At 33.2% G+C, this 63,888-nt stretch overlaps 1 protein-coding gene across 2 annotated transcripts; it reads left to right on the top strand.

The window, feature by feature from the left end:
- The first annotated feature begins 7,571 nt into the window (after positions 1-7,571).
- Positions 7,572-17,598, top strand: LOC110654506 (reticulon-like protein B21). 2 transcript variants are annotated; one of them, XM_021810529.2, is made up of 9 exons: positions 7,581-9,042; positions 9,151-9,213; positions 9,299-9,401; positions 9,533-9,607; positions 9,711-9,855; positions 9,945-10,014; positions 10,517-10,582; positions 17,002-17,124; positions 17,254-17,598. In XM_021810529.2, the coding sequence occupies exons 1-9, from the start codon at positions 7,833-7,835 to the stop codon at positions 17,418-17,420; spliced, it is 2,022 nt and encodes a 673-aa protein (XP_021666221.2). In that variant the 5' UTR covers positions 7,581-7,832; the 3' UTR covers positions 17,421-17,598. The 2 variants fall into 2 exon arrangements, with proteins under 2 accessions (XP_057994897.1, XP_021666221.2); XM_058138914.1 differs by lacking the exons at positions 17,002-17,124; positions 17,254-17,598 and adding an exon at positions 10,705-10,966 and having other exon boundaries at positions 7,572-9,042.
- The last annotated feature ends 46,290 nt before the right edge of the window (positions 17,599-63,888 follow it).

Below are 63,888 nucleotides of genomic sequence, written 5' to 3'. Positions count from 1 at the left end.
AGAAATAGATAGTGATAGGAAAAGTTATCCCATATCGAAAGAGATATGTCTGTTCTTTAAAAGGCATCAAAACTAATTGTTTATTACTAACGGTTGTATTTGTTCTAAAAGATGTAAGTGAATAGATGTAATTATTCCAAGAGATACGAAGTGAACTATTGTATCTATTTTAAAAGGTGTAAGTGAACAGATATAATTATTCTAATAGATACAAAGTGAATTATTGTATCTGTTCAAAGAGGTGCAAATGTTTTATAAATAACAATTTTGAATAGAAATCTATGAATCTTTCTCTTCTATCTCTTCTCTTTACTTCTACTTACAATCAACATTATTATTCTTTAATTTGTTCTTGGGAGAATTCTATAATTGCTATCTAGAATTTTATTTTGGCTTTGTTATCTTAGAAGGATCCGCCCAAACTATCCAGTGGCAACATAGAGAGGGACATAATTTCCTCAAAGAGAGTGACTACACGATAAAAACCTATTGTTATTATTGTTTTTTTTTCTAACACATATGTTATAAATTTATTCTCATTTTAGTGAGAAAAGAACATAACTATTTTTCGTTGAGTAACACATTAGTTATTACTCAATAAACTGTGCTTTTATTGAATTAAAAAATTTAAGAAATATATATAATAATTTATTCCTTAATATTTTATAACAAATGATTAATTGATAGCTAAAGTGTTTGTCCTTTTGTTTTAAAACATGCAACGTCTTAACTTCTTATTGGATCCATTAACTATAGAATTATGCACTGATAGTGCTTAGAATTATAGATTAATTAGCTACCCAACCATAGTTGAATTCACAAAAACTCATTCCACTACTCATATATGCCAATTGGAAATAAATCTAAAATTCTCTTTTTAATGTTAGGATTTTACTCTCTTCATTACCACATAGTCTAATCTCCTCTTAGTGGGTTTTATTTTATATTTTTTTTATTATAATAGTATTTTATTGGCTTTTGATAGTTTAAAATACAATGTAGATCATTTTTTTTTGTTAAAGACTTTAAATACAGTTAATAATCTTCTATTAATGAAGTTTAATAATATGGTTTATTTTTCTATTGAAATTTAGTGGTTTAAACTCTTCTATGGGACACATTGGTAGTAAGTTTCCAAAAGGCCAGTGTTACAAAAAATTTCTTTTGCCGTTCAAAATGAAAAAGTATCAATTAGTACTTAAAAGACTATTTTCTCTGCTCCGTTCATCTCAAAACATAAATTTTCAATTATCTATATTGTGTAATTTTTTTTTTAATCTTATAAGAAGATTATGCAATACTTATATGGTAACGGTTATTAATGAACTATTAAATTTTCTAAAAAAAAAAAAGATTGGCATTTCTTTAATTTAGGGTGTAGGTAATGAAAAAAATATCAAATTTGAATCTTTTTATCTATTTATTTTAAAATTATTTACAAAGAAAAAGAGATAGTTACCTCCTCTTGTGTAACCTATCAATTATTACTTAACCTATTATACTTCCATTGAATATATTTTTTAAATTATTCTTAATATTATATAAACAAATGATTGATTGATAGCTAAAGTGTTTGTCTTCTTCTTTTGATACATGCAACGTCTTTAACTTCTTATTGGATCCATTAACTATAGATTACGCACTGATAAAGCTTAGAATTAGTGATTAATTAGGTATCCAAACATATTTGAATTCAGAAAAGCTCATTCCACTAATCAGCGTATTTTATTGTTTTGCTTAATGATTTTATAACAAAAATTAAATCTCAATATACCTTAGTCTACACCTTTGGAATGAAGTAGTTTAATACAAAATAAAGAATGTTGTCAAGAGTGGTCTATGGAACACAATTCATGATATTTTTGATAGGGAGAATGCATTATTTGATCCTAATTTTTATTTAAAAAATTTACTTGATTGTCTTCTATAAAGTTTAAGTATAAATTGAAATTCAATTAAAAGTAAATATGCTCTGTGATTTTTTGTGTAAAAATAAAGAGTTAAATAGCATTTTTATAAAGTTTATATGTTAAATAAGATATAATAGAAGTATGGATAAAAGTTAAAGATAAAAGACGCTTTCAGTTTTTTTTTTTATATAATTGTTATTAAGAATTTTTTTAAAATGTATTAATTAAAAATATTAAAATTGATTTAAAATATTTAATTTAATATATTTAAATCATAAAAACGTTGGATAAAAACAGAGTGAGTGGGGGTCTAATAATAACCTGAGCTTAATGACTGTCCGATGTATAGTTAAATTAAAACATCTAATGATAAGGTGGCTCTAATTAGGCAAGAATCATCCAACAGCATCATTAAGCATAGTGTTAAAAGGACAAATTCTTTGACAAATGTTCATTCGCTTTTAGATTTAAGAAATCGTTTCCTTTATTTGAAAGAAATAATAAATGTATTAAAACTATTGGGTTATTATTTTTCCTTTGGTTGACAAGGATAAAAGATTTATAGTTCATCTTGATTTATATAAAATTTAAAATTAATTTAAAAAAATTATAAAATTCAATGAAAAGTTAATCAGTTAAAATAATTTAATTAATTTAAATATTGATTAAAAATTAATTTTATAAAACATAATATTTTATTGTGAAACAATTTATAAATGTTACATTGATCAAAATTTTTTTTTTACAACAATTTTATGGGTAATTCGAACCAACTTACAATTACAAAATGATTCGATTTAAATTCACTTAAAAAAATACATAAAACTCATGTATCTTAAAATAATTTAAATTTAAGGCTTTGTTTATTTGGTAAAAAATAATATATACATGAAATAAGAAAATATTTTAAGATGTTTTTTTTTATTTGATTGTAATGTTAAATTAATGGTATGTATTTATATCATATATATATATAATTATTTTCACATTTCAATAAGGCTATCAAAGTCTAAAAAAAAAATGACTTAATTTTTTCTTTGACCAAAAAAATATTTTCTATTAACTCATTTTTTTGAATACTCATGCTATAAAATATAAAAAATATTTTTTTAAGAAAATATTTTTTATGAAATAAATGTAGCTTAAATGACACAAATTTATACCTATTCTATCCCCTTTGTTTGACACCTTTAATAACTATGCAGGATTAATCAGAGTCATAAGCTTACCCATTACAATTATAAACAAAATTTCATTAATATTATGCAAACCTAACCAAAAATATCCTTTAATTAATAATTCTTGAAAAATTTTAAGATCCTCCAAAATTCTTTAATCAATTTGTACAAAAAGCTCTGCATCTTTTATAAAGAATAGATTTTGTGTTTAAAAGCTCTCTTATGAGTCTTTTCCAATAATGATTATAAAAAATCTCAAATCATGAACTAGTCTTTAAGAATTTCATCATAATTAACTACAATTGGTTTAAATGTAAATCCAACAAATTTTTTCAAGTTAAAATTTCATTAGTGAGAGAATAGAGTAATTATATATTAAAATAGTGCATGTCTTAAAAAAAAAAATTGTTTAAACACATGTGGTGTCCTTGTCCATTAGATAGAGATTTAGTTTCAAGGTTTGTCTCAAATATCCATTAATGAAAATATACACTATGCCTCAAATTAAACGTAATAATAATAATAATAATACTTTAATTTAATAATAAAGATGATACCATATAAAAAGAGATTATAATTTGAATAACATCAATTTCAAGTCTATTTCTTCAAATCATAAAAGATAGTGATACTAAAGTAACTACACATGAGCCACTTTCAAAAGATTGTAAATTATCCATTATAATGAAACTTATTTATAGATAGGGAATCATGAAGGACGAGTGATTATAAAGTAAATTAGTTACAAAGAGAAATTATTAAGTACTTTCAATATATATATATATATATATATATATTCATAACTATATAGGATTTATTTTTTTTATTTTGAAAATAATTAATCTTTTTATGAGTGTAAAGAGTATTAATTTCTAGTCTATATTTATTTTATAAAAAATATTTTTTTTCACATTTTTTAATATTTGAGATATTCAAAATAAATAACAAAAGAATTGAGTTATTTTTAAGGAAATAAACTCTTTTTTTTAAGAATAAATAATTTTTTAAATTTAATAATCTCAATAAAATATAAAAATATTTATATATGCACATATAAATATCAATTTTATGTAAAAGAATGATTGACTTTTCGGTGGCTTCATCCTTGTTTTGCAACAGTGGCTGTGGTGATCTTCTTCAAAATCGATGGGTCTTGCACTAAGCGTTGATTCAGCTCCTGACAAAGTCAATGGTCACTAAAATTGCTAGGTTTCTAACACCCTCAACCTCTCTCTCTCTCTCTCAATTATGGAGGGGAGTCATACCGACACGTACCAAATTCAAATTTCAAACGGTTTTACTCGTTTTTTGATTTCTTGGCCTTTCTCCCTCCTTTGCTGGTGAAATCAAGTTTTGGTGACTGAGGTAGGCTACCAGGAATTGAGGGTGGAGTTGGCAGAGACTCGGCAACGATTATAAAGAAAGTTGTTCAAGTTCTGATAATAGACGGTGATGGTGATGGTCCAAATGGAGATTATATGTGGATTCACAACGTTTGTGGGAAATTTTTGCTCAGATTAAAATTTTCGTAAATTTAAGATATAAACATATAAAATTTATATATTTAATAAATAAATTTTATTATATATATTAAATATTAATTTATGACAAAATAAATTTAAATAAGAAAAATTATATATTTATTGTGATATTGCTGAGTTTCTTTTGTCTTCAATTAGTTTGTTTTGTGTTTTTTATTGAATTAAAAATTTATTTACTGTATTTTTTATTATGAGTTAGCGTTTTTTATTTTTGGATTGCCGAGTTGTCTGAATTCTTGTTCTCAAATTTTTTTAATTTTAAATTTTTAAAAATGATAAATAACTTTAAGTATTTAAAAAAATGAAAATTAATATTTTATTATTAAAAATCTAAAAAAATAATATTTTAATTTTTTTTAAATTGAACATATTTAAATATAATGAGAAAATTGTAGATTAATTAAAAAAAAACTCAAATTAATTTATTTAAAGTTCTCTGGAAAGTTGAGAGTAAGTCTGAGCTTTGTTCCATTATTAAATAGATATGGTAATTTTTTACTCTATTCATTTAACTTATAATTTATTTAAATCTGTTTTTAATTTGAAATAATATATTAATGAGACCTTACTTTAATAGTAAAGGTTGAGATTCTGAAATTAAGAGGTTTCAGATTCAATGTTTGCTACTTGTTCATTTATTAATTATTTTTATTTATTAATTTTATTTGTTTATTTATGCACTTTGGCTTAGGTCTTGTCCTTTAATTTTTTTATATAAAAAAAATTAAATAATTCATAGATCCGACACCATTAATAAAATTTATTTTTAAATTGATTACATAATATTTTAATATCAATGACTTGCAAATTAATAGAAAACAAAAATGAATGCACTAGGTTAATGTAGGAGTGTGCCTTTAAAATTGTCTAAGAAGAGATTTAGTTTCAATGTATAAAAGTTTATCAAAAAATATATTTAATTGAAATACTTCATTTTGTTTTATGAAAAATATTTTTTATATTTTTTAACAGCGTTTGAGTATTTAGAAAATAATAAATAAAATTATTTTTTAATTAAAAAAAATTAAGTTGTTTTTAAGAAAAATTATATTTTTTAAAAGAAAATTTATTTTTTATTTTTTAAAAAATATAAAACACTTATATATATATATATATATATATATATATATAAACACATATTATTTATCTAATATTACATCTAAAAATATTTTTTATAAAAAATATTTTTTATAGACAAGTTATTTTTTATGAAATTAATAGAGTCTAAATATTAAAAAATTTTAAATAATAATTCTATAAATAATTTAAATAAATCTAAAAATAATATAATCTAAATTCTTTTGAAAATAAAATATAATAAAATTGAAATTTAACAATTAGGGATAATTTAGTTAGTTTTCCTTCACCTATAAGGTGTGAAATCCTATCTAAGATTATTTATTTACTTTATGGTGAAAAAAGAAAATAATTATATCTTATTGTGTAATCTATTAATTATTATTCGGTTTATTGAAACTTTTTAAAATAAAAAATAAATAAATTCAAAATAATTACTCATATATTTTGTTGCTTTTATCGAATAGTTGAATTATAAAAACATCAAGCGAAAAAGAATATGTATATAAAAAATATTTAATTTAATTTATAAATCGATCAAATGTATTTATAAGTATTTATTTAAAAATTATTTTTTAATTAAATAAAAAAGTATATTATTTTAATATTTTTTAAAAATATTAATATTATTTTTATTTTAATAATTATAAAACTTAATGATAAATTTTTTTATCATTTTGATAAAATAAATTTATTTTTAACACTTTTTTAACTTAAATTATTTAAAAATTAATTTTAATTAATTTTATTAAATATATTAATTATTTATTTTTAAATTAAAAAAAAAACAATCAAGTTAAACGCTTACTTTTCTTTAAAATAACTTTTAACGGTAAATAGAGTGTCTATTTGACACTGTATTTACAGGATTAAAATTATTTTTTTAAATAAAAATATTATTTAGATATTATTAAAAAAATAATTTAAAAAAATTATTTTATTAGTTTAGTATTTATAACTAAAATTTATTAAATTTAATTTTAAATTATTTTTAATACTTTTTAATAATATATTTAAAAAAATAATTTTTTACTTTTTAACTAAATAAAAAATATATTATTCTAATATTTTTTTAAAAAAATATCAATATTATTTTTATTTTAATAATTATAAAACTTAATGATATATTTTTTTATTATTTTGATAAAATAAATTTATTTTCAACACTTTTTTAACTTAAATTATTTAAAAATTAATTTTAATTAATTTTATTAAATATATTAATTATTTATTTTTAAATTAAAAAATAAAAATAAACAATCAAGTCAAACGCCTATTTTTTTTTTAAAATAACTTTTAACGATAAATAGAGTATCTATTTAACATTATATTTGAAGGATTAAAATTAATTTTTTAATAAAAATATTATTTTAAATATTATTAAAAAAATAATTTGAAAAAATTATTTTATTAATTTAATATTTATAATTAAAATTTATTAAATTTAATTTTAAATTAATTTTAATATTTTTTAATATATATTTAAAAAAATAATTTTTTTAATAGTAATTTGAATGCCAAACAGACCAGAGTGTCCATCTTTGGCCAAGGGGGATGTGTTACAATAGCGTATGTAAATGGTTTAGGTGGCACAATTGCTCTTTCTACGACACAAAAATTGCAGTTTTTTAACACCATGTGTTCACTGTTCATTTCCTTTGGCTGCAGACAAAATTTAGAAATACCAAAACAAAAGCAGCCTCTAAGTCACTTGCACTCCATGTGAACCCAGTGACTATGAGGCGGCCTCGGTTACAGTGATAACACTGACCCTTTTACACAGAGGTAAAAGGAATATATTAGCTACCCTAAAACAAGTTAAATAAAAAAAAAAGAAAAAGGGAAGAAGGTATCACCTTCCTCTCAACCCCACCAGATTTTCTTGTGAAAATTAAAAGCAGATCAGAGAAACACCAACAAACCTCTCTCTCTCTCTCTCTCTCTCTCTCTCTCGGTTACTTGGCAAAGCAAAGGGGATTCCTCAAGTGTCTCTCACATCATCACCAAACGCCATTTCTTCCGCTTAAAGACTCTTATCCAGTGTTATTAACACCCATGTCCCAGTAGTACTCAATTACCACAAAGAAAGATAGCGGACAGAGAGTACCTAGATTAAAAAGGATACAATGGATGTCAGCAGGAGAAGAGCTGGGGTTAAAACTAGTGTGGTTGCAGGCTCTGTCTGGGAGAGTAGAATGAAGCTTGATGAAGTCAAAGGTGGTATCAAGGTTTTCAATGGAGATGGAAACCATGATGAGACTGCTGATACTTCAAGGAAATTTCTTAAGAGAGGCCAATCTGGTACTTCAGTGGCTGCCACTGCCAAGAGAAAGACTTGGAAGTCTGAGAGTTTTGATGGCCCAATTCAGATAGCTAAAGGGAAAACTGAGCCTCTACCAATCAAGAATTGTGAGGAACAGTGTAGAGAGTTGATTGTTTCTGCTGATGGAATCAAGAAAAGCTCAATTCCAGCAAGAAGAGGAAGGTCTGAAGGAATCAAAGAGCTTAGTGTTTCTGTGGATGGAATTGATAAAAGCCCAATTCAGGGCAAGAAAGGAAGATCCGAGGAGATCGGTGTTTCTGCTGATGGAAATGCGGAAAGCCCAGTTCAGATAAGAAAGCCAAGATCTGATATAAAAGAACTTGTTGAATCTGGTGCCCAATTGAGGAAATCGAAGTCAGATTCAGTGAATGCTGCAAATCAGTCTGGTAAAGATATTGCAGTTGATGGTGGGATTGAAAGGGACTCAATTCAGTTAATGAAAGCAAAATCAGAGCCTGAGAAAACTTCGGATGAATCAGAGATTAAAGGTAGTGAAGATTCTGTTAGTAGAATTGAGAAGAGTCCACCTGAAATTGTGGAAACTGGATCTGAGGAATCTTGCAAAGAGTTTGGTGTGTGCAGAGAAAAGGTCATTCCTAGCAATGAAGCCAATGGGGCACTAATCAAATCACCTCCTCAACTCTTGGCGGATAATCAAGATGATCATGATGATATGGTTATTGATGGGGATGAAAAATTAGATGGAGATGAGGAAGAGGAAGGAATAGATGAGGAGGTGGAGATTGAGATTGAGAAGAAGAGCCTTGAAGTTAAGGAGATTCAAATACCAGAAGAGAAGACTAAGAAAGTGGAAACAAAAGCATCATCACCAGAACATAAACCCAAGAAAGTAGTGAATGAAGAACAGAAAACCAAGAAAACAGTGAATGAAGATAAAAGGGTTTATCAATTTAGGAATAGAACAACACCCGTTTCTTCAACGGTGAATAAACAGCCTCCTCCTGTATTAAGGAGAGCAACAATTTACCAAAATCTTTCAAAACCCACTGCAGGTAAGGATTCCTTATCTCCTAATTTGGATGTAATTTAATTCATTGAGTTATTCTCTTTGTTAAGATTGCTGGGTCTGAATGTTTTATCATAAATTTATTTGTTTGCAGCTCCAGTTAGTAATGAAAACCATCAGAGTTTCCCAGAAACTCATAGCAAGCTGCAAAATCTAGGTGGGATTTCATTTCTCGGAAAAAGTTGAATTCCCTCTTTCTAATCCTCTAAATTCTTCTATTTTTTGGCAATTTTTTTCCACAGTGAATTTAGTGATGTGGAGAGACATGTCGAGATCTGCATTTGTCTTTGGAATTGGCACATTCACCATAATCTCTTCCTCCTATACCAAAGATCTCAATGTCAGGTCAGAAATCACAAACACTGAATTCCATGCTGGCTTCTATATTCCTTGTTTGTTTAATAGTCATCTGCTCAAAAAAAAAAAAAAAAAAAAAACCAAGACTGAACTCCGTTTCTTGAACATTTCTTGCACAGCTTTATTTCTGTGATTTCCTATCTGGGTCTTGTTTATCTTGCAGCCATTTTCTTGTATAGATCACTTATTTGCAGGTAAATCAATCCTCTGCATCAATAATCAAGAAATTAATATTAAAAAAAAGAAGACTATTAAATTAGTCTCATAATTTCCTTTTCTTCAATATTAAAATTGCAGGGGAGTTATATATATAGAAGATTCAAGTCATGTGGTGGGTGAAGAAGAGGCAATTTGGTTACTAAAATTGGTTCTACCATACTTGAATGAGTGCTTGTTGAAAATTAAAGCCCTTTTTTCTGGGGATCCTGCTACTACAATGAAGGTATATTTTCTGTGATTTTATTTTTAAACTTTTGTTCATATTTATTTTGAGAACCTTGCAGGAACTTTGATGAACTATGATAATGGCAGATGGCAGTGCTGCTGTTTGTTTTTGCCAGGTGTGGCAGCTCCATAACCATCTGGAATATGGCCAAATTGGGTATGTTTTGAGTCTTAAATTACATAAATGGTTCCACATCCTATAATCTTGGAATTTTTATTGGGTATAATTTTATTGTACATATAATAATTTAATTATAATTATTAATTATAATAAGATCTACATAAAATTTATAATAATTAGTGATAATTATACATATGTTAATTTTATTGGATAATTTTGTCTTATCTTACTACTTCAATTTACACTCTCTTTAAAATAAGGTAGAGTAAAATATAAAATTTTAAAAGTAAAATTTTTTAAAAGCAAGATTTTTTATGATTTTTAAATTTTTAAATTTTTTTATTATTTGAAATGAAGGCAAAATTTTTAAAAGATGAAGCCATTGAATTAGTAGTCCAATCATTGATTATTAGAAGGAAAGTCTATCCCTTTTAAGAGTTTTTGAAATGTAAAAAAAAAATTGAATTCAAGATATTATAATTTTAATAATTTCTTTTTTCACTTATTTACTGGAACTTGGTTGTGCTCTTTGCCTCAGGTTTTTTTGGGGTTTTTACAGTGCCAAAGGTCTGCTCTTCCTACTCTACACAGTTAACCGCTTACGGTAAATTCTTCAATTTATTACCTTCTTTTTGTTTTCTTGCAATGTTTGGATGGAGCTATCTTACGATGCCGTTAGACCACACCAGTTAATGTACTCACTCATTAAATCTTACGCAAAAACAGTGGACCCCATCATGTAACGGTGGTGGAACGCAAGTTGAGATGGGCCTACCACTACAGGATTCTTTTCTTGTCTACCCTTAAGAAATTGTAGTGGAAGGTAGGTCTTGTGTCTGGTGTACATCCGTTGGGTCCTACATTACTCCAAGTCCATCTCCATCATGACCTCGATTATCTCTAACCTGGGATGCTAATTTAGGACTCAACAATAATTCTTTTCCAGAAAAAAAAAAACCGTATTTCGTTTCAACATTTGAATTATATATTTTAAATGGATCAAATTGATGCATGAATGTATTCATTTTATTACATAAAAATTATCTTGAAAGTAATCTGAAAACAAAAAAAAATTTACACCCTATTCAACAATAATTTTTAACAATAATTTTTAAAATGTTATTTAGTATTTCAACTCTAATTAAAATATTATTTCTCTTATTTTTATTATTTGATAATATATAATATTTATATTAGTGTTTAGAGATTGAAGCTAAAGTTATTTTTCATACTTTTTAAAGATTGGGAGAGCGTTTTGATTAGAGTCAATAAGATAATATTATTATTTTTATATTTAATAATTAATTTAATAATTATTTTTATCCAATATTTTTACTTTAAAAGTATTATATAACAATTAATTGTTAACTTCTACCGATTAGTAATGGCAATTATTATTTAATAACTAATATTGCGAATAGGGCTTTACAACCCATTAAAAATATTGTTCTTTCCAAGGGTGGAACTAGTGTAATTTTTGGATCATGGCCCTCCAAAAGTAATATAATTAAATTTTATGTATAAATTTTATTGTATTTTTTTAAAATGATTTTTTTGTTCCTCCAACATTTTACCTGTAAATTTTAGTAATTTTTTTTAAATTATTATGTCTTTTTAATATTTTTATTTCGACATCATTTATTCATATTTTTATATTATCTAATTTTTGTCTATTAATATTTTATATTTTTATTTTGATCCTTATATTTTTTATTAAGGTTTCATTTATTTATTTTTCTTAATATTTATTTTTAGTCCTTTAAATATGAACATTTAGTTCCGTCCCTGGTTCTTTCTTTTCCTGTTTTAATCACTTAGGTTTTTATTTTATATATAAAAAAATATAGCCTGACTAAGAGCGTGCACTAGTCAATTTTGATTCAAATTTTAATCAATTAAAATCGAACTAGTGAAATCAACTACGTTTGATTTGGTTGAATATGGTTGATATACAATCTAGAAAAGATAACCTTAGCTGCTAATATGAGAGATTTGGTGAGTTTAGTTTGAAGCAGCTTTTCAACATTAGTTGTGAAAAAGGTTTAAATTATAACTAAATGCTCAATTGACATCGAGAATCAACTGTAGCTGAGATTTTTAGTTAATTTTTTTTACTATTCAAATGGTGGCAATTGCTTGCTAATATTTAACGATCAATATATGGTATTTGACTTAATTTATGAAAAATAAATTTATAAACACCTGGTACTTATAAATTAATGTGAGTTTATAAGTATTTAAAATTTTAAACAGTTAAAGAGTTTTTAAGTAGTTGATAAATAGTTGATGGATTTGATAAAAAATAGTTTATAAGTATATTTATTATTAAAATTACTAAAAATGATAGTAAATGAATTACGTGGTAGAATTTTAGTAATATAATAATGTACTTAGTCAAAATAATTTATAAGTATAGTGCTTAAGCATCAAAATAAAAAGCTGATGCTTTCAGTTGATTTTTTTTTTAGTTTATAAATTCTATTTATAAGCTCAAAAAATATTATAAATGAACAGTTTAGTTTTATTTTTAGATTTTATAGGACGAGCACCCTCTTAATCGTATATGCTAAGCTAAACAAGCTTTAAAACACTAAAACTAATAATTTTAGCTATTAATAATTGATTCTGTATTTATTAATTACCTATCATTGATTATCAACAGCTGAAATAAACATGTTATAAACTTAGAAATTGAACGAAATGGGGAGAGAAAAATTAACTAACTAAATTAATTTAATTTTTTTGGATATAATACTAAAAATTATTAATATTAATTATTTAATTGTTAAGAATTATGATTTCTGTTTAGTTCAATTTTATCATAAAATTCATTTTTATTTGTAAATGAATTCTATGATATGATAGAATTCATTTGCAAATGAATTTTTTTGTTTGATATATTTTATATTAAATGTGGGATTCATTTCAAATGAAATGAATTTAATTTTATGTTTGGAATAAATAAAATAAAATAAAATGAAATATAATAGAAGGATAATTTTGTCACTTAAAATATTTATGATTTTAAGTTTAGAATTCACTTGCAAATTCTATTAATTTTAATAGAATTTGATTTAGTTATAATAAATTCTATGAAATAGATTATTAAGAATTTTAAATGAATTTTCATTTAAACTAAACACTAAAATTTTAGATCTAAAAATGAATTTTAAAAAATTTTATGAAATTCATTTATACCAAACACTACTTAAGCAAACGATGATGAGCATCAGTGTATCATTAGAATAAAAAACTACATTAGTTTTGTGAAAAGTATTTTTCTTGAAAATATGTTTTATATTTTTTTAGCGTTGGAGACTCAGAATAAGAGAAAATATTTTCTTTATAAAAAAAATCAAAAAATAGATTAACAAAAAAATATCTTTTTCATAAAAAAAAATTAAGTCTTTTTAAAGGAAATAACTTCCTTTTTTTTAATAGAGGAAATTATTTTCTTAATGCTACTCGCCCGATCCCATTCATTCGTGGGATGTTCGCCTACTCAGTCGGAATAACATTTTTTGCATATGGGATGTTTGCTCGTTTAGCTGGTACAAGGACGTTCACCCACTCATCCATGGGACATTCGCCCGTCTAGCTAGTATAAAGACGTTCACCCACTCGCCCATGGGATGTTTGCCCACTTGCTCATGGGATGTTCGCCCACTTGCTCATGGGATGTTCGTCCGTCTAGCTGGCATGAGAATGTTCATCCATGGATCATGCTCGCCTAACAGGCATAAGAGGCGCTTAAACATGGGAGATCTAAGATTCTCGCATGACGAGTTAGAATCCTAACAAAAAGATGACTCTTGGACCAAAAAGAACTCTATCAATAGGATAGTCCGAAATATTCCCGGATCAACTCCCTATCACGACTTAATAGTCGTGATCCCAATGGGAGTCTCTAACTGATATATATATATATATATATATATATATATATATATATATATATATATATATATATATATATATATATATATATATATATATATATATATATAGGATTGACCCGTGCACAGGGTCTAATCTCTATTCACTCAACTCTATTCTCATTCTCCAGAATCCTAATGCTAACTTAGGCATCGGAGCGGTGGTCAACTAACCCACCCGATGCTTTATTGTTTTGCAAATCTATATCCGTGGAGATTTCTGTGAAGCATCATTGGCGTCGTCTGTAAGAAACCACCAAATAATTCTCTTGTGATCGCTGTTGTCTCCACCAAACCATGGCCTCATATCTAGTAGTTGAACCACCAATTATTGAAACACCACCCACCAACAATGGCACCATCAATAGTGCCATAGTTGCAAATAATGCCATAATGCAACTAATACCAAAATAGATGCTGCAGCGAATCAAAGAATTGGAAGCTAAAAATTTGGGCCTAAAAAATCAGGCCATGCAACTGGATAATTTTAGGGCCTTAGAAAATAGTACTACAATCTGAGCCAATGAGGGATAGAAGTCTAACTCAAAAAAGAGAGAGAAGAAAGACCTAGAAGTTGACTCAGTTAAAAGAGGTATTAATTGGAGATTGGTTCAAGTAGTGAGAAAGGTACAGAAAGAGGTAACCTTGGAAGATGTTTTGGGTGTGGGAGACTATTCTCCTTTGTTAAAGGAGATTTTGGTTGAGCCATTCCCTACAAATTTCAAGCTCCCAAATTTGAACAAATATGATGGAAAGTCCAACCCTCGCAGTCACCTTGTTAACTTCTGCACTACCATACAACTCCAGAATGTCAATGACTTTATCCCCTGCAGGGTCTTCCCATCTACCCTAACCGGTATAGCACAAAGGTGGTATTAACACCTCCCAATAAATTCCATCCAAAACTTAAACCAACTGGCAAGTGACTTCAAACAGAAATTTATCACTTACATCCCATCAAAAAAACTATCCTCTGACCTACAAAAGATCTGGTAGAAAGAAGGGGAGAGTCTCTAAAGTTACATAGACCGGTTAAATTTAGAAGCCATACAGGTGGAATAACTAAATCACGAGACAGCCTGTAAAGCCCTAAAAAAAGGTTCCACCAATGTTATATTTGTCGATTATTTGATAAAAAAAACCCTGCACGGACATACTACAAATTGATGGAGAGGGCACAGAAGTATATTCGGTTAGATGATGAAAAGAAGGGTGAGCTACAAATAGAGAAATTTAAAGAAGGATAATAGTAAGTGATGAAAAGAAGGGTGTCTCATCTGGGTGATCAAGCTACTTAGATAGAAGACGACAGTGCTTAGATCATAGAACATCAAAAACTTAAATTTTATCAGTAAAATTACTTTGATTATTTAAATAAGGCAATTACTAAACTATGTAGTCTTTTTATTTATCTATTAAAAGATCATATTTGATTTTCTTCTTATTGTGTTTTCAGACAAAGGTGTTTATTTGCCTGCTTATTGGGCCGAATTTACTCGCCCATTTTAACAAAGACGTTTATTTGCCTGCTTATTGGGCTAATTTTACTCACCCGTCTTAAGAAAGGCGTTTATCTGCCTGCCTACTGGGTTTACTTTACTCACCCGTCTTAACCAAAGCGTTTATTCGCTTACCTACCGGGCCAAATTTACTTGCCCGTCATAACAAAGGTGTTTATCTACCTGCCTACCGGATCGAATTTACTCGTCCGCCCTAACTAAGGCATTTATCTGCCTACCTACAGGGTCAAATTTACTCACTCGCCATAATAAAGACATTTATCCTCTTATCTACTGGGCTGAATTTACTTGCCTGCCCTAGCTAAGGCATTTGTCCGCCTACCTACCGGGCTGATTTCATAAGCCCACCGTAAGGCATATATTCGTCTACCAAATTAGCTAAGGCATTCATTCACTTATATAAAGGGATCGAAAACTCGCCAACTATTCTTAAGGCATTCAATTGCCCATCTACCAAGGTGTCCAATCGCCCACTGGCCATAAGGCATTCAATCGCCCATTTTGCTAAAGCGTTTGCTCGCCTATCTCACTAAGGCATTTGCTCACTTGCCTCGCCTAAGGCAATTATTAACACTTGATATACAAGGAAAAGTTCACTTGCCCAGGCAAAGAGTTTATAAATCTTCCAAGCGATGGGCATTAGTCCAGGCTAGCAAAACACATAAAAAGGACAAGATAGAAGAATCGAACCTAAAGATTCGGATAAGATGGGGGGAACTAATGATGCTACTTGCTCGAATCCCACTTTATTTGTGGGATGTTCGCCTTCTCAGTAGGAATAACATTGTTCACCCATAGGACATTCACCCATCCAGCTAGTATAAGGACGTTCGCCCACTCGCCCATGGGACGTTCGCGAGTCTAGCTGATATAAGAACATTTGCTCACTCGCCCATGGGACGTTCGCCCATCTAGTAGGCATAAGGATGTTCGCCCACAAATCATGCTTGCCTAACAGGCATAAGGGATGCTCGAACATAGGAGATCTCCCTCTCATGGGAAGATCTCTCTCTCCCAGGAGAGGATTCCAAGATACTCGCATGACGAGTTAGATTCTTGACAAGAGGATGACTCCTAGACTAATAAGAACTCTATCAACAGGATAGTTCGAAGTATTCAGGGATCAATCCTTATCACGATTCAACACTCTAATCCTAGTGGGAGTCTAACTGATACCTATTTTATATATATATATATATATATGAAAATTGACAAATACACAGGGTCCAATCTCTATTCACTCAACTTTATTCTCATTCTCCATAATACTAATATTGACTTAGACACCGGAGTGATGGTCAATTAACCCATTAAGTGTCTTCTTATTTTACAAATCCATAGCCACGTAGATTTCTTTGACAACATTATTTTTAAATTTTAATAATTTTATTAAAATATAAAAATATTTATATAGACATAAATATATATCATTAATTTAATTTTATAATAAAATAATATAAAATATTTTCTTATAAAATAATTTTTATAAAAAATATTTTTCATACTTTTTTTTTTTCGAAAACAAACAATGTGTGCTGATATTTTTGTGTAATAAAATGGACATGTAGCTAAATTTTGGATCCGACGGTTTCGAGATGCGTGGGACTCATGCTCGCACAAGAAAGCCGTTGCTTTGGCCATTTTTACCCTCGTTTGGAACCTCTCTTCCATGGTTGCTCGAGTTTGGGCAGGCGAGTAAACCCTCGTCATTTCAACTATTTTTTTTTTTTTTTAAAACATAATTGATTCTGATTGATATATTTAAATCCAATTTTACTTATTAAAATAATAATTTATTATATTTTCATATTGTTATGCAGTATTTATGATGTTTGTAGCCGTTCGATATTATCAGCAGTCTATGGAAGCATATGATTGGGTGGAAGACGATGCGGTAGCGGGGGGTGATGAAAGTATTGGTGGAGAAGAAAGTCAAAGAAATGGGTCCATTTCAGTGGACGTAAATAAAATGAAAAAAGTGTCATAAAAAGTATGCATATGATTTATAGGAAATAATGAAAAAGGTTATCTCATTTTAATTATTTTTATTTTTATTTTTTAGTATTTATTTCTGTGAATATGTTGTTTGGGACAATACTAACAAAGCTCTACAGAGCAGCTTATGATTTTTGAAAAATAATTAATTTCTTCATTTCTATTACGCATTTTACTGTATTCAATTTAAATGATTCTTGTGTTAGAAATTCAATAATTTTATTTAAATTCAAATAAAAAATCATTAAAAACAATCCGTCTCATCTCAGTTTTAACCCTTTCACATCTTGGTTAATGGTTATGTGCTGAATTTTTCTTGAATTGAAGGAGAAAAATTTCTTCAATAGGCTACCAAATCAAATTTTCTCAAAAAATTGTGAAATGATAGTATTTATGTTTTTTTTTATTAATTAGTAATTGCGATATTGGTTGAATGCAAAGTGTATATATATATATATATATATATATATATATATATATATATATATGCCTTGTTTGGTAATAAATTATAATAACTTTTAAAGTAATGTTTAGTGTTTTAATTTTAGTCAAAATATTATCTATTTTATTTATTTTATTTCATGGGATGTTTATACTAATATTTAGAGGATGAGAGAGTAATTTATAAAAAGTTATTCCTCCTCACTTTTTAGTGTTAAGTGAATATTTTGATTACTAAAATTTAATGGTTAACCACTAATAAAATAACTGGTCAAACAGATCATAAGTAAGGACGAGATTAAAATGGGCTAATGGCAGAATTAAAAAGATTCAGGTGATGGCCTTCATGATTGGGCCAAAAAAGATAAAAAAAAAAAAATCTTACTTTTTCTAACTCTTCAGGGTCCAGATGGGTTGAGCGTCTGACCCAACATTTTTTTTTTTAAATTTGATTTGCGCCCGCTCAAGACATTAATTATATTTGATGTCTAGTTAAATTTATTTCAAATTTTCATAAGCTAAAAACAAAAGCAATCTTATGGATTTGGTTTATTTTTGACGCAAAGGAGGGGAGATCTCAAAAAGAATAAATTCATTGGGTGTGCCCAACAAGGTTAGAGCCAGCCCCACCTTGAAAATCAGAATTCAACAGGTCCAAAACCTGCACTGACGGAACATGATCACCCAACTTAGCATTAATCTTTTGGATATGGTTTTTCAAGGCTTTGTAATAATAATAATATTTTTTGTGGGGTTGCATTTCTAGCTATTGATTTTGAAAAATAGACTAATAGAATAATAATAATAATAATAATAATAATAATAATAATAATAATAATAATAATTATTATTAAAATACAACCTAATAATAATAATAATAATAATAATAATAATAATAGTAGGAGACATGGAATTAGTTAGGTTGGTGGCTAATTTTAATGTGAAAATGCAATATACCACATGATCAAATCCAACAGTTGGGGACAGAGCTTGAATTGTCGCTCTCAAAGTCCCGGCTAACCCTACACTATTTAAGCCCATTGCGACGAATGAGTTTCTAACCTAAACCTAATGACCATATTTGTAGTTAACTACACCGAAGCTTGAAACCTTAATACCAATTGATTTACACTTGTAGGAAAGTAATTGCTCAAAAATTATGATTTTCACATGTTTAATTGATATATTAAATTCTCGGGAAGTGAAAGTGTACTGCCTAAACACTTAGCCACATAATAATCAATATATAATTTTTTTATGACATTTTTTAATTAAACTTTTTTATAACATAATAATAAATAAAATATAATAAAAAATTTATCAGAAAATATAATAAAATTCTGGGGTTTAATTAAATTTTTTCTTTATGTGAATGCACATTGAATACAAAATAATGCCATAATTTTTTTTCTATGTAATTGTAGAGAAAATCAAAAGGGCGAAGTTGAAAGTAAGAGGACTTAATGTTAAGGAAGTTGGAGTTCCTTGAATTAGGCAAGGGAGTTTACTTCCCTACATATAAAAGAAGTACAACCTATCAACCATATGGTAAGTTAAACAACCATGACAAACAAACAAACTATTCTTTTATATTTCTTAGGAACTTAAACATTCCTTGCTAAGTTTTTTTTTTTCGAAAGATATTGTAGATTACATTAATAAACTGGCCAGAGGCCCAAATATAGAAATAAGCCCTTGGCCATACAGGCAATACATCCAGCAACAATACTCAAACTCTGCACAAAGAAGGCCTAATAAGCCCAAATCAAGAAAAAACCCTCACAGAGGATGAATCTAAACCCAACCCAATGCTCATGACTCGGAAGGAATGCTCGCTGCGCCGTAGAGAAATATACCAGAGGATGCTCGGCGAATAACCATGGCTACCTCAGCATAAACAACATATTAATATCGGTTGGAGGTGAAGCAAAACGATTGAAGCACCATTAGAGGGTTGAAGAAACGGCTGGAAAAGTCTTAAAAGAAGACCCTTTAGATAATAGCGACCCCATAAGCAGCAGGAAGAGACGCTGGAAGCCCATACAGCCCAAAGACTCCTTGCCATGGATCTGTCATCGGTGCTACAGGTGGAGAAAAAAACAAAGCTCTCATGCTGGCCAGCGATCACCCATAGGCGTTGGTAAGGACCCCGAGATGTCTGCTTCTCCTGTCTCTTACAAAATCAAAACCATACCTTTAAGCAGAACACTACCCATTACTGTGAACCACTGAACAATGGCTGCACAAGATTCCTTGCAAGCAACAATCATAGGAAAAAACAGCAGAAAATGAATGTATCGAAGTTATCGCAGCCACTATAGCAACTCCCTCTTCCTTTTCCGCAGACTGCACTCCAACGACTAAAAAAACTATCTACAATTCCACCCAGAGTGGAGAGGGAACCCACAAGGTAGGTGGGAGGGGGGACGGCCCTCCCCCACCCGAAGGGGCAAAGGAAGGCTGCCTGGTGCGGCAGAAATCAAGCTCTTGAAACCCTAGAGAAACACAAAAAAAAAAAAAAATGAAAGAAAAAGATTCCTAGCTAAGTTAACCCCAACCAAATAAACCCCTTACATGGCTTTTGAAGAGGTTTAATCTTCCACGGACAAGACTTACACTTCAAGGACTTTTATTCTCCATGGTTTCTTAGGATCTACTCGCAATTGGTATTTAATCTCTTGAAATCTCGCTTTCTCTCTCTTTCTGTCCAACTCTTCTTCTTCTTTGACCATTAGGCCAAAGTTTAATGATAAGTTTAATCTTTACATAGTGTTTGATTCACATGTTGTATATAGTTAATAGCTGATAAACACTTAAACAAATATCAAATAGATAAATTAGAGTATTTGATAAATTTATAAAAATAAAGTTGATAACTGATGTGTAGTTGATATGGTACTAATTAGCTGCAGTTTGTATCAACTATATTTTTAGAGCTGTTTGATAATTGATTTGATTTGATTTTTTTATTTTGATCATATTATTCTTTTCTATTTAACTCAAAAATTAATATTATTAATATTTTTATATTTTTGATTTATAATTTTAATATTTTAATTAACACATTTCAAATTTGTTAAAGTATTTTTTATTAATAATATAAAATATAAAATATTTATTTATATTTAAAAATTTAAAATTAATTATAAATTTTTTCTTTATTAATAATAATAATTACTTTATTATTATATCTATATTTTAAAATTATTTAATTATTTTTTAAAAAAATTTAATTATTTTCTTATTTTAATACTAAAATAAATAATATAATATAATAAATTAATAATTATATTTTTATTTTAATAATATAGAAGGGACATTACAGAAAGTATTCTGGTTCTTCAGGATCCAAACCCCCTTTCAAGCAAAGAAAAGGGAAGAAACCAGTCAGGTACTTTCGAAAGAAGAGAACAAGCACAAAGAAGTCTGATCGGCGCTATATCTGTGGCAATCGGGGTCACTATACAAAGAATTGCCCCAAGAATCCTAACAAAGCTATCAAGTTTTTACAATATATTCAGCAGGCTTCTCACATCTCCCTGGAACAGACGATAATGAATTTTTGTTCTCTGAACAAGATGAACCCAATGAAGATACTGTCTTTGCCCTTGGAGCAGATACTGATTTTGACCCAGACTACTCCTTATCCTCAGATGAATCAGAGTCAGATACTGAGGCCCATTACCCTTCTTACCTGGCCCAACATATCCAACCCTTACACCAAACTCACAGCCCAGACATTATTCCGATTCCCCTAGTCCCACTTCACATCCTTCCTAGCAAATATGATCGGCCCATCAGTGTTATCGGATTCCTTGATATCGGGGCTCATAAAAGCATGATGAACCTAGTCATTTTACCTTCGGAATACTGGATCCCTCATACAGAATACTTTAAGGCAGCGGATGAGAATATTTTCAAGACCAGTCTCATTACCAAGCAACCCATCGTGATTCAGTTCTTTCCCACCTGTATCCTTTGGACCAAGGTTATTGGGTCAGATCTTCCTAACAAGGATTTGCTGATAGGTTTTAACTTATACCAGCAAGCGAAGCATCTGATTCTTCCAACAGGATTAAAATAAAAAAAGAGTTTTCAGCCATTCACTTCTATCCCAAGACTATACTCTTTGGCTGATCCATCATCTGAATTCCAAGAACACAAAGAACTCCTCCTAAGGTGCTGTGCTGACTCTCATGCACAATTTCATCATCACCACCCCTTGTGGAGAAACCCAGAGTTCTTTCTCAATCTTTCGTTCAAGCTCAATGAAGATATAAACCTAACCAAAGCATCACACTTGGGAATAAATCCTACAGACTTGGCTCTAGCCCAAGAAGAGTGCAAACCGTTACTCCAACAAGGTCTCATAGAACCCACATCCTCTCAGTGGGCTTGCCAAGCCTTATATGTAGAAAAGAGATCTGAACGGCTAAGAGGAAAAAAGAGACTTGTCATTGATTACAAGCTTCTCAACCATTTCCTTCAGGATGACAAGTTCCCATTACCTAAACTTGAAGCCCCTTTCACCCAACTCCATGAGGCCCATGTCTTCTCAAAGTTTGATCTCAAAGCAGGATTTTGGCAATTGGGTATTAATCCCTATAACAGGCCCAAAACCGCTTTCTGCATCCCTACGGCCCAATATCAATGGACTGTTCTCCCATTCGGCCTTAAAACAGCCCCATTTGTTTTCCAGAAGGCCATGACAAAAATATTCGAGCCCATACTCCATAGTGCTCTCATCTATATAGATGACATCCTCCTCTTCTCCAAAGATGTTATGGCCCATAAGGAACTCCTCTCTACTTTCCAACACTTAGTAGATTCCTATGGAATTATGTTGTCAGAAAAGAAGAGCTCTTTAGCCCAGACTGATATTGACTTCCTTGGAATGAGATTCAAAGATGGAAAATACCAACCGGGACCTCACATTGCAGAAGAACTACTGAAGTTCCCTGATAAGGACTTATCAGTAAAATAAATACAACAGTTTCTTGGTATTGTCAATTACATCAGGAAGTTTATTCCTCATGTGGCCACCCACACTAGCTAGCTGTTAAAAATGCTTAGGAAGACTGCACCACCTTGGAAGAAAGAACAAACAAATGCAGTCAAGGCATTAAAAGAAGTGGCTTTGAGTTTGCCACCTCTAAAGATTCCCAGCATAGGACATCTAATCCTTTAGACTGATGCCAGTGACACCCACTGGAGTGCTGTCCTCATCGAAGAAATACAAGGAGAAAAGCATATCTACGGACATGCTAGTGGAGAATTCCCAGAGCCTCAGAAACACTACCATTCGGTGTACAAAGAAATATTAGCTGTCAAAAATGAGATAAAAAGATTCGAATTCCACCTCATTGGCCATCATTTTACTGTGGTCATGGACAGCTCATCCTTTCCGAAGGTCCTAGACTTCAAGAATAAGTCTCTCCCTGAACCACAACTACTGAGGCTGAAGGACTGGTTTGCCAAGTATAAATTTGCAGTCCAACACATTAAAGGGAAGCATAACTTAGTTCCAGACCTACTATCCAGACCTAAGGAACTTCACCTCATAAGGTCTTGTTCTACGCTCCCTCTAATCCTCATGGCTTCATCATCTTCTCCACACACCCCTAGTTTCCTTGTTCCCACCTTAGACAGTTTTCCTCCAGGATGCTCACCTAACTAGCCTATCACAAAAATAGCCTAGTTCGCAAAAGACCACATGTTCCATTATCTGAGTGCCAAGAATACCATAAGGGGATTACTCTCATCCTCGTCCATCTTTATCCCCGACAACCCCTTCCTCATATGCTTCAGCATCCATCCTGACAAAGACCTCATCCTAGAAGAATTATGGCTCCTTTGGTGCATGGTTACCCTATATTCTATAGGAATAGAATTCCCGCTAATGCCCCTGTACCAGTATACCCTGGATAGGACAAACATGACTCTCCTGTTTAGATTCCTGGAATGGTTCAAGCCCATCTCGGCATGACAATACAGTTTAAAGCGTCTCATAGACACACATGGGATTGAAGACAGGCCCATCAAGACTCAGCCCAACATCAGAACCATGCTTATCATGCATAGGCCTTTCACCAGAAGGCCCGATGAACTTCTCTGGACTTAAAACACTGAGTACGAATGGAGGACCTATGAGGGTTCTATCACAGAAAAGAACGCTATGGGACCACTAAGGAAGCAACTGGCAGAGCATCTCTGCGAAATCAATGGCTACCAGCCTCTGACACTTCCTCACATGAATTGTACATCCCTTGGACCGATCTGGTCTCTCACTGATGAAATAGACTGATCCCATCCCATCTGGCAAGATTCCCAAAACCCAATGGACGGTGAAATAAAAGCAGCCATTGAGAGTGCTGACCCACCATCACCTATTCACTGACAGTGGCCAAAGGACTTTTTTGGAATTGATGACTCAGACGATTCTAATTATGACACACTCAACTTGTCAACAACTCCATGATAAAAGTTAAAGCTTGTCGGTCAAAAATGTAATAAGTACTTTTACTTTAAGTGTGCTTTACTTTAGTGTGTTGGTAGCCAGTTTCTAACCGGTTGCCTATAATCCTAGAGCCTCCAGATCTATATAAGGAGTTGCTCTCTTGAGTTATAGACAGACTTGAGTTTGCTCTGAAATAATATTTTGAGTGTTTCTTCTATGGCTCTTTAAACACTTCTCTTTCTCTCTGAAAACCTTTGAACGTGTATCATACTCTTATAATCAGAGATACGTATGCTCTACACTTGCCTCTTTAGAGAATCCTATGTATCAGAAATATCTTTGTTATGATATTAGGTGCGATGGTCTCGTTATCATATGTATAATGTACAAAGGGGCACCATCAGAGAGTACCTATGGAGAGGGAAGAGGTATAGCATGAGTACATTATATGTATGGTAAAGGGTCCCGGCTTATCTTGGTATCAGAGCCTGATTATGTTTGTATTATACATACTTCATCGGTGAGTAGGGAGAAAAATTTCAACCTTTGATACTTCACTTACCTACTGCTTCCCTGTTTTCTGCCATCTTCTTTCATTAATTGGTATATCGACTGGAAACTAGTAACTGCTTGAATCCTTCCTAGAAGGTAAAGCAACCTCTAGGCACAACGCCACATACCAAGCATGGCTTGTCAAAAACCTAATCCTACTACTGAAACTCATCTTCACTCCCCTTCTCCTTCTGAAATTGTTAATCTCACCTCATCTCTCTCATTCTCTTCACCACTGAGAAGAACTCTGTCCTCCTGAATCGATAGCCTCATAGAAATAGCCACCTTGCCTAAAGATGCCCAGGTTGGAGAATCTCTCTTACCTCTTCTCATTCCTTATAATATCTACAGACGATCTGGATCTTTGACCAGATCTATCAGATCTCTTATTTCATCTAGAAGGTCCTTATCCAAAGAATATGTTCAAGCTTCCAGAATGGATCAATGCTCTCTCCAGAGTTCGTCAGCTGAACAATATGTGACCTTAGAAATCCCACATCAGTTGATTCCAAGACGGAGACAGGAGGGATTTTCTCACCTTCACTTTGGAGCTATTAGACTGATCCTCAGTCTACATGGAAGGCGTGGGCTTCCAGTTACAGCTAGAGTGTCTCTTCTTGACACAAGGTTCTTGCAGTAGGAACATGCGGTAATAGGAACATGTCTTACCACCTTGCATGTTGGGAGCATGGTATTGATATTTTTTCTAAATTATAATCTCTCACTCAAAGATCTGCATCTTAGCATCGCCCTAAAGGTCCAAGTTCAACTCACTGGTGCAGCTCAAGTAACATCATCTATGATGGCCACTTTGCACCACTAGATCATTTATAGACTACAAGATCATGCGGTAGATCTATCTCAACCATCTATCTCTAACGACGCTTTGCTTGTCTTGGCAGACACTGAAATTACTCCAACGATAGTCCAAATACCTAGGCAATTGCCTAGAAGTGAGCTTGAACAGCTCATTCCAAAGGATTGGTTAACTAATTATGAAATACTTCATTCAACCTTTCAACCGATCCAGATACAGAATCTTCTTTTAGAAAAAATCCTGATGGCACAGTACAGACCTCCTTTCAGTCACCTCGGCATTCCACAGGATCTTTACCTGTGTTCCAAACCATAATGGTCCAGCCATTAGAAAAGGAACAAAAAGATTTTCCCATTGGAGCCGTAACCCCTGATAATCACTATATCTATCCTCAAAAGATAGATGGTCACTGTCCCTGAGATCTCCCAAGATCTGGAATGTGTGATGAAGACTGTGACTGTTGTGATAACTACTGGAAAAATGAATATGACCATCCTTTATCTGATAAGAATTGGAAGAAGCTTACTAAGAAGACCAAGAAGGCCTCTTGCAAACCTCAGCAAGTTCTCAGAAGAGATTATCCAGATAATAGCCCATGGATTGGTATCCATGAAGAAACCAAACAGAAGAAACCTCTTCCCATTTATGAGCTTGCTCTTGAGATCATCAGAAAAGAAGAAAGGAAACAACCTCCTCCTAAACTAGTTTCTTCTCTTCCCCCTGCATTGCCCTTAGTGCAGCCCTGTATGATGTTCTCTCCTGCCTCTTATGAAGCAGATTTTCCCCCACTAGCTCAACAAACAGACCAGCTGACTAAAATCTCTGCCAGACCTTTAATTCATTCAACCAAAGTTGATAGTGAAGGACAAATCACCCCGATTACTCAAGCTGAAGAAGTTCTAAATTGGAAAACAAAGAATGCAGCTGTCCAGAACAAGACATTACAACGGATTGACTCTAAGATTGATCAAGTCTCACTAGGACTCAACATATTGATCAAAAGGTCGATTCTTTTACTGTATTTGCTTAGAACATGTATAGAGATTTACAAGGAAAGATTGCACAGCTTGATAAGGATTTGAGATCCTCAATCCAACAATGGAGATTTGGCATGGAGTTCAACCAAAAGGAATAGGAAATCAGGAGGCTAAGAAAACAGTTAGCCTAAGTTAAAGTAGACCTACATAAACCAACAGAGCCTCCTGTCTCTTACAACCCATTTTCCACACAAATGATTCATAACCCTTTCCTTCCCACTCCCGAGCCTGCTTATTCTCCTTTCGGTCCTTTTAACTATTCATATGACCCAGCTCTAATCACATATAACCTATCTCCATTATTTAGACCAACTCCAACACCTACCAGGTATGAACCAAAAAGCTCATCTTCTTTGGAAGAATCTCATCCTCTAAAAAGGAAGATTGATAAAGGCAAGGATAAGATGTATCCTGATCCTCCTTCTCAGCACATGGTATCTATACCTTATGAACCAGAAGGCAACTCTTCGGATGATTCATCTGATGATAATAGTGAGGATGGACAAATGGATATCACGATGTTACTCATGGCTGATCCGCCACTAACCTCTTCCCAAACAGGTCCTTCACCGACCACGGACTCTACTAGCGGCACCACAGGCCCTGCCACTGGGCTCCTCAAGCCCAAGACCCGCATGTGGAAATCCCAGAGGATGATCCAATCTTGGATTTTAATTTCCAAGGAGCCCAACAACTACCCAAGCCCAGCTCAGGCCCATGGTTCATATTAGACGATGTTCCCCCATCAAAATGGAGAGATTGCCTCGTAGAATATAAGGCTTGGCTTGATGTCCAGATGCTTCGAGATGGAGTTGATTCTCATGCTGTTCTTAAAGAATTTATATCCCGAACTGTTGGCATATTACAAGACTTGTTTGCCTCTATTGGAGAATATCATAAAGCCCAGTTTTGTCATTTAAACACTGTGCAAGTTGTTAATGCTATCTTTGCTGAATTCCTTGGGGATGCCTCTTTGTACAGCAAGCAGTTTTTCCAAGAATATTTTGATATGCGTTGCTGCTCTTTGAAGAGAACGGATATTAAAAGGCATTACCAGCGCATGGCTTAGCAATACTACTTACTGAATGGTTATAATGATGTTAATCTTAGGCATACATACATTGCCTCTCTCCCAGAAGCACTCCAACCGGAGCTCCACAGAAGCATTGCTGCTACCAGAAGAGCAATGAATGCCATCACTATTGGGGAAATACACTAGATGACTCTGGCTTGCTTAAACAAGATGTGCTCCTTTTGGTTAAACTCCGCGCCAAATCTCCGTTGTTGGATTGATGATCTCAAATCCTTATCAAGCTGTGCAATCTTTCCTTGTAAATCTCTGTACATGTTCTGAGCGAATGCAGTGAAAGAATCGACTTTTGGTCAATATGTTGAGTCCTAGTGAGGACTTGATCAATCTTAGAGTCAATCCGTTGTAATGTCTTGTTCTGGACAACGTGTATCATACTCTTATAATCAGAGATACGTATGCTCTACACTTGCCTCTTTAGAGGATCCTGTATATTAGAAATATCTTTGTTATGATATTAGGTGCAACGGTCCCGTTATCATATGTATAATGTACAAAAGGGCACAGCCAGAGAGTACCTATGGAGAGGAAAGAGGCATAGCATGAGTACATTATATGTATGGTAAGGGTGAAAGAATCGACCTTTTGATCAATATGTTGAGTCCTAGTGAGGACTTGATCAATCTTAGAGTCAATCCGTTGTAATGTCTTGTTCTAGATAGCTGCATTCTTTGTTTGCCAATTCAGAACTCTTCAGCTTGAGTAATCGGGGTGATTTGTCCTTCATTATCAACTTTGGTTGAATGAATAAAAGGTATGGTAGAGATTTTAGTCTCCTGGTTTATTTGTTGAGCTAGTGGGGGAAAATCTGCTTCATAAGAAGCAATAATTATATAATATATACCCTTATTGGTCATTTCACATATCAACTAAATATAATTTTACCAAATACTTAACATAAATCAGCTATCATCAGCTACCAACTATTGGCTATTAGCTAATAATAACAACTATCAGCTAACAGTCATCAACTGTATTTAACGGTTAAACCAAACAGGCCCTTAGGCGGTAGCAAGTTAGGTATATTTAAACTTATGATGTAATCAAATTCTATTAGAACAAATTTAGATAATTTATAATAAGATTTGAAACGAATTTGAGTTTGAAAAAAAATAAAACATGTCGAGTTTGAATTTTATGCTTTTTATATCTGTTATTCGAATCCGCTTACATAAATAAAAAATTAAATATAAATATTATATTTTTGTAATAATATTTAAATTTTTAGAATATTACATTTTAAATAATTAGATTTTAAATATTTTTATAAGGTTATTAATTTTTTTAAAATAGGATAATGATAATAATATTGGAACATCTGCAAATAATTTAAGATGAATTTTAATAGAGGTTTAGACGAATTTGAATATTAAAATTATTAATCGAATTCAAATTTAGATAGAATAATTTTCGGGTAAGATCATAATTTGCATCCATTCTTATAAAATTTAGCATGACCCAAACATAAATGAAATTTGAAATTAAGTTTTCAATTGAGAAGCAACTCAACGACTCAATTTAAAACTGACTTGTTGGATTTAATTTGATTTAATCAACACATATTTTATATATAATGATCAATTAAATAAACTGAATTAACCCACAAGTTAAACCTGCTTCAATTCTTTTTTTTTTTAAATCAATAACTTACAAGTCAAAAAAATTTAACCCTGAAAATCCATTTACCACCTCTGTTGAGACGTCTGACAATAATGATATAATGTACAAAGTAATTAAACATTCATCCATTAGACAATAGCTTAATGACAGAACATTAAATAATATGCATATTCTTAATACAAAGGGATGAAGCAACCAAGCATGCTATGCATATATATGGACTTTGGATACTGAATTTCAAGGTAAGAAATTAAGCTCATGCATATTTAATTACATTAATAGTGACCCTAATCAGTAATTAATATAAATCAATCGTATGCTTCTTTCAACTTGCTTGTGTGGACCCCACATTTAAATTTAATATTTTTTTCTTTTTTTTTACGTTATTAAATAATTTCTTATGCTTTTGACATCTAAATTCTTATATATGTTCTTCATTTGTCTAACGGCTAAATACATCTTTATACACCTAAATTATTATCTTTTTACCTAATAGATACCTGAATTTTTTTTTTTTACTTGTCTCATACCTTAATTAAAACGTATCACTTAAATACAACATTGCACAATCAGCATGAAGGTGAAATGCACATATTAGTAAGCAAGTGAAGACTCATTTCTTTGCTGACTTGGCATTTGTAATGGCTACTTAGGGCAAACGAATAAAAATGACGCTTTGTTCTTTAGTTCTCCATCGTTTTCTTGCATTGTGTTCATCTTCTTCTTCCTTTCTTAATTTTTTTTTTATTCTTCTTCCTTTCAGTGTGACTTTATATCCAAAACCTTGTAATACCATTAAGTATTTGGTTGGTTTGAAAATTTAAAGGATTGAAAAAAAAAACCCCTAATTAATTGAGATTAGGGATTTCGTGAAATTTATGTAGTCTAGCCAAAATTTCATCTATCTGGTGTGCCATTATGGAGAAATAACAACATTGAAAGTTTCTTGGACTCACATGAACCTTGCGAGAAGGCTTTTTGGTTGCAGATAATCTACGATTGTACTTGTGAGCAATATTTTTGTAATTTATTATTATTATTATTATTATTATTATTATTATTATTATTATTATTATTATTATTATTATTATTTGTGGGATGAAGAAATTCCTTTGCATGTGGTTATTTCTCTTGGTATGATCTACCTCTGCTTGAGCATTTGAAGTGTGTTTTTCTGGGTTGCTATTAAGGGTGAAAGATAATTGAAAAGAAGAGAGAGTTCAATAGATGCAAGATCTATAGCAAAATTCTAGTGTTTGTAGCATCAATGTTATAGGTTTTGATTATTCAGTTACTATGTTAAAATAATTTCTTTCTTCTAGTTAGGATTTGGTTACATTTTGTGAGCTATGACACTCAGTACAGATTATTTAGGGTAGATAAAATTGCAAAGTTGGGATAGTTTGGGATTCTAACTCAGGAAATGCTTTGCATTTGAGTTTAAATTAATGAAAATTAATAAATTTTTTTGGTTAAAGAAATGTCTCAATTTTGGTTTGCATAAATTGGTAGAAAGTGGAAAAACGAAGTTAAATTGGATTTGAAAGTGACCTATCAGTAGAACAAGTGCAAATGAGCCATCTACAGAATCATTTTGCAACAAAATTGCATATAAGTACATTCTATAGAATTTAAACATTGACCATTTACCTATGAACATTAAATATAAAAGATGTCTCAAATATATTAATCTCATTTGAACAAAAACTAGATAGTAGCCATTCATTAAACTTGAAAAACAATTACATATGTCATTGTGCTTATAATTGTTAAGAGACACAAACCATAATTTACAGAACAAAAGCTTGCATTTGCATGCAATGCCTAAAATGACACAAAAACAATATAACTTAAACAATATAAATTGTCCAATACCTTAATTACAAAACCTAAACTGACAAAATTTTCATCTCCAATCCATACACAAAAACACAAAAAAGACACAAGTTAACCAACATAACACAATTTCCTCATGGTGCTAAAACATTGTCCTATGATTACTACTCGGTTGTCCTTTTTGTGTTGTTGCTCACTTTAGAAGTAGTGCTGGTTTGGCCCTTTTCTGTTACTAGTCAAAAGGTGGTACAGTTGAATCAACACCTTTCTTGTTCCCGCATTTAGTTTGTTGTATAGATCTTGAGAGACAAACTATACACATATCTAGTGAATTTGGCCATGAGGAAATACTCTGTATATGCAAGACATTTTTGCTTTGGTCATTTGCCACTAGAACTTCAATGTATGCTCTTCCCAAATCCACTTGCCAAAAAGGCAGTTCCATTGTACTACGGGATGGAACACCAAAAAGGCATTTATCCTATGTAATGAACCTAACATACATCTCATTTGTTGCAGTAAACTCATTCACATTAGTAATGTAGAGATGAGTATATAGGACATGCTACCAACCAAAGCCACACCTCATAACTAAATAAGTGATTTCAATAGTAGACTAAGAGTATCTCACTTCTTTTTGAGCAATCTCCTTCCACTTCAATCACAACACCCACTTCAATCATATTCCTCTCCTTCGCCACATACATTAATCCTATACAACCTATCAAAAGGATATCAAAGTGAATTATAGTTGTAAAGTTATACTTTAAGAATAGAATAGCTTTGGAAAGAGGAGATGGAAATGGCATACTCTTTCAACTTATGCATATGGGGTTTCAAGAAGGTTATTTCTTTGCCTAATTAAGTACTTTGTTGGGTCCAATCCCATTGCTGCAATCTATTACATTAAAATAGCTTCCTCTTTCATATTTTATTCCATAAGCCATTCATACAACTTAAATAACATGTTTCATTTCATATATATATATCGACATTTATAATAGTAAATTCATATGCTAATTCACAATATGAACTAAAACTTCTCATATATGTAAAATCTTAAGGCACATGATTGTGCATAAAATTAGGTTATTTCTACTTTCATTTGAAATAATATGTGACCTGCTTCTTTGAGCACAACAACTCATTACAATAAAATAACATTTAATCATTGCTCTACATCAAATATTCACTAATTTATATTAAAAAAAGTTGGTTCAAGTTGGCATTCAAGAGTGAATCAGGTGCCACTACAATATTGATGAGAAGGTGAGAATGAAACATGTGGTAGATATTGTGGAGGTCTAAAATCCTGTAGTTCATTAGTTTATAAGCATAGTACTGAATGCAAAAGAATTAGTGTTTATCCAAATTGGTAAAGAAAATATATCAAATATGAAATAAATTCCACATTGAATTAAAAACAGCAAAGTGTAAACAACTTGCACCTTTACAATGATAGCCACAATCCCATTTGTTATTTGTTCCAACAAAGAACAAAATCATCCAATGAGAAAATGGTAAAAAGAATCTTGATGGACTATTTATGTTGACCAAATTACAACTTTTGGTGTTGGTCAGAAGGTGGTATAATTGAATCAACACCAAAATGCCACCTCAAAGTAAAACCCATACTGCAAATTACACCAAGAAAGTTAAAAAATTCAACATTGAATCTATTAAGTGACCATTGAAAATTATAGATTCAAGCAATTAAAGAAAATTTCAAGGGCAAATCATAGGCAACACTCATACACTCATTTTCAAATGGTAAATTCTTTATTACCCGCCAAATTAAATAATCAACAAAAGCAGCCTAAACAAATACCCAAATCTTAAACTATAATAACGAAAATACCCATTTTTTTTCACTGTTACCATGCATGCAAACATAAAATATTACAAATTAAAAAAAAATATACTCACATTTTACAGTAAAACTTGACGAATTTCGTTCCTTGGTGTCGAACTCTAGGTTCTTCCCAATGCATTGTCATGAATTTATAGATTCTTTGAGGACAAGAACAAATAGAAGGAAGAGTATATTTGGGGATTTTTCTCTCCCAAAGCTATTTTGCCTAACCCAAAAATGTATCTTAGCTTATTTTGCCACCTCAAATCTTTTTTTTTTTTTTTTGTCTATTTAGCAACACTTGCCAGGTTAGTTGTGCATGTTGCTCATTTTTGGGGCACTGTGCAATTTTGAGTTTATTATTATTATTATTATTATTATTATTATTATTATTATTATTATTATTATTATTTAAGTTTAAGTGTGTGATAGATAAAAAAAGTTAGTTCAAGTGTATGTTAAGCAAAAACGCAATAGTATAGGTGTTTGGAAATGTATTTGGCCCTTGTCTAATCAAGATTCTTATTCAAATTTATGCAAAATTTCAATGTGCTTTAAGAAAATTAATTAAATTTGAATGATTTTAATATTAAATTAAAATTTAACGGGTGTTAAAAAATATATTTTTACTATAAATTTTGTTGTTATACTTAATTAAAAGTTTATTTATAGACAATTGTATTATTATTTATTTTTTATGAAAATAAATTTCACTTTAATCGTTATTTTATGACAGATAAAGCAAAATATGCAGAATCAATTTATGTTAATTAGTAGAAAATTCGGTTGGATTGATTTTAGTAGCTAGCGAGAGAGTAAGTTTTTATTTTCTTCTATTTCTTTCCGTTATACATCAAAAATAAAATTTAATCTTATGCGTTGATTAACTTCTTTTACTACATATGATTTTAATATGTAAATCATTTATTTACTTTTTATCTTCTTAATCATCTTTACACAAATTGCAAATAAGCTATTTAAGTGGTTGTGGTGTAGTGATGAATGTATACCATATTTCATGAATGGGTTAAGTGTTCCATTCTTGAAATCGAGACCGGAGAGAGTCGCACTTTGCATGTCTAATATTTAAAGTGATTTATTTTCCATCAATTATAATGGCGTTGAAATCATTTTTGAAATCATAAGATTTCAAGTTTAAATTTTAATTCAAATTAATTATATTAAAAATATATCTTTTATTGTAATTTGATAAATTATTAGAAAATTTACTATTTAGTCCATTAGTTTTACCGCTAATAATGATTTGGTCTCCATATTTTGGAAATTAAACTATTTAGTCTCTTAGTTTTCACTCCGTCAAAATTGGAAATCCCTCCGTCTATTCACTCATCAACATTAAGTTAAAAGACAAACATGCCCCTAATTCAACTTTTCCTTTTCTTTCATTTTCCTTATAATTTTTCCTCATTTTCTTTTCAACTTTCCACCTCCCCAAACACTACAATTCAGTCACCTTCCTCCACCTGAATCACCATCAACCCACCATAATTGTCATTGCCATGTTCATAGCCATCCAATATTACCCCAAACAAGCTCTAACCAAGCTTTGCACTAAGAATAAAGCCTCCTTACAATCCAGTAAGCCGAAACTATAATCTCTCTTTGTCCTAGAGATCCTGCCTCTCTACTCATTAAAGCATTAGCTCTCAATCTCAAGGGTCACAATGGATCTACCTTAAAGCTCTTAAGCAAATTTTTTGTTCTTAGCCCATTGCGTCACGTCATCATCACTGTATGTGCCTAACTTCATTGCCTCACCATCATTGTCATTTGGATTCTTCTTCTTCTTCATCCATGTTCACTGCTATCGCTTTGGGGAAAGTTGCTTTGAGGAAGATTGGTTTTGTTAATTTATTTGAATAGATTAGTTTTGGAAGGCCGAAATCATTCTTTATTGGTGCTATTATCGTTCTTTCTTTGTACATATATTTCTTAGTCACTGGACTTCATGGTAGGAGATAATGGTATTTGGGTTAATGAAAATTGAAAGAGATGGGTTGAAAGGGAAAATAGAACAGGTTATAGAAGAGAAACTTTTAGATAGATATCCATAAATAGAATTTAAAAAAATTTGAATTGGATTAGAGTTCTATTTTCCAGGTTCCTCTTAGGTGTGTATGCTTCTCTGCCTTTAATCAATAAACCATCCAGTGGTGTCATAACTCCCTAATCTTCATTGTTCTGGGCAAAGAAATGTAGTTCCATCTATTAAAGCTCTTGGGGCAGTTGGCCATTCTTCAATCCACGTGATTGCAAAAACGGATTTGGATTGTATTTAATTTAGTGAAATTACAATTTTATTGAAAAATTTATATTTTCTACAATGTGGTGATGAGACAGAGATAGAGAGATGAGAGATTGACAGAGATAATTGATACACTTGAATTGCATAGATGTTTTTAAGCACATTTGTATAATATCTCATAGCATTTAGGTAAGCATTTTCATGCATAGTAGTTGATTTCATTAGTTTTTATAATTTCTATTGTCAAGCCCTTAATTCCATGTTTTCTGTATTATTTCAGGTGTTTGGGTGAAGCCCCAGAGTATGGGAGTGCAAAGGAAAGCTTAAAGAGGTAAAAAGATAGAGAATTGATGCTGATACAAAGTACACGGGTCGTGTAAGTAGACCCGTGTAATATGCAAGGACTCGTGTAAGTTTCTGCTGGGAAACAACTTAAAGCACCTTATGGGAATAATAGTACACGGCCCATGTAATTGGCGCAGACCCATGTAACTTTCTGTGCCAATGCAGGATTCTGCAATTCTCCTCCAGTAAGTTACACGGCCCTACATTACGGGACCCGTGTAGTGACACACGGGCCGTGTACTGTGCTGCAGCCAGTTTTACAACTCGAATTCTCGTCCTATTTTCTGATTAAAACGAGACTCCTAAAGCCTTTTGGACTAAAAAATGACCTAACCCTAGAGCAACCAATATAAATAGAAAAGAAAATATCAGGAAGAGGTCGGTCATTGTCGTCGGGACTGCTACTGAAGGTTGCTGTTGTCGGGCTCTACATCAGTACTAAAAGAAGTTTTCCAGCTGAAGCTCCACAAGATCAAAGCTGCAAACTCTTTTTGGTTCCTTCGTTTCATCTTCCTAGACAGATTTTTATTATTTTATTTCTTTTGCACAACTCTCTTTTTATTGTTTTTACCTTTTATCATGATATTTGCTAAACTCACCATGAGTGAGTAGTTTTCTTATTCTGGATTTGGGAGAGTAGCTCTTGTAATTATTATTATGGATGAACACTGAGTTTTATTTATTGGATTTGAGATTCGTTTCTTGATTTAATTTCTTGTGATCTTAATGCATGCTATGTGCTGGTACCCACTTAGTCATGAATGTAGATATTAATTGAAGGACTGAAAGGTAAAGATTAACATTAGAAAATCAAGATTTTGAACCTAGAAATTCTGACCTAGACATAGGCTGATACCTTTGTGGAACTTCAAAATTGGTTAAAGATCCTCAAGGATTTTAATTAACTTAATCGCCACGAAAGTAGGGCTTGAGTTAATTAGAATACACCTTAGATGCCTTGAGAGAGGATTTAGGATAGCTTAGGACTGATTTCTATCAAGAAAAACGACCCTAAATTCAGTAAATAAACTAGATAACATCCATAGTAAGATTCAAGTGTGAAATCTTAATTCCAGAATTGTTCCAAAATAGATTACTTCATTTTAAGTTTACCATTCTAGTATTTAAAATTAACAAACTTTATTCCCTAAGTATTCGATAGCCTAGACAGTCAAAATTACTGTATAGATTGGTACTTGCTAAACAAATTCCTCGTGGGAACAATACTCTATTCATCACTTTATTACTTGTTCACGATTCGTGCACTTACGGTGGTTGCAAAACAGTGAGACAAGTTTTTGGTGCCATTGCCGGGGAATTTGGTTTTAGTAATATCAAGCGATAGGCAATTTAGCTGATTTAGGTAATTATATTTATTATTTTATTTTATTTTACTGGTTGTATTCTTTTTCTTTTCTTTCAGGTGCCCAACCTGGTATATGACCAGAACAAAGCCAGAAGAAATTTTGGATTGTGATCTGGAGATAGACAGAACTCTGAAAGCTATCAGGAGGGAAAGGAGACATCAAAAGCACGGTCAAGGAGATCTTAAAATCCCAACCATGGTCGATAATAACGATAGACCAAGACTCTTGAGAGATTATGGAGCTCCATCTGTCCAAGGATTTTAGCCCAGTGTTACTAGACCCACAGTGGAAGCCAACAACTTTGAATTAAAACCAGCATGGCTCCAAATGATTTAACACACCCAGTTTACAGGTTCACCCACAGAAGACCCACACTAACACCTCTAGTGCTTTCTTGCCCTATGTGATACATTCAAGATGAATGGAGTGTCTAATCAAGCAATAAGACTCAAAGCATTCCCATTCTCCCTTCGGGACAGAGCAAGGAAGTGATTACTTTCTCAACCGGCTGGAATGTTCACTACTTGGGAGAACCTTTCTCAAGCTTTTCTGGCAAGGTATTTTCCACCTGCAAAGACTGCAAAACTGTGGCTAGAGCTTAACACCTTCAGACAATAGGAAGGAGAATCACTCTATGACGCATGGGAAAGACATAAAGACCTGCAGAGGGAATGTCCACACCATGGCATAGAAGATTGGCTATTAGTGTAAAATTTCTATAATGGGTTACTACCCTCTACAAGGAGCATAGTTGATTTAGCTGCAGAAGGTGATCTAATGGAGAAAACAGTGCCACAAGCACTTGAACTTCTAGAAAAGGTTGCATACCATAATTATGAGTGGTCAAACGAAAGAGGAAATGCAAGGAAAACTGCAGGGGTCCTGGAAGTAGACTCCCTAAGCATGATAAATGCTCAGTTTGATCAGCTCACAAGGAAACTCGAAAGAATGCAAGCCAACGCAGTGGGTACAAATAGTCAACATGAGGACAACCATGAAGGAGGATACATGAGTTTAGAATACAACAATTTCAATGAACCTTCCACAGAACAGATGAACTATGTGAATAATGGAGGAAACTTCAACTAGAGGCAGCCCAACAATCCATATTCAAATACTTACAACCCTAGATGGAGGAACCACCCAAATTTCTCATGGTCTAATTAGCAGAACTAGCTAATAAACAAGCAACAAGGGTACAAACCTCCAGTACTCCCTGGATTTCAGAACAGAGGTCAAAACTTTGCACAGCCATCACTACCTCTCCAACCTCAACAACCTAAACCGAAAATGACCATGGAAACCATGATGGAAGGACTCCTAGTAGCTTAACAACAACAAACTGAATTGATTAAACAGCTGACTTCCAGAATGGACCAACTTACTACTCATAACAAGATGCTAGAGAATCAAATCTCTCAGCAAGCAAGTTCTTCAAGTAAGGCTGTTGGTAAACTGCCTAGCCAACCAGAAATGAACCCAAGGGAGCATTGTAAGGCAGTTACACTGAAGAGTGGGAGAACTCTAGTACAACCAGAGGTAGAACTGACAGAGGAAACCATAGAAAAATCTAAAGACCAAGCAGAGAAAAAGGAGGAAGAAGCTAAGAAAGATCAAGAAGAGGAAGCAAGGAAGACAAAGAAATTACAGAGCCATACCAGCATCCCCTACCTTTTCCTCAGAGATTTCAGAAAGCCAAATTGGACAAGCATTTTAGGAAGTTTTTGAAAGTTTTACAGAAACTTATACATCAACATCCCCTTCACTGAAGCACTTTCTTAGATGCCATTGTATGCCAAATTTCTTAAGGAAATTCTGTCAAAGAAAAGGAAGCTAGAAGACAATGGAAGTAGCTCTAACAGAAGAATGTAGTGCCATACTGCAGAACAAACTGCCTCCAAAGTTGAAGGATCCAGGAAGTTTCTCCATACCCTGTCTCATTGGCAACAAGAAAATAGACAAGGCCCTCTGCGATCTTGGGGCAAGCGTTAGTTTAATGCCTTTATCAATATGCAAAAAGCTGGAGATTAGAGAATTGAAGTCCACAACAATCTCATTGCAATTGGCTGATCGATCTATTAAATATCCTATGGGCATACTTGAGAACATTCCTATCAAAGTGGGCAAATTCTTCATTCCAGTGGACTTTTTTGTCCTTGAAATGGAAGAAGATGTTCAAATTCCTATCATCCTGGGAAGACCATTCTTGGCAACTGCCGGAGCCATCATAGACGTCAAAAATGGGCGACTAACTCTCAAGGTAGGAGAAGAAGAAGTGGAGCTCAACTTGTTTGACACAATGAAACACAAATTAAAACCTGATGAATGCTTCAAGGTTGACATAATTGACGAATAAGTTGAAAAGGGATTTCATGAGACACATCTTAAAGATCCTCTTGAAGCATGTATTATGCACAGCCACATAGTGGATGATAAAAATACAGAAATAGCAGCTTGTGCACAACAGTTAGCAGCTCATCCACCCATACCCTTAGCTAAGGCTTCGGAGGTGGAGAAGTTGAAGGAGGAACAAACCGAAGGTAAACTCTAGGAAAACGCCAAACAGGTAGAGCTTAAACCTCTCCCCTCCTCACTAAGGTACGCATTTCTAGACTCAGATTCTAATTATCCTGTTATAATCAATGCTACCTATCTAAGTTAGAAGAGGAAAACTTGTTAAGAGAACTTAGGATCCATAGCAAAGCCATAGGGTATAAAATAGAAGACTTGAAGGCAATCAACCCCTCAATCTGCATGCATAGGATACCCATGGAAGAAAACAGTAAACCCATAATCGAACCTCAAAGAAGACTTAACCCAAAAATGAAAGAAGTAGTCAGGAAAGAAATTTTAAAACTATTAGATGCAGGTATCATATACCCAATTTTTGATAGTAAAAGGGTTAGTCTAGTACATGTAGTTTCTAAGAAAGGTGGGACAACTGTTATCCAAAATGCAAATAATGAACTAATCCCTACTAGAGTAGTCACTGGATGGTGAATGTGCATAGATTATAGGAAATTGAATAGTGCCACGAGAAAAGACCATTTCCCTCTCCCTTTCATCGACCAAATGTTAGAAAGGTTAGCAAAACACTCTTATTTATGTTATCTAGATGGGTATTCGGGATTCTTTCAAATTCCTATTCACCCAGAAGACCAAGAAAAAACAACATTCACTTGCCCCTATGGAATATTTGCATATAGAAGAATGCCTTTTGGTCTTTGTAATGCCCCTTCTACCTTTCAAAGATGCATGGTGGCTATCTTTTTTTATTATATTGAAGATATCATTGAAGTTTTTGTGAATGATTTCTCTGTCTATGGAACTACTTTTGATGATTGCTTAGCTAATTTATCTAAGGTATTGCAAAGATGCGAAGAATCAAACCTGGTCCTAAATTGGGAAAAATGTCATTTCATGATAAAGGAAGGCATAGTTCTGGGACATTTGATATCAGAAAGAGGAATTGAAGTTGATAAGGCAAAAATTGAGATCATTGAAAACATGCCACCCCCAACATCAGTCAAGGGAGTGCGAAGCTTTTTGGGACATGCAAGATTCTACAGAAGATTCATCAAGGACTTTTCCAAAATAGCTAAGCCACTTACTAATTTGTTAAGTCAAGATGTTCCCTTTGATTTTGATAAAAATTGCCTTGTCTCCTTTAACAGGATCAAAGAAGCCCTAACATCAGCACCAATAATGCAGCCACCAAATTGGGAGCTACCATTCGAGGTGATGTGCGACGCGGGTGACTTTGCAGTTGGAGCAGTGCTCGGGCAAAGAAAAGATAAAAAGCTCCATGCTATTTATTATGCTAGTAAGACACTCGATGATGCGCAAATCAATTATGCCACCACAGAGAAGGAATTCCTAACAGTGGTGTTTGCAATGGACAAGTTCAGATCCTACCTCATAGGGTCAAAAATCATTGTATTCACAGATCATGCTGCAATTCAGTACCTTATGAACAAGAAGGAAGCAAAACCAAGGCTGATTCAATGGATTCTACTCCTGTAAGAATTTGACCTTGAAATTAAGGATAAAAAGAGATCCAAAAATGTAGTAGCTGACCATCTTTCCAGACTAAAATTGGAGGTACTGCCTCCAAACATAACTTATCAGCAAAGGAAGAAACTCCTACATGATGTGAGATATTATTTATGGGAGGAACCTCTACTGTACAAGAGATGTAATGATGGGCTGATAAGAAGTTGCATACCAAAGGAAGATATGGACAGTATCATTTATCACTGCCATTCATCACTATATTGAGGACATTTTGGCACTTCAAAAACCACAGCTAAGATTTTACAAGTAGGGTTTTACTGGCCACATTTATTTAAGGATTTAAGATCCTTTGTGCTAGGTTGTGATCAGTGCCAAAGAACAGATAACAGTTCAAGAAGGAATGAAATGCCACTGCATGGTATACTCGAGATAGAATTATTTAATGTATGAGGAATAGACTTCATGGGCCCATTTCCCTCTTCCCATGAAAACAAGTATATTCTGGTTGGAGTTGATTATGTGTCAAAATGGGTAGAAGCAATTGTAACACCAACCAATAATGCTAGAGTGGTCACAAGGTTCCTTAAGAAGAACATCTTCACAAGATTTGGCACACCACAAGCAATAATCAGTGATGGAGGAAGTCACTTCTGCAACTAATAATTCGAAACACTACTGAAAAAGTATGGAGTGACTCACAAGGTGGCCACACCTTATCATCCTAAAACCAGCGCTCAAGTAGAAATCTCAAATAGGGAACTGAAGTAGATTCTGGAGAAAACTGTAAATAGATCCAGGAAGGATTGGTGCATGAAGTTAAATGATGCACTATGGGCATACTGCACTGCATATAAAACCCCGATTGGCATAACACTCTTTCGACTGGATTATGGAAAATCATGCCATCTCCCTGTTGAACTTGAGCACAAAGCTTACTGGGCAATTCAGGTACTAAATTTTAACCTTAAAGCTGCTGGTAAGAAAAGGCTCCTACAACTAAATGAATTAGAAGAAATCTGACAAGATGCATATGAAAATGCCAAAATTTTTAAGGATAAAACAAAAAGATGGCATGACACGCGCATAGCAAGGAAAGAGATAAAAGAAGGAGATCTTGTCCTCTTATTCAACTTTAGATTGAAGCTCTTTCCAGGGAAGCTTAAATAAAGATGGTCCGGACTTTTCAAGGTCACCCAAGTCTTCCCACATGGAGCAGGAGAAGTGTGCAGTGAAAACTTAGGTGCATTTAAGGTCAATGGACAAAGGCTAAAGCCTTACTTTCAAGGAGAACCCATAGAAACGGGAGTCAATTGCACTCTTAATCCTCCCATCGACAGACCATAAATAAGCAAAGTCCAGCTAAAGACTATAAACAAGCGCTCTTTGGGAGGCAACCCAAAAGTTTTTCTGAACTTTTCTTTTGTTTTTGTTCTTATTCATATTGATTTTTATGTCTTACTCATTAGCATTTCATCTTGTAGGATTTTTGGAAAAGGGAGTAGAGAACAAGAGAGGAAAGGAATCACCAAGTCAAAACCACAAAAGAAAAAATTGGAGAAAACCAGGGAAGTTGCTCTATTGCTAAACTTTGCATCCATTTCATGTGTTGTGATGAGAAACTTTTTCACTCGCCAAAATTTTGAAAAATCAGAAAAATTACATAGGTTGTGTATTGATTTTACACGCCCGGTGTAACTTTCTGGAAGTTCATAAATTTCTTGCATTTTTAACTCTTTGAGAGACAGAAAGTTACATGGGTCCATAGACCAAATTACACGGACCGTGTAATGTCTCTAGCAGAAAAAACTAGAAGTCAGAATGTTACATGGGCCTCCTTGTATTTGGCACGGGCCGTGTAACGTATCCAGAAATGCAACTTAAGAAACAGAATGTTACATGGGTCCCAGAGCTCATTTACATGGGCTGTGTACTATGACAGATTTTGAGAATTTCGGGCAGAAAGTTACACGGCCCTACATGTTGGGACCTGTGTAGTGACACACGACCCGTGTATCATGTTGCAGACACAACTCCTGAGGTGCGAAATGCGTGAAATGAGGAGTCCTAATGACTCTTTAAATACACCCCTAGCATTAGAACTCTTCATAAACACAAAACCTTTCATCTCCTCCATTCCTAGCCTATAAAAACCTCTCAAATCTCATCTCCTTTCACCAAAACCCTACTCTTCTTCCCAGAAACTCACCTATGGCCCCTGCAAAGAGATCTGCAAGAAGGATCGACTCTTCTTCAGGGCAAAGAGGAGAATCCTCACCTTCTCCACCTCAGCCTCCATCCCAATGCCCAAGAATGATGGTAGCCACAACCCAACCATCCCATCCTCCACCACAACCACAACCACAGCCACAACCCACTCCATAACCCGAAATCTCCATTCCTTGGGGATTTCGTGATGATGCCCACAAAGCAATGTGCACCTGACTTCACTCCCTAAAAATATCCTCCACCAAATACATGGATTTTCCTCTTTTGGAGCAAATCGAGCTACAGGATGAAATCAATGGGCTACTAGACAGCATCGGGTGGACAAGGTTCGCCCAACTCCAATTTTCGGTGTACAAGGTCAACTTATATTTGGGTAGCTTCAAGGTCAACTTATGGCTTACCGATAGGGAGGACAGGGGCAGGATTGAATTTCACATCCTTGGTGTCAATTGGGTGATGAACATTGATCAGTTCAATGCCATCTTTGGCTTTGACAGCGCCAGCCACCAAGAAATTCCTAGGAATCGCATGCTCTACAACAACTTCAACTTCTAGAGTTCCATTGCCTCGAACTCAGAGCCGTATAACTCTAGCAAATCCAAATTTATGGGCATCACTAGTCTAGCCCTGCGCTACATGCATCGATTTGCCACCCACACCATCATGGGCGATGGCGATAGGCTTGGCATTGTTAACGCCAGCGAGCTCTTCTTCTTATGGTGCATGGTTATCGGACAACAGTGCAACACCAACTTCTTCTTGTGCAACAATCTCCTCTGGCTCTGTCAATAGTCTACCGGGCACATCGTGCTTGGTGGCCTTGTCACAACTATTGCCCTCCACTTCTACTTTGTTCCAGGACACCACAGGCTGCGCTTTGTCACTGGAACGTCAAGAATCGACCAAACTATCTGCATATCTATGGGGATATGTATGAAGGTAGGCAACAAATGCTACTTGGTGGATGCTGAAGGAAACACCATACCTAGGAGAGACGAAGCGCGAGAGGGACCCGGTGAGACTTCGCAACCTCAAGAAGAAGGCCAAGAGCCAATGTTCGAGTGCCCCCATACACACCACTACCTATAGACCCAGTACTCACATACGTACATCGCATGGAGACTACTGTCACGCCTTACCCCTCTGTAAGGCACAACATGATCCCGTAGAATACCTAATGAACTATCGAACTTCACCTACCGATAACTCATTACGTACCCTACAAGGGATTTTAAAACTATTTTCTTACTTTTTTGGAAGTGGTGAGCATTTTGGTAGGAATTAAAAACATTTAATTGAAGTTGCAAAACTAGTAAAAATTTTTATCCATTTTTATTTGTTCGCAAATTTTATAAAAATTTCGGCAGAGTGCCGTCTGTATTTTGAGAAAATAGTTCTTCAAATACCTAAAAAAATACTTCCAATAAATATTTCCACAACTCCCAACCTCCAAATAATCTCAATTCAACTCAAAATTTTCAAATCAAACCATTTCAAAATAATTCCATCAACATTGCATTCAGTAAAGCTAATTTACATTCACAAGTTTAATTTACAGATATAAAATCCAATAATAATACTATTACAGTTTATAAATGCAACTGCTCAACTTTACATTAATACATATGAACAATATTTATTTACATCAAACTAAATTACATTGGGTATAAAATAATACCCGTACAAAAATATCAGCTAAGTCCCAACAATCAGTGTGTAACACCCTCACTGTAGCAATTACGTACATTCTACTGTTCTGGTGACCGGTGTCGGTTCGGACAGCTAGAATGTCTAGAAAAATAATTAGACTAGAGTGAGGAGTCATAAATAACTCAAATATTAATAAGAAAAATTTAGAAAAAAATTTTAGAAATAAAATACAACCAAGTTAAATGAGCCGGTGCCCTAGCGATGGGTAACCCAGTGGGAAGTTGCGGTTCTCGCAACTAGGAGCCCTAGACCTGGGAGAAAATTCATAAAATAATTTTTGGGACTCCAGAGAAGAGTCATTGAGGTTCCTATGGCATTAGAATGCCAAGAAAATACTTAGAAAAATTTTTCAATCGGTACAGACAATTTTAGTCTATTAAGCCAAACAGAGGGCATTTTGGTCATTTCGTCTTCAGAGATGATTTTTGACCGACTTGTTCAGTTAAGTAAATAATTATTATGATCTAAAATATGAATAAATATTACTAAAAATCAAATTAAAAATGAGTAGAGAAGAAAAGAAAAAGAAAATGAAAGAAATTGGGAATTATGACATCACATGATGTCATTAACAATGCCCCCACCCAATCACCATTTGACAAACTAATAAAAATGGATAAAAATGAATTTAAAATGAGAAAAAGCTACCTTCTTCTCCAGCAAAATCTGCCGTCCTAATTCCTCCTCACCATTCTCTCTCAATTTTCTTCATTTTCACCATAGATCCACCATTCCAAGCTTTCAAACCACCACCCTCTCTTCACCAAAATTGTTGGAAACCTTGAGGGAACTTCATATCCAGCCTTGAAGTGAAGAAAACACACCAAATTTCCAAGTGAGAAATCTGGCTAGAAGTGGAATACAAGGGGGAACTGGAGTTTGATTGAAGTGAAGGGTGATTGAAGGTTGCTTGAAGCTAGAAAAATAAGGTTAGTGCTAGAAATTCTCTTGGAATTTAAAATTTTTGCAAGTTGATTTAGGGTTTGCTCAAATATGGAATTTTGTGTTGTGACTTGAATTTGATGATGTTGGGGTTGATTATTGACTATTAGAAGTGTTATAAATGTGAATTGAAGTTTGGAAGTTGGGTGAAATTGAAAATTGGGAGTGCTTCTCTTATGCAGGAAATTTAGACCTATGAGTCCAAGGTATTTTTTGACCTATAACTGAGGTTGTATGACTCCAATTGGTATGAGGCCAATTGGAGGTGAAACTAGACACATAATGGCACAACTTTGATGAAGAAACCATGCCCAGAAAACCAAACCAACTTGACCAAAAGTTTGCCCTAATTCGGGTGACCTGCAATCTGCCTGGGCAAAATGACCAAATGAACAGTATTTGGTCATTTGGCCATAACTCAATGTAGCAAGGTCCAATTGACCTGAAATTTTACCAGCAATAAGTTGAGATATAGACCAACAATTTTCATGAAGAAACCTGACCCAAATTATGACCATAACCTAGTCAAATTGCCAACCAAACTTGAGTTACCAAATCTGGCAGAAACAATTTTACCCAGAATTTTGGGTTCTGCCCAATCCGGCCAGTCATGGTTTTTAGGCCATAACTTGAGCTATAAAACTCCAAATGGAGTTATTCAAAAAAGGAAATTCAATTAGACAAAATAAGGAACAACTTTCATGTTGAACATTTTTCCAAATTCCCACTGCAAATGTGACTAATGGAACAGTAAAAATAAGGCATGAAAACTGAAAATTCTGCCCAATTAATATTAAGCTTGGAAATGGTATTGGCAACCAATACCAACAAATTTTATATGCAAAATGTGGTATCTTGGAGAACTTAGGTTCAATAAATTTATTATGTATTAAAAAGTCAACAATTTGAGTAAATAGTATTATGAATAGTAATGCAAAGACACAAAGTATAATAACTAAATTGGTAGAGGAAATTAAGGTATGAAATTTGGAATCCATGAAACATTCATGGATTACTTGGAATATAAATAGTAATTTACCTAAATGAATTAATAAACATTTAAGTTATGTGAGTATATGATTAAGATTTGTATTCCCCTTACTAGTAGGTCTAATAAAACATAAGTAATACCACTTGAATATGAAATGAAATTAAACTAGATGGATTGTTGAGTATAAATAGGATGAGGTTTACATTAGGATTTATGTTTCCATTACAAATAAGATAATAACACCATGTATGAGTTATGAATTTAAAATTATTTAGAAAAAATAAAGTGAAATAAGTTAGGGTGCTCCGGCACCGATTGTAGCATGCCTTGCTCGGCTACACTGTAGTCGGGTGAGGGGTGTTACACAGTGGCTCACTCATGGCTTTTTCCCTGTCTCTATCTGTAACAGCAAAAAAAGCTATCGCTGAGTATAAAAATACTCAGTGGTGCACAATAAAATATAAAATGCGTAATATAAAACATTTATGAACAATTCATAATTCAAAAATGTCACAATCACATTTCACAATTTTTCAAATCACATTTATAGCAAATCATCATTTTCAAAGCTTAATATAACACAAATTTGATTAAACAATTTAATAATCATAGTGTTGCCAATCAATAACACAACTTAGGCCATGACACAAAATTTTCAAACATGTCGTGTTGTACACCACGACAAGGCAAACTCACCCCACTAATCGAAATCAATGAAGGAGGTGGTTAGCTAGCTAATGAGTACTCATCTAAACTCACCCCTCAGACTGGATAGCCAAAGAGGGAGGAAAATGATCAAATATCAAACTCAACCCCATAAGTGGAGGAGGAATATATTAATATTGCCTTGCCAAGTGTGAATAAAAAACAATTTAAATCAAGTTATTCAAATATTTTAAGCAATTCACAAATCATATTTCATTCCAAACTTTTTATTTACAAAGTAGGCACCACACTATTTTTTAAATAATATTTTTAAATCCATAATAATCAAAATTACTCACAACATTTATTTCAAGAATTATCAAGTAGAAACAAAGAATTTTAAGTTTGTTATGCAAAAACCTGACGTGAGTCGCCTCTAGGCCTTGACTCAGTCCCTTAGAACTTCCGGGTCTTTTTCAGCTGAAACACGAAATTTATAGTGTTTCAGTATCTTATCTCATAATAATTCCAATAATTAATTTATATATGTTCAATTCTAGCTCCAATATGCTTAAACTTACATTCTTGAAAATTTTCATGTTGAGGTTACTATTTATGGTACTATTCAAGTCAAAATATTGACTTTCTTATGCTTAATAGGTATGAGAAATCCAATTATACCCACATACCACATTTTGGTCACCTAACTTGTTGGCTTTGGTCATTTTCTCAAAATTTAAGTCTTTTAGGCAAACTTTCAAATTTTTAGTTTTGGTGACCTATTTTGCATTGTTCCATTGGTCATGTTGCTGTTAGAATTTGACCAAGTTTTCTTCATAGAAATTGTTTCTTATTATCTTAACTTTATTTCCCTTTTTAAATCACTCTATTTGGAGTTTTGTAGCTCAAGTTATATCCATTTGAACATGGCTGGCTGGATTGGCCTAACCTAGATTTTCTGGGCACCAAAACTGGTTTTGGTAGTTTTAGGTCACCAATTTTGGGTGTCTAAATGACTTGGTTAAGTGCATAATTTGGGTTTGTGTTCTTCATGAAAGTTATAGGTCTATATCTCAGCTTTCTACTGGTAAAATTTCAGATTATTTAGACCTACCTAACCCAAGTTATGGCTAAATGAACAAACACTGTTCATTTGATCATTTTTGTACAGGGCAGAACACTCAATTCCAGATTTGGTCAATTTATTCACTAGATTTTAGTCACTTTCTAGGCATGATTCCTAAATGAAAAATGTGTCATTTTGTGTCTAGTTTCATTCCCAATTGGCCTTACACCAATTGGGTTGGTAACTTTTCAGTTTTGGTCCCTGAAAGAGACCTTGGTCCTGCTGCCTGCAGAATGTCCCTAAGCAATCCGAATTTAAACCTAATTCTAACACTTCCAACATACCAAAATTGGTCACATATGACAATTTTTCAGCTCAAACAAGGTTAAACACACCATTTGACTAATTCTCTAAGTTTTGTCTCCCAAACCCTAGGTGCCAAAACCCTAACTCACTTAATTTGTTACATTTAATTAGTTCCAAACATACAAACACCATTTCCAACTCATTCAAGCTTTCTAACATATTTAATTCAATCAAACACATGCAAATCACTCCTCTACATAGGCTGGCCAAAATTTACATATAGTCCTCCAACAATTGTTTTCTTTTCCATTTTTCATAATTTCTAAGTTTATTCAACTATAAACACAATAATTCAATTATAAATTCAAAGTTTAGCTTACTAACCTTCTCTTTGAAATTCAACCACCCAAATCCTTCCTTTTCTTCTTTTCTTTTCTTGCTCAAACTCCTTTTCAAGTGGCCCAAACAAAGTTTAATTATGGAACTTGTAATTTCTATGGCTAAATTTTTGGTTTAGAAAGCTTTAAAATAAGCTTTCATGGTGGGATTAATGGAAGAGATGAGAGAGAGAAGAGAGTGAGGCGGCACATTTTTGAGAAGAAGACCAAAATGGCTTTTTTTCTTTTAATTTGTTATTTTTATGTATATTTATCCCAACATTGACTTAGTCAATTAAATTAATTAAAGTATAATTAATTGTGACCTCATTTTGGCATCATCATGATGATGTCATCAATTGTTTTAACTTTCATTTTTTTTATGCATTTTTAATCTAACTTAATCCACAATTATCCAATGAAAATTTCAAATTTTTAGTTATTAAATTTATTGCATCATGCATGATGTAATAAACCTTTTCATTTTTTTCAGCTTTTTCTTTTCCCCCCCTTTTTTCTTTCTTTTTCATTTATTTTTCTATTAGTTCTTTAATTTAATTCTTAATCCCAAAATTTTCTTTTCTCAAATTTTATTTGACAGTCAGGTCAGGAGTCAGCTCCAGGGGTCAATTGATCAAATTGCCCCTCCTTGGTTCGACCCGGTTTGCAAATAATTTAATATTTCTTTCGGATCCTTAACCTAATTATTTGACTGGCTTAACAATTCTTTTTCGTGATTTTCTCTTTTCCACTGTGTTCGCAATAGTCCTAAGGACTGCGGCGTCACATTTTAAGGTTTGAAATTTGAGTTTAAATTGACCTCACAGTCCTTGTCGAGAAGGTCACCTATCGCTGTGACTCTTGGTTCACTTAACTTTTTATGTTCTGTTTTTCTTATTTATACTTAACTATTTGACAATTACTAATTATTTGTGTTCAAGGCTTCTCTAGGTGTCTTAAACATAGTTCTAATCCTCTTAATTGTCCAGATCAACATCGGTCTCTGGAACAGTATAATTTACCAGGCTATGAAAATAGGGGTGTTAGAACTACAATTAACAACAGGATGCGAGCTATCGAGGACAGCCTCCAGGAAGCACACAACAAGCTGGACATGCTAATGGACAAGCTAGATGAGGAGGATGAGGAGGAAAAGGAGCCAGGATCACCAACATCACCATCATCATCATCATCATCAGAGGCCTTTTAGACCTAGGACTATAGGATAGAACCTTTATCGTAATATCTTACATGCCTTAGTCTTAAGTTATAATCATAGGTCTCTTTTATTTGCTTTATGTCCAAAAATTTTCCATGCTTAATAAATAATATGCTTCCTTAAAATTTTTGAACATTCTCTATGCTTTTGCATGTTATTTTAACATTGAGGACAATGCCTGATTTGAGTTTTTTGGGGGGAAGGGGGGGGGGGGGGGGATACAATTGCATTTGCATATGATTATATGCACATCATTGCATTGTTTAAATTCAGCTACATTATTCTTGTGTATCAAAATTTTTGAGAATTTTTGAAAAATTTTGAACTTTAAATTATGAAACTTAGCACTATAACCAAATTCTAGTAAGCTAATAATTGGACTCCACGGGATAGAGGAATGAACGTATCTAGATAAGCAAAAAGGGATACTAACATGTTATTTGTGAAGAAACTAATCTCTCTAATAGAACTAGACTAGTTAAACCTCTTCATAACTATTAATTTATCAAATTGAACTTGTAAAATTAGGAGAAAAATTGTTGAAATACAAGCAAACCTAAAAATTGCCTCACTAGCTCTAGAACATATCTCTTGGACCTATCAAGGTGAAATCCTAGCATATGCTTGATGAAGAAATGATTAAGGCATTCTTTGATATAGCCTCACTAAGCCTTAACCATCCTTAATTAAAATGCATATCCCTTGTAGCTAACTCGAAGCCTATGTTTACCCCTTAGAATTTATTGATTACCCATTTATTTACCTAGCCCCTAGCTTAAACACCTACCATCCCCTTTTGAGGAAGCAATATGCATAAGGAAAATAAAGAGAGGATGTAGAACTCAAGAAAGAGTGCAAGTGTGCAATTAAAATCAAAGGAAAACTTGCCCTTCCAAACCAGCAAAAGAAATGAGTCTGGGGGAGAGGACAAAAAAGGACAAAAAAAATTGAGAAAAGAAAATAAGTCCCAACATAAGTATCATGGAAGCATGCTTGGCACTGTAAAAAGCTAAAGCCTTTCCTCTCCATACAAAATTAGAGCTTTATGCATATATGCTATCCTCATATTTGCATCCCCTAAAAACCTTTCATTGGCAACCAAGTCATTATTCCGTTAGCCCCATTACAACCCTTTTTAAAGACCCTTTGATCTTTTGAAAAGTGCATGCTATATTAGTGGAGATAGGGAATTGAGATATGCCTATGGGTTTGGAATTGAATTACTTCATCACAATTACTCACAAAAGAGGCAAATTTGGGGGAGCTAGTGTTTTTCAATTCTATCCCAATAAAACAGGTTATTTATGGCTTATTAATGGTCTTGTATAGAGGAGTAATTAGTCGAAACACCATGAAAGGAGGTGAAGTTCTAAACAGGCAGCTATTAGAACCCTTATGCCTTGATAGAGGGAAATTGGAATGAAGGTTGGAGGAGTTCAATTCTATGCTTATTAAGTTATTGGTTATATTCCTAAGTATCCCCTGAAATGTGTGTTTTGCTTTGCTTAAGGATAATCAAAAGTTTGAGTTTGGGGGTATTTGATACACTTGAATTGCATAGATGTTTTTAAGCACATTTGTATAATATCTCATAGCATTTAGGCAAGTATTTTCATGCATAGTAGTTGATTTCATTAGCTTTTGTAATTTATATTGTCAAGCCCTTAATTCTATGTTTTCTGCATTATTTCAAGTGTTTGGGTGAAGCCCCAGAGTATGGGAGGGCAAAGGAAAGCTTGGAGAGGTAAAAAGACAGAGAATTGCTGCTGATACAAAGTACATGGGTCGTGTAAACCAAGCCCCAGACCCATGTAACTCTCTGCTAGAAGAAAGCCAAGAGGATCAATGGAGAAACAAAAGTATACGGGACGTGTAAGTAGACCCGTGTAATCTGCAAGGACCCGTGCAAGTCTCTGTCGGGAAACAACTTGAAGCACCTTATGGGAACAATAGTACACAGACCGTGTAATTGGCACAGACCTGTGTAACTTTCTGTGCCAATACAAGATTTCGCAATTCTCCTCTAGCAAGTTACACAGCCTTACATTATGGGACCCGTGTAGTGACACACGGGCCGTGTACTGTGCTACTACCAGTTTTATAACTCGATTTCTCCTCCTGTTTTCTGATTAAAACGAGACTCCTAAAGCCTTTTGGACTAAAAAATAACCTAACCCTAGAGCAACCAATATAAATAGAAAAGAAAATATCAGGAAGAGGTCGGTCACTGTCGTCGGGACTGCTACTGAAGGTTGCTATTGTCGGGCTCTACATCAGTACCAAAAAAAGTTTTCCAGTTGCAGCTCCACAAAATCAAAGGTGCAAACTCTCTTTGGTTCCTTCGTTTCATCTCCCTAGACAGATTTTTATTATTTTATTTCTTCTGCACAACTCTCTTTTTATTATTTTTACCTTTTATCATGATATTTGCTGAACTCACCATGAGTGAGTAGTTTTTTTATTCTGGATTTGGGAGAGTAGCTCTTGTAATTATTATTATGGATGAACACTGAGTTTTATTTATTGGATTTGAGATTCGTTTCTTGATTTAATTTCTTGTGATCTTAATGCATGCTATGTGCTGGTGCCCACTTAGTCATGATTGTAGATGTTAATTGAAGGACTAAAAGGTGAAGATTAACATTAGAAAATCAAGATCTTGAACCTAGGAATTCTGACCTAGACATAGGCTGATACCTTTGTGGAACTTCAAAATTGGTCAAAGATCCTAAAGGATTTTAACTAATTTAATCACCAGGAAAGTAGGGTTTGAGCTAATTAGAATACACCCTAGATGCCTTGAGAGAGGATTTAGGATAGCTTAGGACTAATTTCCATCAAGGAAAACGACCTAAATTCAGTAAATAAACTAGATAATATCCATAGTAAGATTCAAGTGTGAAATCTTAATTTCAGAATTGTTCCAAAATAGATTACTTCATTTTAAGTTTACCATTCTATTTTTTAAAATTAACAAACTTCATTCCATAAGTATTCGATAGCCTAGATAGTCAAAATTACTGTGTAGATTGGTACTTGCTAAACAAATTCCTCGTGGGAACGATACTCTATTCATCACTTTATTACTTGTTAATGATCTGTGCACTTGCGGTGGTTGCAAAATAGCGAGACAATAATAGAAGAAAGAGAGAAACTGTAACACCCTCACTATAGCAATTCCGTACATTCTACTCTTCCGATGACCGGTGTCAGTCCGGATAGCTAGAACGTCTGAAAAAATATTTAGAATAGAGTGAGGAGTCATAAATAACTCAAATAATAAAAAGAAAAATTTACGAAAAATTTTAGAAATAAAATACAACCAAGTTAAATGAGCCGGTGCCCTAGCGATGGGTAACCCAGTGGGAAGTTGCTGTTTTCACAGATAGAAGCCCTAAACCCGGGAGAAAATTCATGAAATAATTTTTGAGACTCTAGAGAAAATTCATTGAGGTTTCGATGACATTAGAATGCTAAGAAAATTTTTAGAAAAATTTTTAGATTGGTATAGACAATTTTAGTCTGTTAAGCAAAACGAAGGACATTTTGGTCATTTTGTCTTCAGAGATGATTTTTGACCGACTTGTCTAATTAAGTAATAATTATTATGACATAAAATATGAATAAATATTGCTAAAAATTTAATTAAAAATGAGTAGAAATGAAAAAAAAAATGAAAGAAAAGCTTAATAATTACATCATGCTTGAGTAAGCATGATGCAATTAAAAGCTCTCCACCAATCACCATTAGACAACAACTTAATGAACTAATATAAAGGAGATAATTGAGGCAAAAATTGAAAAAAACAAACTGCATCTTCCACTCCTAAACCAGCCGGCAGCCACCTCTCCCATTTCCACCATTGTTATCCTTCATTACACCTTGCTAACTTTGGATTTTTCACCATAAAACCCATATAAGCCTTCATAAAACTTGGTCCTCACACCTAGAGCAATACTTGGGCAGCAAAAAAAGAGAAGAAAAGGAAGATTTGGAAACTTGGAAGAGTGATCAATTGAGGTTAGTGTCCAATTCCTTTTCTCTTTTCTTCAAATTTCTTGTTAGAATGATAATTTAAGCTAGGATATGTGAAATTCCATCAAAAATAAACATGTTAAAGTGTCACCCTATTTTCGGCAGCCATGGACTTGCTATGGTTTTGATGAATTCTTTGGATTAAATGAGTGAATAGGCTGCCCTTGATATAATTTTATCACTTAAAACATTGATTTATGAGTTTAGTGCAAGAATTTGAAACTTTGGAATTTTAGGGCTAGGGTTTGAAACTCAAATATGGGGGTAGATGCAATTGAACACAAAATGATGTTGTAATGGTCATTTAGTAACCATTTGGTGTAGTTTGAATTGAAAATGGAGTGATTGGTGACATTAGCTAATGTAAAGAATTAGACTGCCTTAAGTGTGCATTCTAGACCCTTTGAGTCTAGTGTGCTCTTGGAGTTATAACTCAAGCTAGGTAACTCCAATTAGTGCAAGGCCAACTGGAGGTTAAACTAGACACAAAATGCAACAACTTTGATGAAGGAACCTATCCCAGAAAACCAAACTATATGGCCCTAAAAATTGACCTAATCCGGGTAACACACATTTTGCCCTGGGCAAAATGACTAAATGAACAGTGTTTATTCATTTGGTCATAACTCAGTGTAGAAAGATCCAATTGATCTAAAATTTATATCAATGGAAAGCTGAGGCAATTTAGAACAACTTTCATGTAGAACACAAACTCAAATTCTAGACTTAACTAAATGAAATTGCTAGCCAAATTCGGACTACCAAATCTGGCAGAACCAAAAAGTGCCCATAAATTCTGGGTAAAAGCAATCCGACCAGTTATGGTGAAATAGCCATAACTTGAGCTAGAAAACTCCAAATGGGGTGATTCAAAAAGTGAAATGTAACTAGACACGATAAAGAACAACTTTGATCTAGAACATTTAGCCAAATTCTCACTGTAGAATGGCCTAATGAAACAGTGAACTCTAGCACCCAAAATCGAAATTTCTGATTTATTTTCCATTAGTTAGAAGTATAGATTGGCAACTAATGCCAACACTTTTGGGAACCAAAATGTGGTAAATCTATGTGATTAAAACTCATGTAACTATTATATATGAGAAAGTCAATATTTTGACTTAAATGACTAAATGAATAGTAACCTTATATGTTAAGTACAAATATTCAAGAAATAACTTTGTAATATGCCCTAGTAGGCCTAATGTGATTGGTTTGGATAGGTTGGCATGCCAATAGGGTTTTGATAGCAGTACTGCGTATGGCTACATGCCATTCTATGATATGATAGCCTATGGCTATACTGATTATGATGTTATACTTGGCTTTATGCCTTATTGCTTTTATGGCTTATTAGCCATTCTGTCTGCACACCGGGAGACACATTGTGACTGATGGTGTGACGGCCAGAGGTACCTAGTACCCAGTGCTAGTTTACCCGTTTATCCAGTCCGGTCAATTTGTAAAGGTTACTTGGGCATGGAAAAGTATAAATGTAATTGAATTGATTATTAAAGAAAATAAGAAAATTAAATATCAAGATAAAGAACAAGAATGATTACAATAAAAAAAAAAGCTCAAAATCATCAAGAAAACGATTAATAAAATGCTAGAAGGAGTTAATATCATAAAATGTAATTAGCCTTCGACTAAATAATAAGTTAGTAATTATTCATTTCTTATAAACACAATAACTAGGATTTTTTTTTATACTTTTATTTGTATATTATATTCTCTTGTATTATTGGCACCACTAAGCTTTATGCTTAGCGCGTCGCTTTTGCAACGCATAGGTACTGAAGATTTGGACAGAGAGCCCAGTAGACTACAGACTGGATAGGCCGTTCACAGTTCTGCATAATGTCCATGTCACCTCACAGGCTACAGTGCATTGGTAGGACACTAGGTCCCATTTTGGTATTTTATACTGTTGGTACTGTTTGTAATCAAACTTTTATTTTCTCATGTATAAATTGAAACTTATGTAATATAATTTGGTATGAATGTCAGTATTTGTAAATTTGTGTTTATAAATGAAATGTACATGATTATGATGTTAAATGAATAAATGACAAATGGAAGAATTATTGAGAAATTGTTGAAAATTTACGTGATAATTGGGAGTTGTGGAATAGAATGACTATTGGAAGTGTTTTTCACAGATTTCGAAGAACTGTTTTCTCCATTTTTTACTAGTACTCTACCGGATTTTCTATAAAATTTTTGGAACCTCAAATAAATTTAAAATTTCAATAAATGACTTAAATGAGTTAAATTTCAGAAATTGCACTTCATAATCATGAAGAAATAAATTAAGGATAAAAATAATTGAGATAAAATATGGTGTTTCGATACACTATGTGACATATCTTGCTCAGCTACACTATAGACGGGTAAGGGGTGTCACAGAAACAATCAGAAGAGAGAGAGATAGAGAAAGTGTAACACCCCTTACCCGTCTACAGTATATCCGAGTAAGTTATGTCACACGGTGTACCGGAACACTCTATTTTATCTTAATTAATTTTTATCATAGTTTTGAATATAACTTGTGAAATATAATTCATTTAAGTCATTTATTGAAATTATAATTTATTTGAGGTTCCGAAAATTTTATAGAAAATCCGGCAGAGTACCGGCTAAAAATGGAGAAAACAGTTCTTCGGAACCTGTGAAAAACACTTCCAAAATCATTTCCAAACAATCCCAACTCCATTTCATCAACAAAGTCTCAATATGATTTTCAACAACCTTTCCATTACTCAAACATTCATTTCTCATGGTACTCATATACAAACAATAAATAAATACTCGAATTTTCCATTCATAACCACAATTTTCATTATATACATGAACATCAAAATACATTACATAAGTTCAATTACATATGAGAAAATAAAAGTTAGTTACAAAATACCAAAATGAAACCTAGTGTCCTACCAATGCAATCAGATGGTGAGGTGACACGGACACTATGCAGAGTCACAGGATGGTCTCACCATCTGCGTCTCATCGGGCTCTAGATCAGTATCTCCAGAACCTACGCGTGGCAAAAGCAACGCGCTAAGTAATAATGCTTAGTGGTGCCAATAATAAAATAAAAAGAAATAACAGAAATAAATATGCATTGAATGTATCGATGTTTTACTTGTTTTGTACTCGTTATAATCATTTATTTCGTTAATTTTATCCACTTTCATTCTTTTGGTTGCCCAAGTAACCTATACCAACGATCGGATCGATAGACGGGTAAACCGCACCGGGTATCAAGTACCTGGCCGCCACACACCATCGGTCACATATGTATCTCTCGGTGTGCAAATGTAATGCCTTATAAGTCAGTAATGACAATAGGCACAAGGCCAAATATCAACACAAGGTCGAATGGCTAAAAGCCATAAAATCACTGAATGGCATAATGCCATGTGCGATCTTGCTAACTGAACCCTATTGGCATGCCAAACTATCCAAACCAATCTTGTTAGGTATACTAGGGCATTTGATACTTTTGAATTCTTCAATTTTTAAATTTCAAGTTTTGGTGTCACTATTCACCTCATTGGTCAACAAAAATGTTGACTTTTGGATAGAAAATAGGTACATTGGTTTTAACACCCCCAATGTACCACATTTTGCATTCAAAACTTGTTGGAATTAATCACCAATACCATTTTTAAGCTTAGAACTAAGGGAGCAGAATTTTCAGTTTTTGTATCCCAACTTTACTGTTCCATTTGTGACTGTTACAGAAAGAGAGGGAGAGGGAGAGAAACAATAGGGAGAGGGGAACAGAGAAATAATAGGGAGAGGGTAATTTAGTTATTCAAAGTTTTCTCTCTCCTTGGACCAGTGAGACTAGCAGTTATATTGGATGGAAGGACTTCTAATTTTGACAAAGTAAAATTAAGGTACTAAATAGTTCAATTTCCAAAATATAAGAACCAAATCATTATTAATAGTAAAATCCGAAGACTAAATAATACATTTTCCTAAATTATTTGTGTGTAGCATTTTATAGGGACATTCTTCATGCAAGACAATTATAAGAGGCACTAACATGAAACTCTTTTATAAAAAAACCCATGAAGGTAAAAAGAAAATATAATCCTTCATGGATAGGAGTTACTTGTTCCACAGTTTTAACCACATAGTCAGACTTTAACAGGAAATTAGTTTTAGATTTGTGGACAAGATTTGCAGAAATAGGTGGCAACTTCCAATTACTTAGGCTATGATCTATATCGGCTACTAATAATATTTCTTTATTTTTTGATTTTTTCTTTTACTTATTTTCAAACCTTGCTCTCGAACTCCTAGAGCTACTTGATAAGTTGGCAAACAACTTATCCATTTGTTCTAGATCACTGTTAACAATTTACTCCCACTTCCTAACACGCTTTCCTTATGGCTTCAATGGCTTTTTGGATACATTACTTGGGTTTCACTAGAACCTATGAATAACTTATCTACAAACTTGGCTCTGATACCAATAGGGGAAGTAAGCACAAAATTTAAAGTAAGCACAATCTATCTAAGAAACTTATTATTATATTAAATAAAGCTAGAGTACATTGATGTTCACGACAATCACAGAATTCGTTATGGGTTTCTAAATGTTGGTTGAGCAGATTGGTTCTGTAACACCCTCCCGGTAACCACTCCGTACATCCTACTGTTCCGGTGACCAGTGTCGGTCCGGACAGCTAGAATGTCCGGAAAAATATTTAAACTAAAGTCAGGAACCATAATTAACTCAAATATTGATAAGAAAAATTTAGTAAAAATTTTAGAAATAAAATACAAACAAGTTAAACGAGCTGGTGCCCTAGCGATGGGTAACCAGAGGGAAGTTGCGGTTCTCGCAACGAGGAGCCCTAGACCCAGGGGAAAAATTATAAAATAATTTTTGGGACTCCAGAGAAGGGTTATTGAGGTTCCCATGGCATTAGAATGCCAAGAAAATATTTAGAAAAATTTTTCAATCGGTACAGACAATTTTGACCCGTTGAGCCGAACGGAGGGCATTTTGGTCATTTCGCCTTCAGAGGTGATTTTTGGCCGACTTGTCCAGTTAAGTAAATAATTAATATGACATAAAATATGAAGAAACATTATTAGAAATTAAATTGAAGATGAGTAGTGGAGGAAAGAAAAGAAAGTGAGGAAAAAGCTTATTTATGACATCATGGTGATGTCATTAAGAAAACTATGACCAATCACAATTAAGCCATCATTTGACTAACTAATAAAGAGACTAAATGAAGACCAAATAACCAAAAATTACAGCAGCCATCACCCTCTTCCTCATGCAGCCGAAATCCCTTCCCTCCTCCCTCCATTGATGTTCAATCAAGCAAGCTTAATTTCTTACTTTGTTTCACCACAAAACCCTAACCTCTCTTCATTAAAATTTTACCCTACACCTTAAACAAGATTTTGGCAGCCAACAAGAGGAAAGAAAGTGAAGTTTTGAAGGGGGAAAAATCTGCCCTATTCAAGGTTAGTGCAACTATATACATAAAACTCTTTAATTTCATGATTAGGGACTTGAAACTTAGTAAGAATTGTAATTTAAATGAATAAAAACTCATGTGTATGAGTACATAAGTTTCGGCTGCCCTAGTGAAGGAATAGGAAGGAGTGTTTTTGATGAGCTTGAAGTGAACTAGAATCATGTTGGAAGTTTATAAACATAAGAATAATAAGTTGGTATGCTAACTAAGGCATTTTGTAGAAAACATAATGTGAAGCTAGGGTTTTGGGGAGTGAAAATTGATTTGGCTTATGAAATTGTTAGAGAACATTTTAATGGTCAATTAGTGACTATTTTAGGTAAGTTGAGCACAATTTGGACTGAAAAATAGGATTGCAAAGTGAAGATGTAGGCTGCCCTAGGACAGCAGCAGAGGGACTGAAAATTCAGTCCACTTGGACTGCCATAACTTGGGCTGTGTTGGTCCAATTGGTGTTTGGCCAATTGGACATGAAACTAGGCTTATAATGGCACATTTTTGCTGAAGAAACCATGCCCAAAAGACCAAAGCAAGAGGACCAAAACTTGGCCCCAATCCGAATACCCTGCAACTGATTCTGCAGAATTGACCAAATGAACAGTAACTGTTCATTTGGCCATAACTCACTGTAGATTTGGTCAATTGACCTGACATTTTTACAGCAACAATTTAAGACATAGAAAAACAACTTTCATGAAGGAACCTACCCCAAATTATGGCCAGAACCCATCCAACCAAGTGACTCTAGTTACTGTTTATGTTACTGTAGATATGGTCAATTCTGCAGATTGGCAATCCGGCCAGCTGTGGTTTTTGGACCATATCTAGAGCTACAAAACTCCAAATGGAGTGATTCAAAAAAGGAAATTCAACTAGACAAAATAAGGAACAACTTTCATGTTTTTCATTTCCTCAAATTCCCACTGCAACAGGGCCCAATGGAACAGTAAAGTTGGGTCTCAAAAACTGAAATTTCTGCCCTCTTAGAATTAAGTTGAGAAATGGAAATGGCAATCAATTCCAACAAGTTTTAAATACAAAATGTGGTATGTTTGGGGTGTTAAAACCAATACACCTATTTTCTATCCAAAAGTCAACATTTTTGTTGACCAATGAGGTGAATAGTGACATCAAAACTTGAAATGCACAAATTGAAGAATTTAAAAGTTTCAAATGCCCTAGTATACCTAACATGATTGGTTTGGATAGTTTGGCATGCCAATAGGGTTCGATTAGCGATCGCACATGGCAATATGCCATTCTGTGATTTTATGGCTTTTAGCCATTCGACCTTGTATTGAGATTTGGCCTTGTGCTCGATGTATTCTGACTTGTTGTTAGCCGCTGCACACCGGGAGATGCATATGTGACCGATAGTGTGACGGCCCGAGGTACTAGATACCCGGTGCGGTTACCGTTATCCATCCGATGCGTCTAGTGTAGGTTACTTGGGGCAACCAAATGAATAAAAGTGGACAAAGTAAATGATATACAAATACCAAACAAATAAAACGTACACATTCACTACACATTTAATTTCTTGCTATTTTCTTTTATTATATTATTGCACCACTAAGCATTATTGCTTAGCGCGTTGCTTTTGCCACGCGTAGGTACTGGAGATACAGATCGTGAGCCCAGTAGACCACAGACTGGGTGAGTCCATCTTGCAGCTCTGCACAGTGTCCGTGTCACCTCAACCTGCGATTGCATTGGTAGGACACTAGGTGTCATTTTGACATTTTGTAACTTAATTTTGATTTTCTCATATGTAATTAAACTTGTGTAATGTATATTGATGTTTATGTAAATTATGAAAATTATATTTGCGAATGGAAAAGTAAATGTTTATTTGTGATTTATATGTGATCATCACATGGGATGGATGAATGAGAATTGAAATTGAAATGTTGAGATCTTGATATTGAGTTTTGTGATGATATTGGAGTTGAGAATGAATGAATTTGTTTATTGGAAGTGTTTTTCACAGGTTCCGAAGAACTGTTTTCTCCATTTTTAGCCGGTACTCTGCCGGATTTTCTTTAGAATTTTCGGAACCTCAAATAAATTATGATTTCAATAAATGACTTAAATGAGTTATATTTTACAAGTTATATTCAAAGTTATGATGAAAATTAATTAAGGTATATTAGAGTGTGCCGGTACACCGTGTGGCATTACTTACTCGGGTATACTGTACACGGGTACGGGGTGTCACAGGTTCCTTCACTAATTAACTCCCTTTTAAACAGTTCTACTTCACGTCTATCTGTTAAATCTACACATAGCAAATTAAACATAATAAGCCATATAAAAGCAGACATTTAATTAAACATTACTTAAATAATAATAATACTTACAGTGCTCAAGAGCCACAATAGATCTGAAGCCTTATTACCCTAGGCCATCTCCGGTAAATTTACAATTTGAAAATTTAAGTTATAATTACATGCAGTATGATGGGTCTTCAATTGTAGAATGGAATATTGATGGATCATCTGATTATCAGAGTAAAAATGTCCTTTAATATATAACCATGTACGCTACAGCCTCTAGGGCTAAAGGAAATGGTGATCAAGCTATAGCTCAAGCTATCATAGCCAGTTTTACTAGTCAACTAAAAGGTTGGTGAGATTTTACCTTATCAGAAGAAGGAAAAGCTTAAATAATTAGAGCTGAAAATCAAGTTATGGTACCAGATTATGTCAATACCTTATTATATACCATAGGTATACTTTTTATAGGATCAGCTAGTATGTATATGGATAGATCTCAGGAACAACTCAAATTAACAGAAAAAACTATAGCTCTTTTAACATTAGAATCTGAGTCTACAGCTTCTTCTCAAGAAGAAGAAGAAAATTTAGAAATAAATAAGATTGAATCAGTGCTAAAAGTGTCTGAAGAACAAAATCAAATTAATAGGATAATTTATCCTAACCCAAGAGCCACAATAGATCTGAAGCCTTATTACCCTAGGCCATCTCCAGTGAATTTGCAATTTGAAGATTCAAGTTTGAGCTGAAAATCAAGTTATGGTCCCAGATTATGTCAATACCTTATTATATACCATAGGTATACATTTTATAGGATCAGCCAATATGTATATGGATAGATCTCAGGAACAACTTATAAACCTTAGGTGTCCTGATTTATCTCATTTTAAATGGTATAAAGATACCTTTTTTGCCCTTACTTTCACAACGAAAGATAACCAGTTTGATTTCTGGAAAGAAAATTTTCTATTTGGATTGCCTTCTTTATTTGCTGAAAGAGTAAAAAAACAAATTAGAAGCAAAAATGAAGGAACAATTCCTTATCATCACTATACTTATGGTGAGTTAGCATTCGAAGTATTGTCTACAGGAATAACAATATGTAATGAATTAAAAATTCATAAATAAATGTGAAAGGAAAAATTAATAGGTAAAAGAATTCTAGGAGATTTCTGTGAGCAAATAGGTTTTCAACCAATAACTTTCCCTTATAAAAGGAAAGTTAGGGGGGAAAAGAAGAGAAAGAAAAAGTATTATAAGCCTAAAAGGACTTATACAAAAGAACAGGCTGAGTTTCTAAAAACAATACTTGAAACAAAAGGAAAAAATCTTCTAAAAGGAAAGAAAAGGATAAAGAAGTTGTTTGCTATAAGCGCAGAAAAATAAGCCATTACGCTAATAAGTGTAAGGTTAAACAGCAAATACAAGCTTTATCAGTAGATGAAGACTTAAAAGAATC

This window comes from Hevea brasiliensis, chromosome 17 (assembly GCF_030052815.1).
Source record: "Hevea brasiliensis isolate MT/VB/25A 57/8 chromosome 17, ASM3005281v1, whole genome shotgun sequence".
NCBI classification, from domain to species: Eukaryota; Viridiplantae; Streptophyta; class Magnoliopsida; order Malpighiales; family Euphorbiaceae; genus Hevea; species Hevea brasiliensis.
Note: the sequence above shows the minus strand (reverse complement) of the source record. Positions and strands in the feature narration are given on the sequence as shown.

What these genes read in the sequence shown, in the direction of transcription:
- LOC110654506 (XM_021810529.2), top strand. Translation starts at nt 7,833, where the DNA reads ATGGATGTCAGCAGGAGAAGAGCTGGGGTTAAAACTAGTGTGGTTGCA. An exon ending in ACCAAAGATCTCAATGTCAG is followed by an intron (nt 9,402 to 9,532) that starts GTCAGAAATCAC and finishes TTTCTTGCACAG; the next exon opens with CTTTATTTCTGTGATTTCCT. An exon ending in TATAGATCACTTATTTGCAG is followed by an intron (nt 9,608 to 9,710) that starts GTAAATCAATCC and finishes TTAAAATTGCAG; the next exon opens with GGGAGTTATATATATAGAAG.